The sequence below is a fragment of the Rhipicephalus microplus genome, unplaced genomic scaffold (genome assembly GCF_043290135.1).
Source record: "Rhipicephalus microplus isolate Deutch F79 unplaced genomic scaffold, USDA_Rmic scaffold_49, whole genome shotgun sequence".
Classification (NCBI taxonomy): Eukaryota; Metazoa; Arthropoda; class Arachnida; order Ixodida; family Ixodidae; genus Rhipicephalus; species Rhipicephalus microplus.
Window position 1 is genome coordinate 1,943,665 of NW_027464622.1, and position 72,089 is coordinate 2,015,753.

The 72,089-nt window shown below is 46.3% G+C and overlaps 1 protein-coding gene across 2 annotated transcripts; it reads left to right on the forward strand.

Moving 5' to 3' along the window:
* The first annotated feature begins 16,009 nt into the window (after window positions 1-16,009).
* LOC142788257 (uncharacterized) lies at window positions 16,010-59,620 on the forward strand. 2 transcript variants are annotated; one of them, XM_075884862.1, is made up of 4 exons: window positions 16,010-16,463; window positions 21,649-21,814; window positions 40,620-41,524; window positions 59,510-59,620. In XM_075884862.1, exons 1-4 carry the CDS (start codon window positions 16,431-16,433, stop codon window positions 59,585-59,587), a joined length of 1,182 nt encoding a protein of 393 aa, XP_075740977.1. In that variant the 5' UTR covers window positions 16,010-16,430; the 3' UTR covers window positions 59,588-59,620. The 2 variants fall into 2 exon arrangements, with proteins under 2 accessions (XP_075740977.1, XP_075740976.1); XM_075884861.1 differs by having other exon boundaries at window positions 16,018-16,589.
* Window positions 59,621-72,089: the final 12,469 nt, after the last annotated feature.

The window sequence follows — 72,089 nt, forward strand, 5'->3', positions numbered from 1 at the left end:
TAACAGCAAAATATGTGCGTTTAGAATGGTAGCATGGTTTCCCAAAGCCTTCAGCCGGTAGAATTAGTGAAACCTCCACTTCAAGTCTGCCAACAGTTGCGCCCAGGCAGCTGAACGAACAGCTGATAGCGTTTTGTCTGCTGCTGAACGTTTCTACGTGCTCAGTTTATTTTGTCTCGTGTGCGGCTATTATTTGCTGTTTATATTTACGGTAGTGTCTGAGTGGCTGTTTGAGACCCTGCTTTCGCCGGGGTGACTAACGAACTACGTGAGTGATGGCAGGAAGCAGAACATATGGTTTGTTGCTTCGTTTATTTTCACTTTGCTGAGAGCCTTCTGATTACTAGTGTAGCCACCGAACGTGCAACGCAGTGGGGGGAGTAATTTCTACTTTATATCACATTACACTGGTGTGCTTTTAGAATTCACCTCCGACAAAGATTACTTGTACGTGAATTCGTTTTTGCTGCGGGAGTACGTGAAAAGTTCCCGATTTCATAGGTTTGTGCTATGTTCATTTTTCTCATTTACTGCGAATTTCAAGTGGTACTTTCATAGTTGTTCCACTGCATGTAATATAGAAGTTTCGGAAGACAATGCTAACAACTTCTAATCAAGGTTATACCACGGTAGCGTTGATTTCATTGATATGTGGGATTTAACGTGCCATAACCACCATTTGATTATGAGAGACGCAGGGTAGCGTTAAAAAGTAGACATGGTACACTCATGGCTGAGCGTTTGAATAGGACTGTTATGCAAATTAAAAAAAAAGCGATCGTGTGTCTTTCTTCAACTCATGGCGAAAACATCATTTTAAAGTTGTTATTTTCTTCAATTAGCAGCATATATCGTTGGTTAACAATGCGTGTTTGTGTTTTTGTTTTTCAATTTATTCATTTCAATCTTCTAAGGATACCTGAGTAAACAGTTATTTTTTCCATTTTTTCGCCCTGCCTTTGTGGATGCTCTAATATGACAGATTCGAATAGACGGAACCTTTAAATCTCTGTAGCTTCCAACTCCAAGTTCACACAGCGGCCCCGTCTTAAAGTTTTTGTCCTGTCTTCTTTACCTGCAAGCTCGGAAGCACATTCGTTAATGCAGGATTGACCTTTGCACTAATGTTTTGGCTTTTATTTGTAGAATATTACTACGTACCTGACATATCAGCGGTCAGAAGACGACAACGAGGAAGTGGTTTGTCGGTTGTGCGTGCTGTCTTTCATCTTAGTGGACGTCATAAGCATCAGTTTAAATATTGATTTTAAATAGACACGCCTCGTGTCATTTTTACGTAACATCTTTGTGGTGGAGGTGCTGGATATTCCCCGTCTTCATCACGAAGCTCCGCAACAGCCGCATCATCATATGTCCAACCATGTCACAGGTTGAACAACCATCGTCTTCGCCACCTGCCCCTACTGTGACTTCTACATACGTCGTTCTACCTCCTGCTCGTGATCCCGGTGTATTTTCCGGTCAGGATGGCCTTAACGTCGACAAATGGATCAACAGGGACGAACGGGTCAGCGCAAGCTATAGGTGGGACCCGACTCTTATGCTTCCCAATGTGCTTTTTTACCTCGATGGCCCACCGCGAGTGTGGTTCGAGATGCACGAAGCGGAGATTACGAGCTAGGACTCTTTAAAAAGAAGATCCTTGACCTTTTTGGCGACACCGTTGGGCGGCAGATTGCAGTGCGGAATCAACTGGCGGCTCGTGTACAGACGTCGACGGAGTCGTACGTCGCGTACATTCACGATGTAATCGCCCTATGCCGCCAGATTGACGAGCACATGAGTGAGTCTGAGAAAGTGGCTCATGTACTGAAAGGCATAGCAGACGACGCGTTTATTCTTCTAGTTTACAACAACGTTGCCACCGTCGACGCCATCGTTAAAAAGTGCCAGCGGTTCGAAGAAGCCAAGAGCCGCCGTATTACTCGGCGATTCACCCGGCTGCCCAACACGGCCGCAACCTCATCGTGTGAGGCCGCCCGCCAGTCCCCCACGTATGACAACGTCACACGCATCGTTCATCGGGAAATGGAAGCCGCCTGTCCGGCTCCTCTTCCGCCACCCGTTTTCGCAACGCTCGCCTCTGACCAACAACAGCCGTCAGTGGCGTTAATACAAGGTGTGGTGAGGCAGGAGTTTGCGAACCTCGGCCTTCCATCAGCAAGTCCCTTGACTCGCCCTGAAGTCCCGTCCTACTCCCGAGGACACGCTCACCGTTCACCTCCAACAATGTCCTTCCGTAACCCTTCGAAATGGCGAACACCCGACGACCAGCCTATTTGTTTTTTCTGCCACCAGCCTGGGCACGTTTCTCGCTATTGCAGCCGCCGTTGGTCAGACCAACCACGTCAGACTTTCTCTACCTCGGCGCTCAAGCATCCGACGACCCCTCGACCTTCAGTCGCCGCACCCTTCAATTTCTATTCGTCGTCATCTTACGAGCCTTTCACTGACGACCCTTTGTCCGGTCACCACTACACTGACGCCCCTTCGTCCGGTCGCCGCAGTTCTCGCTCCCCGTCACCGCTACGTCGCCAATCCCGCTCTCCGCCACTTCGGCGCTTTTCCTCACCGAGCTTCTCTGGACGACCGCAACAGGAAAACTAGATATTGCAGCTTATAGAGGTGAAGCTGCAATACCAATGATGGCCGAAAATCCTCTACGGACGCTTCCCACGCACCATAGCCCGCTTTAAGTACAAGTCGGCCATGTTCCTGTGACCGCCCTTATTGACACAGGTGCGCACCTATCTATCATGAGCGCTTCTCTCTACGCTGCCGCTTACAAAAGATTATGACGCCATCTACGACGCAGGCAATACGTGTTGCCGATGGCGGTACTGTACCAGTAATCTGAATGTACACTGCTCGTGTCAGCATTGCCGTCGTCACGCCGTGGTCCTTTTTGCCGTGCCAGCCTTCTGCCCTCATGACCTCATACTTGGCCTTGATTTCCTTTCGGCACACTCGGCCTTAATTTATTGTTCGTCTGGTACCCTCAGCCTTGATCTACCAATCTTTGCCGACTACTCTGCAAAGACCACCAGCCGCTTGAGCCCAACCACTTTCGTTCACCTGCCACCTCGAGCCGTCACTTACGTGTCTTTGTCATCGACCCCTCCCGTTCCTGATGGTGATTATATTGTTACGCCAATTACTGACGTTCGGCTGACGCGCAGTGTTAATGTGCCCTATACCATCACGACCATAGCGGATAACTGTGTGTTACTTCCGCTCCTTAACTTTGGTTTCACCCATCAAGTATTGCCCTGCCAGATGTCTCTAGCCCAGATAAGTGCCATAACAAAGGACGATGTCAGTGTTGTCACTGTATCTGCTCTTGATCGAAGCGCAGTCTCACGGTCACCCAGCTCAGACGATGGTATTTTTCGAAACATGATTGAATCGGAGCTGTCGCCTCACCAGGCCGACGCTCTCTGCCAAGTTTTGGCCTGATACAGGGACATTTTTGACACCGACAATCGTCCCTTGGGCCAGACTAAAATTGTCACTCACCGAATCAACACTGCTGACTCTGCGCCCATTCACCGTCGGTCGTACCGCGTGTCAGCGTCCGAGCGAGAAGTGATTCAGAAAGAAGTGGCCACAATGCTTACGAAAAACGTAATCGAACCATCAACGAGCCCTTGGGCATCTCCCGTGGTATTAGTATAAAAGAAAGACGGCTCATGGCGTTTCTGCGTTGATTATCGCCACCTCAACAAAATTACCAAAAAAGACGCGTACCCTATACCACGCATTGACGATGCCCTTAATTGCCTTCATGGCGCCACCTTCTTTTCATCTCTCGACCTCCGATCTGGCTACTGGCAAATTGCTGTAGATGACATGGACCGAGAAAAGACCACCTTCGTTAGCCCTGACGGTCTTTACCAATTCAAGGTCATGCCATTCGGTCTCTGCAACGCTCCAGCGACCTTCTAGAGAATGATGGACACGCTCATACAAGGATTTAAATGGTCGACATGTTTGTGTTACCTGTACGACGTGATCAATTTCTCACCTACCTTTGCAACCCACCTGTAACGCCTTTCGACCATTCTGTACATATTTCTACGGGCCGGCCTGCAGCTCAATTCCTCCAAGTGCCACTTCGGTCTTCGTCAGATTACCGTATTGGGTCACCTTGTTGACGCTGCCTGCGTATGGCCAGACCCGGCGAAAGTACGCGCTGTAACAAACTTCCCATCCCACGCTCTGTCCATGACGTTCGCAGTTTTGTGGGCCTCTGCTCCTACTTTCGCCGGTTCGTGAAAAACTTTGCCGCACTCGCACGGCCACTCACCGACCTTCTAAAAAAGACGTCCCCTTTTCTGGGGCCCTAATCAAGCTGACGCCTTCTCTCAGCTAATCACCGCTCTAACGACACCTCCTATTCTTGCACATTTCGACCCCGATGCTCCTACAGAAGTGCGAACAGACGCGAGTGGTCACGGAATTGGTGCAGTTTTGGCGCAAATTCAGCGGGGCGACGACCGTGTAATCGCGTATGCAAGCCGCCTGCTTTCCAAGTCTGAACGCAATTATTCTATAACAGAACGGGAATGTCTCGCTCTTGTTTGGTCGGTTTCAAAATTCCGTTCTTACTTGTATGGCCGCCCTTTCCGTGTCAGCACAGATCATCACGCGCTGTGTTGGCTTTCTTCTCTGAAGGACCTCACTGGACGACTCGCTCGTTGGGCATTACGCCTACAGGAGTATTCCTACTCGGTTGCTTATAAGTCTGGACGTCTCCATCTGGACGCTGATTGCTTATCCCGCTAACCTGTTGATCAGCCCGACGAACCAGACATCGAGCCTACCCTCAGCGTCATGTCAAGGTCCCAGTTTCTTCAGATTGGTGATGAACAACGTCGTGATGCTTCTTTGCGACAACTTATTGACCATCTCGAATCTGCTCCGAACGACACGTCACTTCGCATGTACGTCCTCCTGAATGGCACGCTGTACCATCGTAGCCTCCAGCCAGATGGCCCTGAACTCCTTCTTGTCGTGCCGAAAAATTTGCGTTCAACCGTGCTGCACGAGCTTCACGATGAACCAACTGCTGGTCATCTGGGTGTATCTCGGACGTACGACCGCGTGCGTCGCCGCTTCTTTTGGCGCGGTCTCACCCGGTCCGTTCGCCTTTACCTGTCCTCCTGCGATAAATGCCAACGGAGAAAGCGACCTACTGCGCCCCCGGCTGGAGTTCTTCAACATATCTCCATCCCAACCGAACCTTTCGTCCGTGTTGGTATAGATCTTCTCGGTCCTTTTCCCGAGTCGAAATCGGGCAATAAGTGGGTTGCCGTTGCTATAGACTACGCGACTAGGTATGCCATCACTCGAGCGCTCCCCACCAGCACCGCTACTGACGTTGCGGACTTTTTGCTCCACGACGTCATCCTACACCACGGCGCTCCTCGCCAATTACTCGCGGATCGCGGCCGAGCATTTTTGTCCCGTGTGATCGGTGATCTTCTGCGCTCTTCCTCGACGCACCACAAGCTGACCACTTCCTACCATCCCCAAACAAATGACCTTACCAAACGGCTAAATCGGACCCTCACGGACATGCTCGCGATGTATGTGTCCTCTGACCACCATGACTGGGACCTGGCGCTACCTCACGTGACCTTCGCGTACAATTCTTCGCGCCACGACACTACTGGTTATTCACCCTTTTATTTGCTTTATGGCCGTGATCAGAAGTTACCACTCGACACCCTACTTCCAACCACTACAACGGCGTCAACCGAATATGCACGCGACGCTATTGTTCGTGCCGACCACGCACGTCAGATCGCCCGCTCTAGACTTTCAGCTTCGCAAGCCACCCAGAAAGCCATCTACGACAGCCGGCATGCTGACGTTCACTTCTCACCCGGTTCTCTTGTTCTCCTGTGGTGCCAAGTTCGTCGAGTTGGCTTAACAGAGAAGTTGTCTCGCTACATGGGTCCTTACCATATCATCCACCAAGTAACCAACGTCACCTATGAGATCACTCTGCATCTGAGACCGCAAGCCTGCCTGCAACCACACCCAGTGATGTTGTGGACGTCAGCAGGCTAAAACCTTACCACCTGCCTACTGAAGACCATAGTTAATGTGCACCGAGACGGCGTTTTACCGCCGGGGGGGGGGGGGGGGGGTAATGCTACATAGCTGACATATCAGCGGTCAGAAGACGACAACGAGGAAGTGGTCTGTCGGTTGTGCGTGCTGTCTTCCATTTTAGTCGACACCATAAGCATCAGTTTGAATATAGATTTTAAATAGACATTCCTCGTGTCATATTTACGTAACAATATTATTGCCGCGAATAGCTCTTGAAAGTGGTCGTGTTTTCTATGCTTCATTCTAAAGCCTCATCAGTACATAATTTATAGATGTTTTATTTTTTTTGAAATGATAAAATTGATGATGCTTCTGACTTTTAGTGTTGTTCTGTCTTAAAAACGACCATGGTGGTTAACTAAACTTTGGAGAAAGTGTCGTCAAAAAGCAGAGTACTTTACTTTGCTGATTTAACAAAGACCAGTGCAACAAAGTGGTAAAAATGCTCAAGAGTATTGGAGACATCGCGGATATGACTGGTGAAACCCCTGTAAATAAAATATCCGCTATTTTTGCAACATTAGAATGTCCACAAGCTAGAACCACGCCATCTCAGTTTCATGGAAGGGGAGTGGTGCTGGTGTATATGAAACAAGCTTAATTTTTGTAGAGCTGCTCTCCTGTAGAATCGGAGGAGAGGTTTTTGTGATTCTGTTTCATCCTAAAAAGACGAATTTGATGATAATTATGTATTCCAAAATTGAACAAAGTAGAAATTTCGAATGGCAAAGTCAACCTTTATTACATTTGGCTGGTGAAGAGCCATGTGACAAACACAAGCGTGCAACTGCAAAGTGTGCAATAATCAAGCATATGCAGGTGACACACTGTCAAAATAAATTTCGAGATTGTAGGACATCATAAATAAGATCAAGGTATTAGACACCATAGCGTGTGTTTTGCAGTGCAGCTGCAAGCATTCACTGCAGATTTTGTGCTTTTTTATACAGTCGTGCAAACTCTGCAATGCATTGCCAAAGCGGCACGTTTTAGGAAATTTTTCTCGGTGTTTTTCCGTCGGCAGCCTTGCTCCTGCACATGAGAGGCAAGACATAATATTAGAAAAACATAATAGCTTGAACAACAAAGCTGCATTTTTTTATTTCTCGGGATGCCCTCATTCATTATATTTCTTGCGTTAAAGAACCGACATGGTTGAGTTATTGAGCTTTGCCTATTTTGACACATATTTGGCTCAGGCACTTGGGCAGCTCTCTAGGCATATGGTTATGTAATTCGATAACCTAATTGCACAAAATCAATGGCGTAGCCAGAAATATCTCTTCAGGGGGGGGGGAGTTCAACCATAAAAAGCAACCTTATAATGTATCTGCTGTATTTCTATTTGCCATTTCCATTTTTATACGACACTCCATGCATTCTTGCATGCGTGCGCGTTTCACAGAGCATGAGCCTCTGCTTGATTCCCTAAAGCTGGGTGTGGTTGTTCATTGGTATTGTGAGCTGCATAGACACTGAATATCGAAGCTATGTTTCACGCGTAGTAGCAAAAACAGCACACCCATTGGGCCCAATTGCGTTGTGTTTTGTTCTTCTTAAATTGTCTCTTATAGTGATCTGACCTGAGAAGTGGGGGAAATAAACAAACAAAAATTAAGAAAAAGGAGAACTTACCCTCTCGTAGATACAGACGATCATCTAACGAAAGTGTGCATCGCCGTATATTTCGGCTAGGGTAGCAAAGATTCACCGGAGAGGAAGCCGCTCAGGAGTACGGTGAATGCAGGGCATCGAAAGTTTGCTATTACGTTTCCTCTCAGCTTGTTTGTCAAGCTTTTGCGCCACGCTGAAAATGGTGTGGTGTGCAAGCTTCATAAAAACACTTGAAATCACAGGCGTCCGCAGTAACTTAGAAGTGTGGCAGCTTCGGCAAGTTGGTATGGCATGACGATAGTTATAGCGCGAAAACAAAACGACGACACAGAGACAAGAAGGACACGAAAAACACGAGCACTAACTTCCAACTGAGTTTATTGCGCAGAACACGAAAATATATAGAGGAGACAGTAACCATGTGATAAAATTCATATGGCACAAAGAGCACAACATGAGTAAGAGAAAAACAAAGCAAAAACAAAAGCACAGAAAAACAGCAAAGAAAATTAACAAGAAAACGAAACAGAAAAGTAAAGATAATAAAACGACTTGCGCGCACCAAAACCTTCGAGAAACATGAGTTCCTTCTCGGACAGAGCCACGGAGGGCTTGCTAATACAAGGCACCTGTTCGCATGCCAACTGCGCGGCCTCGACAATGACTCGGGTGCGCTCATCTCTATGCTTGTACAGCGTCGCTGTGTCCTTGAAAAGGGGCGAACAATTGCACTCAGTGCAGTGTTGAGCAAGAAAACCATCTTTCCCGTTTCTAACATAATTAGCGTGTTCTCTCAGCCGATCGTTCAGACACCTTCTGGTCGTTCCGAAATAACAAGCACCGCACGAAATGGGGGTCCTATAGACAACTTCCCAGGAGCGGGCCGCGTACCTGTTTCTATGTTGAACACTGCATTCCGTTGACGACTGCGTTTTCAGAGGGTTCGTTTCAGGGGGCAGTAAATGAGAAAAATGAACATAGCACACTCCCCTGAAATCAGGAACTGTTCACGTACTCCCGCAGCGAAAACGAATTCACGTACAAGTAATCTTTGTCGGAGGTGAATTCTAAAGGCACACCAATGTAATGTGATATAAAGTAGGAATTACTCACTCCACCACGTTACACGTTCGGTGGCTACACTAGTGATCAGAAGGCTCTCAGCGAAGCGAAAGTAAACAAAGCAACAAACCATATGTTCTGCTTCCTGCCATCACTCGCGTAGTTCGTTAGTCACCCCGGCGAAAGCAGGGTCTCAAACACCCACTCAGACACTACCGTAAATATAAACAGCAATAAATAGACGCACAGGAGACGAAATAAACTAAGCACGTAGAAACGTTCAGCAGCCGACAAAACGCCATCAGCTGCTGCCTGGGCGCAACTGTTGCCAGACTTGAAGTGGGGGTCTCGCTAACTCTACCGGCTCAAGGCTTACGAAAACCTTGCTACCACTCTAAATTGATGTATTTTGCTGTATTGTCATTTTATAAAACGAGATGAGTAAGAAAAGCGTTCATTTATTATACAAAGATAGGCATTTATTAACCGCAATTGCAAACACTCTCGTTATCAGGCGCTTTTCTCTGCCCATGAAGTTCACTCAAACGGAGGGAGCCTTCCGGAGGCCTCCCTTGGCGAAGGAAGTGTGGAGGAGCGTTCATGAAATGCAGGGGCTCCTTCAGTGGAGGAGCACGCTCCGCTTTGACTTTGTCGAGTCGAGGGGAGCCCTTGAGTGAAGGAGCGTTTGTGTATACGGGCCTGAGTGTGCGCCGCTGTGGAAAAATATTGATTGTACTCTTGTTCATTGCGTTAACTCTATATGCGAACTATGTGTCCTTGTGCGCATACGTAACATTGCATCAGCATATATGAGCAAACACTTCTGCAAGTGTGCCGCTGTGGAAACTTGTAGATGTACTCTTGTTCATAGCATTCATTCTATATGCGTACTATTTGTACTATATGTCCCTGTGTGCATGCGTAGCTATATGTATTGCATAAGCATTATATTAGGCGTCGGGTAATCCATGTATTGGCTTGAGTCACCAACAATCCGCTGAGGAGCAGTGCTGGGGTATTAGAACGCACGTCGCCGCAGGCAACTTTTTTAAAAAAGACAGTCTTTCTTGGGGACCTTCATCGCAAATATTTTGATCCGTCTTTCTGTCTGTACCTTTGTCTGTTTGTCCAATCTTAACAGCTTTAGGTACTTGAAACGGCAGGCCCCATCCGCAGCGCCCACCAAGGTTGCTCAAGGTTCAGCGTTCATACTTGTCAATTGTCGATTGAAAAGCAATTGTGCGTATGTCTGAACAGTGAAAAATTTTACTCCCAAAAGGGTGTAAAAAGGTGCTTTTACGGTAAGCACCCTTTGCCGCACCCTTTAACACCTTTAAATGGTCGATTGAAAAAAAAGCACCCCTTTGTTTGGGTGCTCGCCTCGATAGCACCCTAAAATAGGCTCTAAGGGTGCTTTTGTGCCTGAGAAGGGTGTAGGTGACGATTCATCAGATGGAATATGCAGCATAAGAAGAACACATAATTATAATATTTGGGATTTTACGTTGAAAAAACCTCGATATGATTCTGAGGGTCGACGTAGTGGAAAGCTCTAGAGATTTTGACCAGATGGTGTTCTTTAATGGGCACTGATATCACACAGTGCACAGGCTTCTACCTTTTCGCCTAAGTCTTAATTCGACTGCCACGGCCGGCATCGAACCCGCGAACTTCGGATTGGTGGCCGAGCAGCGTAGCTACTGTACGACTATGTGGACCTTGCGTTAAATGACGGCCTAGACTTAGAATGTGTGAAGGTGCTCTCCGAATACAGCAGAATGCCAGCAGAAGCAAATTGCGTCTCATCTCTAATGGCAATTACCTGCAATCAACGTTACGAAAGCTCACCTTAGCGTTGGTTATAAGCTACATTTTTGCTATGGATTATATACATGATTCTGTTTCTTCCGCTATGTGCGATATTGCCTGGTTTGTACGCGACTGTGTATATTTGCTCGCCCACCCTGTATGAGCCTGAGAAAGGCTTACAGTAATAAATAAATGAAAAAAGATAATGTTCGCCTGAGTATGGGTGTGTGTGCGTGAGCCTGCGCATGTGTTCGCGTGTAAGCGTGATTGTGTGTACACCCGTGCATGTGGGCGTCCGCGTGTATGTGCGAGTCCGTGCTTGTGTTAAGCGTGCCTGTGCACATGTGTACGCCCATGCACGCGTGCGTTTACGGTCGCATGTGTGTGTGGCCGTATGTGTGTATACGTGTATGTGTGTGCACCTGTGAATAAGTATGAGTGTTTATCAGCCCGTGCGCCCTCGAATTTCGTGTGTGTGTGTGTGTGTGTATGTGTGTGTGTGCGGGGGGGGGCACTGCTTCTTAGTGTTTAAGGTCCCACACCTGTTCAGACTGGGAGTCTATATAGGAGGTGGCTTAAGAAATGGCGGTGGTCATCGCACTGTACACGGACTATTCAGTACATGCAAAACAGCTGCACATTTTCGTACCTCATCATTGCTTACGAACTTGCTGTGGTAACTGATTAGGTCCGCTGAGGCGCTTCTACGCTCGAAAACGTGGGTTATGACCAATTCACACGGAAAGCTGTCACTGCACTCATGCACAACCATTGTTTATATTAACAATGTTTAACAAGAACTTGCCCTGCTTTTGCTATAGGTGCTTAGCTAGCTCATTGGGCAACCATATGGAATTATGTGCTGATCATGTCGTCAGCAAAAAGTTTGTTATAACAACCTCGGCACGTTTCGTGGTGCGTGACAAGCCTTCTAAACACCCGTGACTGTGGATTAATTTGTTCGAGCTTCGACTACGCATTCAGTGTTTGCGGCACCATACGCGGAATTGCCAGACACACACAATGCGAAAAGAAATTCCTCTGGAAAAAGATGTAGCGATGCTCTCGCGCCATAGCCACTGAGGACGAAATAACTATTGTTTCTGGCCATTCCATGGTGCACTTTGTTTTCCGCGAGTTTTGCTTCACTATTTTTCGCCCACTGCAATCGCATTCCGTCAAAATACTCAAAGAACCCGAGGCTGGTAAATAACCTGCGTCGCTGTTCGGCTGGCTGGAAAGAGAGTTGCCATTTACAAGGAGTCATTCTTGAAGCGCAATTCAATTGCCTTCCGCGTCGAACCACCGTTCGCCGTATGCGCCATAGCGCTTGCCTTTCGGCGCCGTCTTGGCGGGTTTCCCGCTCCTCCCCCCCGCTCACCCCGGCCAGCGTTGCCCCCCCCAGCCGCGGTGTAGATAAGCAAATAGTTGCGTCACTGAACACCTGCGTCGACAGCTGCGGAGCCGCCACCAGTGCCTCCTTCTTCTCTCAACGTTTCCCTCTCTGTCTCATCTATCCGTCTTTCAAATGCGTTGCGTTGGTCTGGGGTCTTGGTCGCTGTGTGAGTTCTAGCAAACAGGCGCATATTCAATGGTGGTCACGCATCACCACGTGTTCGAAGTGACACTCGGATTAAGGAGTATTCATGGAGTGGCGGACACGGACAACGTTGGCCTGTTAACGGTGAGTGTACTGTTTTCGTAGGTAGCAATCATACAGCGCTAGCTGGGCGCCTGCAGCAGCTCTGCCGAAGTAGGCTGCCAGCCATTTACAACGGCATGCGTTCGCGGACCTGTTGCAGATGCCCGATTAAACGTGTGACTTAACGAGTTCACACTGCTATGCGCGATGTTGTGTAAGTGCCTACATCACTCATACAGTGAGTGATGTGATCACTTAACAAGGGCGCGATTCGTTGCTGATCGCAAATTGTCTCTACACTGCTCAAAGTGATTGATATTGTTTCGATATGCGCTTTAGTCTACATCGTAATAACATTTCTATTAATACTCAAATCTGCAGCGTGCTTCTGTAGGTGTAAGCGTAAAAAAGAAAGAAAAAAAATTATGTACAGAGGCGCACTGTACGAAATGGTTTTTCTTGCTTAAAGACGGTATAGTTTGAGGTGCTGATATGTCGCGATGCTCCCAGCACGTTCGCGTCGGTCTTTTAAAATATTTGGGACACGTGTCACCAGCAACAGGGAAAGATCTAGTAGACTTCGAAAGGCGCGTTGTTGTGGCCATCGCCGTGCGTTGTTTTCTCTCGTTTCTGTTTGCTGTTTTCGTGCTTTGCTTTCATCTGCGATAATGTTCGGCGTTATAACAAAATCGAGAGAGTATACGTGACTGTGGGAGCTATGTGCGGTAGCTCTAGCACAAGCCATGGCTGCTGCAACGTAGACGGCGTCCGCGCGCGTTTGTGTCATTCGAGCGCTCCTACTTGCTTGATTGTGTTTAACTGAGTATTTAGCACGGTTTGCCTTTGTAAATCCCGTGGTCAATAATCGCTAATAGCGTGCCCCTGATGCATATACTGTGAAGTATATATAGATCCAGCACAAGTTCTTACTTGATTGTACATGTTTATATTTTTGCCCACACGCAATGAATGGAGCTCGATAGTTGGCGCACCTTTGATAATCAGGACCACTTTCTTCAAGTAGTGTGTAATTAGTGCATGCTGATATCTATTAGTACAGTCTAAAAGAATACTGGCACCCCTGCCATGGGCACTCAACACCCTTGTGCACTCTTCTCGCACCCTCCTCAGAGGGGGCTAAAAAAGTGAAGGACATCGAAGACACCCTTCCTTAAGGGTGTTTTTGTAACACCCTACAGTTTTTTACATGTACACCCTATTCTAAGGGCGCATGGAAAAGCACACCAGCCACTATAAACTTGATTACCTTGTAGTAAGCCATAATTTAAACTTATCGAGTAACGTCATATAATCAAAAAAATCACAGCATATCCACGGAAAGAATGATGATGAGTGGAGCGAAGCGCTGGAGGGTTTCATCGCTAAACCGTGAACCACCTGCGATTATCGCTCACTGCATCATCAAAGACGTGACAAACACGGCATATATTTATACAAGAAATTTTATTATTTGTAAGTGCTAGCTATACGTCGCTTCCGTTCCCCATTCATTATAACGGCTTTATGGTAGGTGAAGTGGTGGATCGGTGACGGGGCGTAGTGGGATGTTTGCAAGGACGAAGTAGTGGACAGTTTGCAAAGGTGGAACTATAGGCGGTCACGTATAAACAAGGGATGAACACAGTAGGACAATCTATGGTTCTGTAACGCGCCGCTGCATACAACTGCACAGTCATCTTGCACTTCATATTGCCGACTTCTCAACAGTACTTGTTTTATGGTCAGTCAAGTGGGGAATCGGTGATTGGGCGTAGTGGAACGTTTGCAAGGATGAAGTAGTGGGCTGTTGGTATAGGTCACACTGTAGGGGGTCTCGTACATACATACCAGAGATGGACAGACCCACACCTTCAGGAGCTTCGCCCCTAAAAAGTAGGCACTAAGTTGTAGAAGTACGCACTAGGGACAGGATATCGCTGTCGTGTTGAACTCCTAAAGGCGAAGCTTAAGGACTCCACAATTTTTTGGTGGGGGGAGGGGGGGGACTTACCCTCTATTTCAGCCATAGATGACATGCACTCTTTGCTAGTTAGGTTGCACGCGGGCAAGATAACCGGTGGGCATCAAGCGTAGCTCAATGCATTATAAGATAAGACCAGCGCATAAGGTGGAGACAAAAAGTTAGGTGGGCAGATGACATTAAGATGTTGGCAGTGATAACGTGGCAGAGCCAGCAGCAAGAATAGGACTGGGTTGATGGGCCAAACGTGGGAAAGGCATTTGACCTACCCTGGGCGCAGGCCAGCTGATGATGTAATAGGTCCTCGCGCTAATCGCCTTCGAAACTGCCCACCTGTGTCCTTTCTATGTACATGCTTCATTCCGCATCGTATGGAAACGATGACTGCGCGCAAGACATTAGCCATTTCAAAGTATTATTGAATGCCTATACTGCAAGCAGAGTTGCCAAGTGCCCACTATATGCCATAGTCCATTTGCGAATCAGTGAACGCCCCGCTACACGTTCGTAGGACAACGCGTGAACCTAAGCAGCTGTTCACGTTGTTGATGCTTCTGCTGCTCATGATGACTAAATATGTCTGAGTGCGTTGTAATACATGGGACTTCAAAACGTCCACTCGTTCTTTAATTCACATCTTTTGACACCTGGCGTGATTCTACGCTTCTGCCACGCAATGCATCACATGCATTAAGGAGACTTCCTCCACTGCATGACATTCATATAAGCGACATTCCAAATGAATTTAAACAATTCTTACATTATTTCTGTGAGGATGCATCTGTGCGCGCGTGAGTGAGTGAATGAACTACTGCCATTTTTATGCTTAATAAATACCACGAAACACAAAAAGTCGCATGATTCTGAGGCAGAACACCTGCTTTCCACGCGGACGGCCGGGGTTTGATTCTCACTCTGGCTGTGAAATTTCTAATGTTTATATTATTTACATCTTTGTTGACTTCTTGGTGACGCACAAAATAACAGTTTTCGCGCCCAACCAACGCGCCCAACCAACAAACCCGACGCCTACGCCGAAATTTCGGCAAAACGAGCTCTTTAACGCCACTGCATTCATCCATGCTCTTCTTTTTTTTCACAGAGAGTAGTTTACTAGAATAGTATTTCGGTACACTATAGCTGCAAATTTCGCCCGGAAACTGGCGTGGCGTGCAAGGTCGCTTGAAGCCATTTCTTGGGAAAGACACTGCATAATTTTAAACTCATTACAAAAATATGTGTGTCACGGTATTGTGAAGATTTAATTAACTGTAGCGGTTAGTACTCCTGTTGTGTCGTTCTATAACACATTACAATATAGATTAATTTTTCAGCGCACAACAGCGGCAACACCTAAAAGAAGCACCTTGGTGCAATATTAGTGGCTTGGCTGGTTGGGCACACTTTCGATGGGTCTCGACCAGAAAATCAGTTCACTGCTGCGAACAGAGCGCCGACTTGCAACATGTTGTTCACTCGCCGCTGGTGATTGGGGCGTGAGCGATTGGCCGTTTTTTTTTTCGCGGTGATCAAATTCGCAGTCTGCAAATCTTTGTTTTCTGGGTCGTAGAAAGGGCCTTAGGAAATATGACGGTCGGACCAACCCTACATTTGTTAGTGATCACCTTGCGGGAACAGGCGAATATTGATTCCATCATCGATGAATAATTCCCTTGCAAGAATTACTTACTCAAGTTGGCTGAGCTAGCATATAAAATATTAAGCTTAGAAAGTGTCATATGTCATTGTTTCCAGCTTACTACATCTTTATTCGTTGCGCGAGTGCTGTGATGGCAGCACTGACGAGAGGGGGCTTATTCAGTCTCCTCCCCTTTTTCAGTTTTTGGCAGAAAGAGATAGTTCATTGTTGCGGCAGCACACACAGGTAGATCAGACTGGCGGGACAAAAAAAGTGCACATGGCTGAAAAGAAATGCGGACAACGCCTGCACGAACAACAGTGGTACTGCCGTGCTGTGATTTTGACTGTTGCCGATGGCTTCCGCGAGCGCGAGTCGGCGAAGAAGAAGGCGAAGAAGTGAAGCGCGGGCTCCCCGCGGAGTTCGTGAAGACGACGAGCAAGAAGGTCACATCAGGCCAGGGCTCGCATTTGACGGAGCCATCCCACTGACGGGATCAAAATTGGGCGCCGAGTGCAGCGGCTGAAGAGCCGAGTGCATGGATGGACATCGCTGCCTGCGCTGACTTCTTCGTGGTGAGCCAAATTCTCGAGTTCGTGCCCGTCAGCGATTTGTTCAACACAAGCGAAGTCTGCCGCCTCTGGCAAGCCGTCAGCCTCGGTCTGCTGAGACGGAAACTGCGCTACCTCTGTTACTGCCACGTGAGTCGCACGGCCAGTTTCAGCCATTATACAAGGGCCGCTTTAAAGCGAGCTTCCTTTATTCAGTATATCTGTGAGTGGGCACGCGGTTCGAGTGGAGGGCGCATTCGCGCTTGTAAAGAAGATAGTGACGAGAGCAGGGATAAGTGCCTTGAGATATTCAGGATAGTGCAAAAGGATCAGGAGAAGGGTGCGAAGGCGTTGTCGCTGTCTTGTCTTACAGTGAGGCTTGCTTGGAGGAACTTTTGAGAACCGTTGGTACTCCAATAACCGGTGTATGATTATGAATATTATGAGGTGGTTGGAAACGTAAAGAGAATCATAGAGGTGCCCTTGTCGCGCAGAGATGCTAGGCCACATAATATGCTGTCACGTATTTTACCCGGCCCATAGCGGGCTTTACGTTGATGTTTGAAGAACAGTCTCGAACTAAATGGAGCGACTCTCGTGACCTTGTATAGGACTAAAATTAAAAAGGCAAAAATTGCTAGAACCTTCTTGTCGATGGCTACAGTTGGCGCTATACTTGTACCGACTCGTTCCCGGACTAAAATTAAAGAGGCAAAAATTGCTAGAACCTTCTTGTCGATGGCTACAGTTGGCGCTATACTTGTACCGACTCGTTCCCGTTGGCCGTGGTGGTTGCTGTTGGGAGGTACACCTGGCACTTTACTAGCGAAGTGATGAACTTAGTTAGGGCTCATTTCATTCTCTGTCTAATCAGTGTACACGAGAGTCACCCCTACTGCACTTCTTTGTTACTGGATGCTATGAAAGCGGCGGAACATCCCACAGTCTTAATATGTGTAGCAACGCAGTAATATCTGTGCGAAACAAAAGTGAAGCATTCTTCGAATAGCTGGAGAGTACTCCGTGCACGACAATGGTACCTGCTGATTGTTTTGGCACTGCATACTTGCAGCTGGCAGCGTGAGTGAATTCACGTGCCTATATACTTTGCGTGGTTAATCACATGACGGCGTTTTATAGCTGTTCTTTTCTTCGAACAGCCTTCACCGTCATTTTCTGTTCTGTTTCGGAACCGGCTATCCCGCACCTTTTCAGGTTTGCCATACTTACCGAAATCTCTGCGAACCCTTCAATTTTACGGCACGAATTTCCTTTGTTTGAGGTCAACGCTTTTTATACAAGGCAATAGGCTCTGACCGGCAATTTTTAAAGAAATAAGGGCCACTTCGAAATAACAAAATATAATAAAGTTTGTAAAAGTTGACGCTTGCGCGTGTTGGCAAGGGTACATTTTGAACGCATTTTGAACGCATACAAAACTTTAAAAATGTCACAGGATATGCATCCAGACAACTCACAAAATTATCGAGGAGCTAATGATAAATTAGTGACATGTGTGTTTGCAAACCAAGTGCTCTGTGTAATCGTAAAACAGGTTACTCTCCCCCCTCCCTTCCGGCTTTAGGCCAAAAGTGAGTGCCTGTTTGATTGTGTGCATCTAATGTGATAGTATCCTGATTACACTTTTTTGGATGGTTTCTCTCTCTCTCTGATTATCTATGCATGTACTTTTTATTGTAATAAATCCAGTTAGTAGCCGGCTCTCTTTGCTTCAGCCTGCTCTGACGCACTTCCAAATCTTGTATCCACTTCGAATACTTTCTCAATTCATTGGTGTTATGCTAGAAATACCTGCATATTCAATCAATCAATTAATCAATCAATCAATTTGTGATCCCAGGAACAATCACCAGGTCTTCGCAAATGCACAGAAAAAAAGAGTGCTAATCACAAACATTGCAATAGACAGTGTAAAAGAAGAAATACGAAAAAGAGCAAGAACGTGAAACAAGAAAAGATAGCAGTAGACCAGCAAAAATATATATAACCCAGTATGACGTATACAGTGTTCCTCAGTAAACTCTAGCTAAGCTTTAAGTATGTACCGATGCACTTTATGACGACACGACCAAATTACATAGCTGACTGGTGAACGAAGTAAGGTGCGAAATTTTGTATTTTGCCTAATTGCTTGAATAGGCGAGATTAGTTACCTATTTAGGCAACAAAACTCGCCAATTAATTTCAACAAAAAAGTTCTATGTCTGTTTACAAAACGTCCTATTAGGCTGTTTCTCACTTGTAGCAATCATTAGTGTTTTATGCTTTTTGCAGTTGCCCGTGAAATGCCCGCTTGCGAGCCGTGATTGCAGGAGTTCTTAACATTCCGCGTGCAGACGATATGCTTCCCTCGCGGCGGCTCATGGCAGTGATTACCAGAAAGAGCGGTCTTTGCTTGGGCTGCTGCTCGTCAACGTACAACCAATATATACCATTGTCGCGGGCCTGTCAACTTTCAGGCCGCAGCGTATTACGTGCCCTTGCCGTTTGCAGCGAGAAAGTTTTGGGAGCAGAGCAATCACGGCACGCGTAGGCGCCCAAGTGGGCGTGTCACGCCCTATAGGTTTGTATTGGACGGGCGCGTGCAATAAAGCAGAACAACACTGTTATACTTAAGAAATAAAAATTAAAATTGGATGTTTTTGAAAGCGGCCTACAACTTCCTCATTGCGATTTTTTCACAAGCTTTGTCGCTCTAGAAGTGAGTTAATTAACCTTGCCTGATCAATGAAACAAAACTCGTAAAATAGAAACGCCCTGTATGCAACACTGAGTAGCATTCATTTGGTAGACTTGTCATGAAGGGCGACGACAAGCTTCAAAACTCTGGCCAGAGTTAGCTGGGGCACCCGGTTTAGCAACGTCTCCAAAACGCGGCCCTCTCACCTTCTGCTATCGGGCCGACCCGTACGCGTCTGTTTTTATACTGTATTTTTGATGAGCCATCATATCTGGTAAACATGGTTTTTTTTTTCACTTAATCGTGCAGCAAAAACTTCGTTTTTTGAATAGGCGTCCACAGTTTAGTCATTAGGGTGTTCATTATCCATACATACATCAAACCTGTATTCCCAGTTTCAGAAGTTACGTTTACGCGAGATAGGGGAAAAGCGTTCTTTCCAATTGAAATAACAACAATAGCTGACATTTTCTTTGAACTTCACCCCCCTACCCTTCACTTCAACCTTCGTCACTCTCCGGGTCCTTAAGTGGATTGAGTTTTGTGACTGTGGCCCACTAGCTAGCTAAGGTGAGTTTGAGACCCCTGTTGCATAGGGCAAGATTAATTTTGCTGCATACAATAACACGGGAGGTTGGCTGAAATACTTTCATGAGTGTTCCTAGTTGGTCAAGTCGGTTCATACTTATCTTCGAAGGAAGTAAAAAAAAAGTTGCGAAAAAAAAGAAGAAAAAAATTGGCCCCGTATCTGCATGTTATACTGCAAATGTCATCGAAAGACAATAGTATTACGTCTGGAGAGAGTAAACAAAAGGTTTATTCGATGTTCTGCGCAAGAAAATCAGCAGTGATGGTATTCTGGAGGCGTTGCGTCAGAGTGCCTCGAGCGTGCAGCGGAGGCGAACGAGCGCATCAAGGCACGTCACACGTGAGACATGAGCGCTTTCTGGCAGTTATCTTGAAAAACGAAGCGTGCACGGCGTGCACGCACATCTCGAAGGTGATAAGGTGTAGACCGCGTGGCGACGTGTAGGTTCAACCACCGCGTCGTCTTAAAAAAGCGGTGGAAACACTCGCCTTTTTGTGCAAGCGTTGCATCGTCAGCACAGCCTTATCTGATAAGCGCTACCATCCTTAGATTTACTAAAGCCTTTTCTAATAAACAGGCACCCATACAGACTATTGACGTGTTGTTTTTGTGCCTGAGATATGCGCAATAATTGCTTTTTTTACAATTGAACAAGTAGGAACGCTGAATACTGAGCCTTATTGGTGGGCGCTGCGGATGGGGTCGGCGGTTTGGGTTATCGTTAGGTGCTGTTTGGACTTTAGGGCATCGTTAGGAGTCCATGAACAAACCAACGAATGGACAGAAAGACCAAAATGTTTCCGTCGAAGGTCCCCAAGAAAGACTATCGTCTTTAAAAAACATGGAGACAGAAGCATACACAGTGACGCAGATGTGGCTAGAAACAACGCCTTCTCCAAAGTCCGTACAGAGCATGCGTGAAGTCAACCTGCTAGATCACTGAGCCAATTTTATTCATTCAAATCACTCCTGTTTACGCAAATCACGCTCTTTCTTGGCCAAAAGAAGAGAAGGTGCACTTACACATATTTGAGGTCTAAGTTTCCAAATATAATAGGTATCAGTCGGTACACTTTTCCACTGCGTCTTATCCTTATGCTCAATAGAAACATTTCCAAACATGGGTGTACAACCTCACTGCTTAAGGTTTCGCGGAAGGTTACCACCAGGGGTAGCCAGTAAAATATTTGCATGCTCTCACAAATAAACGTTACTACATCGACCAGAGAGTCTGATGTATTGCTCATCAGAACTGAGCAGAAAACACTAAAAAGGAATATTTCTTACGTAGTAGTCAATTCCGAATTTGCAATATCGGAAGCGTAACTCTTACTCAGAGAACAAGCTTGATCAGCAAGAAACGCATGAAAAGAATATGTGGGTGGCAGCGCCAACTTGGAAGTTCTTACCTCTTTAGTGGCATTGCTAGCTACGGAGTACATTGTCCTTTGTGAAGACGACCGACCTAACATAATAAGTTCCACAAATTTCGTTGGACTAATGTTGCCAAAGTATAAAAAATACACTTTGAAATCCATAAAGTAACGCGTGGAGACCTCAGCGCAAATTACGAAAATGATACCTAGACCTCTATTTTTTGTGAATGAACCTATAATTGTGAAAGTAACGAATATGGAGTTTGAATAGTATGATTTATTAGTCTCAACTCATTCATCATTTCAGTTTTTGCGTCGAAGCTCACCTCGACGCAAGTGCCTTACGTGTGGTAGTTTAGCACTATTTGTGTCACATTTCAAGACACCTGGTTTGTCGCTGGCTGTTACGGGGAACTTACGATTGCAGTACAATTGAAAGCTCCGATACTAAATGATCATCAGTAATTGCCTAATCCCCACGTGCCACAGAGTACACCACAGTAATAAGAAAAGTGACCTTCCCTTTCTGATCGATTATCACAGATAAAACCGGAGGAAAAATGCCCGCCAACAGCAAGCGGACTGCCAAAGTTCCTGGAAGACTTCTGCCGGGATCTCCGGCGGTTTATCCGAATTGCCCGACAAGCGGGTTGCAGCCCCACGTTCGGCTTCCTGTCGTATTCGTCCAACCCGAAGGACGAAAAGGCTGGTGAGTGAACACTCGCATTTCTCAATGTGAACGTGCTTGGCATTTAAAAAATGAACGAATTGAATTGTTGTGCTTCTTTTAGCTGCGTAAACGAGGATATACTCAAGCCGCCGTGTATTGTAGTGGAATCCAAATTAATTTCTGAGCACCTTGGTTTTCTATAATACGAAGGATTCCTTATCAATCTTTAGACAGGGCCTGGCCAAGTGTTGCTAAGTCTCTCCTGAGTGTGTATTAGGTGTAAAAAGCAAGTGCAGCTCTTTTAGAGGAAGTTCATGTTTTACGAGCTCTGTTTCTTTGATCAGCCAAAGTTAATTCACTCTCTTCTAGAGCCACACAGCTGGTGAAGTGATTGTATTGAGAAAGCTGTAGGCGCCCCGTCGAGGTGGTCTAGTGGCTAAGGTACACGGCTACTGACCAGCAGGTCACGGGATAAAATCCCGGCTGTGGCGGCTGCATATTTCATGGACGCGAAAATGTTGTAGGCCTGTGTGTTCAGATTTGGGTGCATGGCAAAGAACCCCAGGTGTTCAAAATTTCCGGAGCCCTCCACTACTGCGTCTCTCATAATCATAAAGTGGTTTGGGACATTAAACCCCACATATAAAAGTTTTGGGTCGCTTTCAAAAACATCCGATAAGGCTGTTTCCAACTTTGTTAAGTATAACAGTGTTTTTGTGCTTACTGCACACGCCCGTTGAATACTAACCTATATCGCGTGACATGCCCACTTGGGCGCCTATGCGTGCCGTGATTTCTCTGCTCCCCAAACCTTCCCGCTGCAAACGACAAGGGCACGTACTATGCTGCGGCCTAAAAGGCGACAGGACCGCGACATTGGCAGTGGCTGTACGATGACGAGCAGCAGCACAAGCAAAGACCGCTCTTTCTGGTAATCACTGCCATGAGCCGCCGCGAGGGAAGCATATCGTCTCCACGCGGAAAGTTAGGAATTCCTGCAATCACGGCTCGCAAGCGGGCATTTTACGGGCAACTGCAAAAAGCATAAAACACTAATGGTTGATACAAGTGAGAAACAGTTTAATAGGATGTTTTGTAAACTGGCGTATAACTTTTCCATTGAAATTTATTTGCCAGTTTTGTTGCCTAAAGAGGTAACTACTCTTGCCCATTCAAGAAATTAAGCAAAATACGAAATTTTGCGACTTACTCCATTCATCAGTCAGCAACATATATTTGGTCGCACCGCCATAATGTGCATCGGCATAATTTTAAACTTTGGCTAGAGTGGACACACGCATTTGACAAGGCGAACGTGCTTGGCCTTTAAAACAGGAAGAACGAATTGTATTGTTGCCTCCTTTTAGCTGCATAACCATGATATAATTAGGCCACCATGTATTGTAATGGAATCCAGATTAATTTCTTACCACCTCGGTTTTCTGTAATGCGAAGAATTCTTTATAAACCTTTTGACAGTGCCTCGCTAAAGATCGCTAAGTCTGTCCAGTTTATCGGTTAAGTGTTTTTTTTTTGAAAAGCCTATGGCAAATGTAACTCAGTTATGGTTGTATACATAACCTAATCTAAGAATAATATATAGGATTTAACGTCCCGAAACCACCATATGCTTGTTATAGGCGCCGCCGTGGAGGATTCTGGAGGGAGTCCCTCTCGAGCTTTCGAAGAAAGCGGACGGGCGTTTTTTGCCCTTGCGTTTGTGAGAGACGCTCTCGCGTCTTTTGCAACGCTCCCGCTCTCTTTCGCGTAAGCTTTTTGCCAGTGCTTTAGCGTTTCCCCCCACATTCCTGCCGCGCCCCGTTGCCCCCGACATGAAGCACATGGTTGAAAGAACCACGATAATGGTAGAAGTATGGTTGGACGGCTCTTGGCAGCCATCGCCAGGTTTTCGCGCCTAGGAGAAGCGACGCCTCGAGCTCCGCCAGGCAACGCCGCATCTAAACGGCGCCCAACAAGTGACGCTCCCAAGTAACGACCTGAAACTGCGCCCGCCGCCCCTGCGAAGACACGGTTCACTACCTAGGATGTCGCCTGACGCCTCCACATCGTGGGACGGCCAAAAATTCCCGTCGAACTTACGAAGCTGCCGCCATCGCAACTGTACGAAGCCCTGCTGAAGGCCGCGTCATTATGGACCAGCCACCGGCGTCCCGCGCCAAAGTGCGGGTTCACCCCACAAACAACACATTCACCCTTAGTGTGCGAGAATCCGTCCGAGCACAAGCCTAACTTCGCATCACGTCACTGCACATCGCAGTCCGGACCATCGAATTTCACGTTTACGCCCCACCACCCGACGAGCAATTTCGTGGCATCATGTTCAACGCCTACGACAACTTTACTGAGGCGAAAATCTTGAAAGACTTGCAAGAGAGCAACCCAACTATGCCTGTCGAGAGTGGCCGTTGCATGGGACGGGCGAACCACATAATTGTCACCATGCTTGGAGGTTGTTTGCCACGATGGATCTTCTATCACGACGTCTACATTCGCCTCTACCCCTTTTACCAAAGAGTAGAAGCGTGCTTTAACTGCTGCAAGTTGGGTCATCCAACTGATGTTTGCCCCCATCCTAAACGCAACCGCTGTGCGCGCTGTGGCGAGGAACACCCACCGATCCCTGAGGGCACCCAACCGACATGCCGTGCCTACTGCATCGGTTGTAAGGGCGGTCACGCAACGAACAGTTCCAACTGCAAATACCGTTTCGTTAAGAAGCCTACCCTGTCCAGCTACGCACCGGCGCAAGCACCTGACGAAGAGCCCCAACCGCAGCAGCCGTCAATCCTTCTCACCAATCACTCACCATCCCAAGAGCAGTCGTACCCACCTCTCGGCCAGCCACAGCAGCAGAAACAAACTGAGCATATTGGACCCCGCAACCATGGCTGCTCCCGGTCGAGGTCCTGGTCCAGGCGCCGGTCCAAGTCCAGGTCCAAGTGGCGGTCCATGTCCTGATTGTGGTCCCATTCTGATAGCTACCTCAACTCATCCTCGTTGCTTTTCTCCCCTTCCCCTGGTTCGTCCCAGGAATTGACACAGTCATTATCTGTAGCTGGTCCCAAGAAGCTTGCGTGGGCTCAAGGACCCCCAGCGTCGCTCAAATCGTCACCGACGTCGTCGCAGGATCCACAGGTGAGGGAGTTGGTCAGGGAAAACTCCTCATTTAAGGCACAACTTTCCTCGCAGCAGTATCAGCTCCCTAAACTAATGTGCCAAATGGGAAGCCTCACGTAATACATCCAGTCATTAGAAGGAAAGCTAGAGAAAACCCTTGAGCAACCAGCCATGACCGCGTCGGAACCAATGGAGGCCGTCTCTTCCCAATCCTAGCCCCAATCGCAGCTCGCGGGTAAGCGCAAAGCAAAAAAAAATCGCTTCTTGCCGAGATCGATATCGTTACGGCGGTCTCCAAAGCGGTATGTGCGGCTCTCACAACCCTAGACACAAAGTTCGAAGTCCATTTCAACACTCTGCAACAAGCATTTGCAGACACGAACACCTCACTGAACGCCCTGAAGAGTTATACGGAGGCAACCAATAATTCACTGAATGCTTTAAAAATTACACGAAGTCCACCACCGCCAAACTCTATTTACGGCCCGAGCACCGCGAGCATCCGCCTACGTTCTGCCAACGTGCCACACTGCAGGCGCACCCCAAGCCTGCAATGGCTTCTTCATGGTGTGTCCCACACTGACCATATGGAAGTGAAACTGCAGGGGATACCGTAAGAAACGGAGCCACCTGTAGCAGCTCGTACAGAAACTGCAAGCTGATCCGCAGGCAACGGAACCAGCCTCGGATGTTATCGCCTTGCAAGAGACGTCTACTCTTTCCACCCTCTTCGGTTACGAGGCCTACTATCAGCTTGATACGCATGCGTGCCCCTGCACATTGCCACTCGTTAACAACAGCCTCCCAGTTATACAGCACGAATTGGAAGCAACGGGCACTCAGCATACGATCGTAGAGATTCTACCACGCAAACGCAGAGGCAAGTCATTCTTCGTCCTGAATGTGTGCAGTTCACCCCGTGTGAAAGCGGCAGACTTCTCTCGCTCTTTACTGAGACGATTGGTCTCGTCGGAGACGTGCAGCTGCTCTTGCTCGGCGACTTTAACAAACGACATTCCGATTGAGGCTACACGCATACAGATTCGAAAGGCAGAAAGCTATAATCATTATTACAAGACCTTCGTCTTACCCTTCCTAACGATGTGCAGTAGCCGCCCACACGAACAGACAACGGTGTGTGCCGTGGCACATCGCCGGACCTTACATTGTGCAAGAACGTTACGCGTTCTAATTGGGACAATACGGGCCTTTTAGTGGGCAGTGACCACAAAATCCTCGCAATAACAATTCAAACGTGCCTCAGCTAGAAGCCAATACCCACAGCTCGCATTACGGATTGGCCGAAATTCTGCCAGTTGCGTGAAAAACAAGCCTCCAACACCGTTATGGACATCAATAAATGGAATAATTCATAGCGAGAGCATGTGCAAGTCAATCCGTGAGGTGGAGACTAGCACCGACTTGCCCTCTACCGACTCTCCCCTCCTCCACATATGGGACACACACGCTGGCCTCATGCGCAGGAGGCGCCGGCAGCGTCACAACAACAAATTACGCCGCCGTATCGAAGCGCTAGCGCGTGAAATTGAGAACCACAGTTTCGCCCTCGCGAGACAGCAGTGGGGTCAGCTGTGTGACAGTCTCCACAGGCAGATCAGCTCCAAGAGAATGTGACACCTACTACGACACTTGCTTGATCCCTGTGCGTCCAAGTCGTCTGCGCAAAAACAGCTTCACCGGCTGCTACATTGTTACCCTCAGACAGAGGCCGAGCTGCTCGAAGAATTGGCTCGTTGTTACGTGAACCTCGCTCAGCCGAACGCGCCACTGGAGCATTTTCCCTCGTACAGCGGCCAACGAAACCCCCGACTGGGCGAAGATATTACGGAGGCGCAAAATCTACGCGGCAATGCTCAAACTTCGCACAACGTCGGCACCTGGTCCTGATGACGTAAGCAACAAATTCCTCCGAAATCTCGACGTGAAATCAGTGGCTGCGCTTACATGGTACGCTAGCGAGTGCTGGCACTCTAGCCACATATACCACAGGAGCGGAGACACGTGAGGCTCCTATTTATCCTCAAACCAGGCAAGAAGATGGACATCGCCAACCTATGCCCAATAACACTCACATCTTTCATTGGCAAGCTAATAAAACTCGTTGTACTTGCACGATTACAGACGTACGCTGAAGAAAATGACATTATTCCTCCCACGATGCTCGGCTTTCGCACCCACCTCTCGACGCAAGACACGCTACTGCAAACACACCAAGACCTCCCTCGTACTCCACTGAAGGCCGGCACTCGCACCATGCTCGGTCTAGATCTTCATAAGGCATTCAACTCGGTGCGACACAAAGCCATCGCCTCAAACCTGGCCGCCATTAACACGGGTGAACCTACGTATAACTACGTATGCGACTTCCTTTCGAACCATAATGTTGAAAAAATCGTTTGCTGGTGCCTCCACCTCTAAACACCTCAAACTCGGAGACAGAGGCACCCCTCAAGGAGCGGTTTTGTCACCATTTTTCTTTAACCTTGCTATGCGCACGCTGTCATCTGTACTTGATGGCATTGCCGGCCTTCGTCATACCATCTATGCACACGACGTCATGCTTGATTGATTGATTGATTTGTGGGGTTTAACGTCCCAAAACCACCATATGATTATGAGAGACGCCGTAGTGGAGGGCTCCGAAAATTTTGACCACCTGGGGTTTTTTAACGTGCACCCAAATCTGAGCACACGGGCCTCGACATTTCCGCCTCCATCGGAAATGCAGCCGCCGCAGCCGGGATTTGAACCCGCGACCTGCGGGTCAGCAGCCGAGTACCTTAGCCACTAGACCAACGCGGCGGGGCAGACGACGTCATGCTGTGAACGACTACGGGCTCAGGCAGCGAGATAGAGGAGACCTTCCAACGTGTGGCCGGCGCCGTCGTTAGCCACGTGACGCAGGCCCTACGTACTCGTCGAACAAGTCGGAGCTCTTGCTGCTTCGTTCTCCCGACTGCCGTCAGAACAAGTACCCTCCCCAACCGGTCATCCAAATTTATGCCAATGGTGTAGCCGTACCGCAAGCTGACCTTATGTGAATTTCAGGCCTATTCATTCATTAAATCAAATCAATGGAACACCATCGCACTGGAACGCCTCAATGTTGCCGTCACTCAAACAACCTGCCTCAATGCTCGCGTGTTTAATCGATAGCAAGGCATCTAATCCAGCTTATCCACGCCTTCATCATTTCTTGTCTCGTCTACGCGCCACCATACCTGCGCCTACTGGGATGCGAGATGGACAAACTGGACCAACTTATTCGCAAAGTGTAAAAGATGGCTCTTAGACTCATTGGCACGACCTCTACGTCGCATTTCTTCAGCCTCAGCATCCACAATACTGTCAACGAACTCATCGATGCACGTCGCACAGCACAGATTCAGAGACTTCGCAGTTGCAAGACCGGCCGCTGTATACTCGCTCGCATAGGACTCACTGCTTCGCCATCTGGATCAGACCCGGCCTCTATACCTCCGACTTTACGTCGTAGTTTGCTCATAAAACCACTGCTGAAAACATGCTTGCAGGCACCACGACGGTAGATGGCAAGCCCGAGCCCAAGCCTTACATGACGACTACGCCTCGCGGCCCGATGTGGCCTACGTGGACGCGGCTCGCTACTCCTCTCAAACAAGCGCGTACGCACTTAGTGTAATAACTATTCGCACCCCCTTCAACAGCGACGCAATCTTGCGAGTAGCCGGCTTAGTCCGTGCCCTCCACCCCGCGGAAGCCGAGGAAGTGGCCATAGCTCGCGCGGTGTCCTCCGGGTTCACTGCAATCCTCAGTGACTCGAAAACTGCTATCTCCCATTACGCTCGTGGTACCGTTGCTCCCGGTACCTTACGGCTCTTTGAGTCCCTCGCCTGCCTCGAAGACGAAGATCCATCTTCCATATTCCTTATCTGGGTCCCGGCGCACGGAAGAAACCCGGGAAACGACGCCACCCACCGACAAGCTCGAGAATTGGTCAACTAAGCAGTGGGCCCCGTCACGAACCAAGAAAACACCGGCGAGCCCCTTATATCCTATTACGAAACTGTTCAGCACTACCACCTCGCACGTCGGACAAAACCACCGCCGCATCCCATACTCACGAAACCACAAGAAATCACATGTCACCGCCTCCAAACAAACTCGCTCCCGTGCCCGCGGGTATACGCCCACATTTACCCCGATCCGCATTGCTCAAAATGTGGCTCCGTCGCATCCCTCTCTCGTATACTATGAGACTGCAGCGAGGATCCACCCCCGGCTGATCTCCTGACCACTGCCTCGTCCGAGGCATGAAAAAGAGTGCTCCGAGATACGAGCCAAGAAGTACAGCTCCGGGCCATACAGCGAGCTGAGGAGGTAGCAGTCAGACACGGCCTGATCGCCATACCACTGCAATTTTTTTTTCACTTAAATAAAGTTCTTTCTCTCTCTCTCTCTCTCTGGAGGGTTCCGGAAATTTCGGAATTTTGTGGTTAACTAAGGTGAACCTAACTCTAAATACAAAGGCCTCAACATTTTCACCTCCGTCGAAAATGCAGCCGCCGCAGCCAGAATTCGATCCCGCAACCTGCGGGTCAGCAGCCGAGTACATTAGCCACTAGACTAACGTGGCGGGGCGTAACCCGACCTTGAGTACATCAGAAAGTGTGCTGGTTGCAGACACTATTTTCCACTCGACTACATGCTTCAGTAAAACCTGCATATATTGAGCGCGATAGAAAATCAGCCAATGTGATATACCGTTTCATTGGATACAAAGTTTCTCAATCCTATAATGAATGCAAATTTTGGGGCGCAAGCTGCCTTCACGGCACTGCTAAACTATAGTGAAAAAAGCGCCCGTACAACAATAAAAGGGGCCTTCTTTGTTTCAGTTTTTCCGAGCCTTCTTGTTAAGGGTAGGGTTTATATGCAGTGGCGGGTTATACGCAAGAAAAATGCTTCATTGCTTTAAAGAACTGAACATCTTCACATGCAGCTTTGCGTATTCATCTTCAATAGGTTTCCTTGTAACGCAGATAAAGGACAAGACAATACTTGGTCAGTAGAGCATCGGACGCGTTATTCGAAGGTCGTAGGTTCGCTCCCTGCCTATGCCAAGTTGTATTCTCATCCAATTTTCTTTCTTCAGATTTACATTACAATCACTTCTAATAATATTCCTTATACTATCCTTGGCATAATTTTCTTTCAGTTTTCAGGATTACTGTTTGAGTAAACGACCCCTTAGGTTTACCCTTCTTTTTCTTCATTTATAGAGAGGTTCTTGTTCTGGTAGACTTAGTGCCTTCAGGTGGCATGCTAAGAATTTGTGGTCAGCTGACACACATGACGTAATAAGATCACTTGCTACGTGATGCCCATAGGGAACCAGCACTTGAGTTTCCGCGGTGGAGTGACGGCTGGTAGAGGCAGTGCGGGTGCGCATCGCCCTAACAAAACCACAAGGCTCTGGCAGTACTTCCACGTATTCAAGTGCATCAATATGTAGAAATGGCGGAGGAAATATCGGACAGCGTTTTTTTCTCGTTAATTACATTACTAAGAGAGCAAGCGGCGTTGTATTCAGGCTGTCAGGCGAGTTAAGTATGGTCAGCTCTCCTGTCTAGTGATGTTAGGGGGTTTTTAAACCGAATGGTGCCGGTCTGCTATATTTATATGACAGTGAAGATGGTCATCAGTGGAAACCAGCACCACACAGTCGAATTTAAACGGCGTTTTGCCGGAAATAAAACAAGCGTATAATGCAGCATATGATCTATTTAATTTTTTTATCAGCCCCGCGGAGTAATAAGTCTTGCACCTCAACACAAAGTTGCTCATAAGTCCATTCATCCGACCACCACCAACGAACTCCATCTTATGCCACCACGTGAAATTAATGATATGGTAGGCAGGTAGTCAATTTTTTGTAAACAGTTACGTATAAAGGAAGCTGCCTTGTCCACAAGATTTGGGTGGGGTCTACGCCTCTGAACAGTTATAAAAGATACTCTCGCGGTAAATAGTCGATGCTGAGATGCCTCTGTTTAACTTACTTTGTGCTAAATGCAGAGTTTTTGTAATGAACAAAGCAGCGGACTACTGGAACCTTAGCCTTCTATTGTCTACCCATGCGGTAAGTTTTTTTTTTTTTTAGAGGGAGCCGCTGATATAGTATCATCGGAATTCATGCCTTGCTAGAGAGGTATTAAATGTCTTCGATTGTTACTGTTCCTTTAGTTCAACTCACGCACAGTTTAAATTTTCGTGCTTGCCGGTGTCCGCTTAAATCAACGTTCAACATGGGTAAATGTTAGGCATTCGTATGTCAAACAAGATATTATCTTGAGGCGCGCTGTAGTATGGGGCATCAGTATTGTGACCGCTTGGGGTTCTCCAATGCACACATATATCTTGGTTCACGGGTGTTCTTCGTATTTCACCCCCATCGAAGTGCGGCCGCCGTGGTCGGGAATCTAACTCGCGCCCTCAAGCAAAGCAATGCGGTACCTCACGTGATCAAGGAAACCACCGTGCGATAGTGGTTTGCATGGTCAACGTCGCCGTGCATACATACCGCCTACAGGGCATGCGTACAATGCCAGGAAAAAAATGACGCAGCTACCACTTCCTTTGTCTTTGTTTGTTTTGCTTTGCTGCAGTTGTGTGCAGCGCGGTAATCGTCGCAGCACGGACTTATCAATGGGGGCTTGTCAGCCTGCACTAGCTTAACACAAAACCCAGCACGCAACCAGAAAATGAGGACGAGGGAGTCACCATCACGGCACAGCACTGTCCATATGCATAGAAGCAGTCCACTTTGCAGAACTTCCCTCCATTTTTTAGTGTTATTCGTGGGAGAGTAGCGTTCAGACAAAGCTATTTCTTTAAACCACAGTGCAGTACTGCTGGCGCCATGGCTTTTCGACGCACGCGCGGGCTCCCACCGGGGTACACCGCAGCCGGTCGTCTGGAAGCAAGCAGCTAAGTTGTGTCGCGACTATCCGCCAGTTCTTTTTCGGCGCGCCACCTATCGAGTGCTGGTCTCCCTATGGCAAAAAAAAAACCAGTGTCTCAGACTCGCCGCAATGGCAACAGGCGGCGCTGACGCTGATTGACACTCCCACGTTTAATGCACATACATACATCATTATATGAATAGGGGGAACAGTTAGTAGAGCATCGGATGGGTTATTCGAAAGTCACAGGTTCGGTCCTTGCCCACGGAAAATTATCTATTCATTCACTTTTCTTTCTTCACAATCACTTGGCAATTACTCCTTTTAATATCCACTATACCTGGCATAATTCTCTGTCATTTGTCATTCTAGCTGTTTCTGGGAATGTGAACAAGCCCTTAAGTTTACACTCTAAAAAAAGAGCGAGAAAAAAGGTTGTCTTTTTGTCCCACAACAATAATCGTCATCTACACTGCGTTCCATCCTTGCGCTATCGCCCCGCGCCAGGTACATTCCGGTCACGATCGACATGCCCATTATCAGGGTTACATTGCATTCTCAATAAGGAAGTGGCCAGCGCTGAGTTTTCAAGAAAGGAAGCGCACGCAAGCCTGATGACGATTATTGTTGTGGGACAAAAAGACACCCTTTTTACTCGATATTTTTTAGGGTGTACCCTTCTTTTCTTCAAGACTGTAGTGTAGGCGCGCATGTACGCACAGGGTGTTGACTTCCACGAGTGACTTGTATTAAGTCCACATTGGTGTATCGGTGCTCGAGGTGATTGCCTGTTGAGCCGAAGGTCACAGGTTTGATCCCTGCCATGGCGGTTGTATTTCGGTGGAGGCTAAATGGTCTGTGTACTATGCGATGTCAGTGCACGTTAAACAATAACAGCTGGTCAAATATTTTCGGAGTCCTCTACTACGGAGTCTCATGATTATATCATGGTTTTGGGGCGTAAAACCCCAGATACTATTATTGGTTCATATTCAGGGTATACTTATGCGCTCACAGTTCGTAGTCATAGCTACACAATCATGATGGGCAAAGTCGAAATTGCATTGTTATCTCAATGCATGCACAGATTTACCAATTGTCGCGCCGAATGAACAACCACACAAAGAAAGAAACACCCATAGACACCACGGGCGAAATGCTATAGAAAAGGAACGTATGTCACAATAAGTGAAATGTGCCTAACTCTCACGGTAAATAAATACATGTTCAATACAGAGCAAATTCAAATGGTGCAAGCATGTACATTGAAGATACTGGAAAATAAAGAGTAAGAAAATTTAAGCATGTACATTGAGTGTAGTGATAACTCACCATGTTCTAATACGTATAATACTTTTTAAAGATAATAAAATTGCTGGCGGCACGAATTACGCAAATGATAGGAACCCAATAAATTCAGTATTGTTAGCATTTTTTAAAAAAGGAAGCTGTAAAGCACCGAGCATGTTTATCCTCTGTGGTATCTCAGTGAAAAGCAACGATCATCACACGACGACCATAGAGATTATTTTCCTGTCATATGTTTAAATTCACGCACGCAACCTGCCATGTGTTGTGTTGTCTTGTAGATGACAAAGCGAGCCACTGTATGCCTGCTGTCTTAGTCTTTGTATGGTGCGGCTGCTGTGGTCAGTTCAGTTGCACATCGCGTTCTAGTGCCAAAATTAGCCAACTATTGCGGCCACGTCAAATAACCACTCGGCAGCGCATTAATGTTCGTTCTCACATGCAACCATGCATCCCCTGGTGGTGACGTACGCCAAATAATCGATCCGTGAAACACTGTTGGAGTTGCGCCTCAGAAGCATGCACATCACCAGCTATATACACGCGTTGTTGTTCGCGCCATGCAACGATTACAGCAACGTTTCGCACCTTGATGAATTCCCGCTGGACTTTGGTCCAACGTTCTGATCAGAATTACCTTGCATAGTACGCGAGCCTTTTTAGATGCGGCCGCCATAGGAATGCACCCGAGATGACGTCTGTACTGTTCAATGCGGCAGCCTCTGCATATCATGGTGCGTTGGCACACATCATCAGAGTACTCATGTTTACGTGAGACTGTAGTGAATTGGCATTGTGAGTTTTGTGACAGCCTTTCTCCGTAAAGGGGCGGACCTTCCGGGGTTGTGCATTGGTTATGGTGCTTAAGTACTGACCCACAGGTCACGGGATTGAATTCCGGCTGTCGCGGCAGCAATTTATTAGGCAAAGCGCTAGACGCCCGTGTGCTTGGGTTTAGTTTTACGATTTAAATTCATGAGGCGGTGGAAATTTCCGAAACACTCCACCACAGTGCTTGTCATAATCATATCGTTACGAATTGAATTTCCCAGAAGTTAGTAGCAATAAATATATTGCTAATAACATTATCATAAACTATATTTATTATATGTAAAACGCAAAATTCTCATTTGAACTAATTTCGGAGATTACCACGCGAAGTAGGCCTATAGCTGTGTGAAGTTTCTGAGCAAATATACCCAGCCTAACCATGGCAGATATAACCTGGGTAAGCGACTATGGTATCAGTCACTCCACACGGACACTGACGTCAATCATTCATTTCGGAGAGTTTTCTGATCATTTAACCTCAAACGAAGTCGAAAAGTTGCACTTCGAAAATATTGTATGGGCTCACTTTGTGAACTGAAGTGAAACCAAGGTAGGGTCCTCAAGACGAATTTGCTAAAGGCATATACAGCCCAACCTACTAATAACCATACTCATGTGCCTCGAAAATTATTCCTAATAAACCGTAATTGCTATAAACAGGTTCCATAGAAAATCAGTATAGGGGGAAAGCAGGCTGCCGAGAGAAAAATATATTGTCAGATAAAATATGCCAACAGTGCACACACATGAACACAAAACCGATGACACTGTTTTTTTTGTGTCCATGTGTGAGCACTGTTCTATCATGGTCTACCAACTCGCCCAAATAGCCGCTTAGCTCAGATTTTTCAGACACCCTTTAAAGTGCGATAACTTTCACGGGACCACCACAAACCCAGTCGAGTCAATGCGTGACAACGCCTGATGTTTCGGACACTGAAAAACTTTGGATTCTCAACTTTCTATTCAAATTAGATGTCTGACAGGTCATTAATTGAAACCACCACGGCGTCTTTGCCATTGCAGATTTTGAAAGTTAGTTTTGTCGCTACGCCAGGTTACTATGCCGTGAAGCATATTGTAAATCCGAAAGGGCGCTAGGAGTCGTTGGCTATGTGAGTGAAGAATGGGCAGCTTGAGTTTGTCATTTTCTCCTTTCTTTTCAAGTATTTTTCCTTCAATTTCCTTTTTGCACGCACACCGAAAATCCAGAGCTCATCGTTATAGCCTATAGTGTCGCACAGAGGCATTATAGTAAGCGGTCTTTTTCACCATAAAAGGCATATGAAAGTGGATGGTGTAGCAGCTTCTTGTTCTATTAACAGATATGTTGTTAAAACTGGTATAGATATAAGTGGGTTCGACTGAAGTATTGTGCCTGCGTATACGGATTATAGGACTCCCAGATATGTAAACATAACTTAGACTGGAAATATTGCGAAGCATCGGGTCAGAGTTTATGCATGGTAATGTTTCCACGGCGTATGATTAAGCTTCAATATCGCATGACGAGAATAGTTTTTTTTTAATTTGATACAAGGGTTCTCGCAAACGCTCGAGTTTTACTTGGCAGAACCACGGCATTATTATGAGGTGCTCCGCAGGGGGGCGGGGGGGGGGGCTCCCGAAAAGTCGACCACTTGGGGCTCTTTAACAACCGTCTGAATTAGAATACACCGGTCTGTAGTATTATCTTCTACACCGAAAATGTGGCAGGAGGTGTATGGCCTGAACTTTCAAATCAAGAGCCCGCTTTTTTCCTGCGCTTCTGCCAGTGTGTTTTTTTTTTTTCTTAGGCGCACTTCGCACCTCCGTACGCGCTGCCCTTTTAAGGGCTATACATGGAGACCAAGTGGAATGTCGATGATTTCTTCAAAGGACAGGGGCCAAACTCCCTGGCCTACCATCACACATGAAAGCAAGGGTGCTGTACGCCGCCCATACGCAGCGTTGAGCCAAAGTAGTGGCCCGGCTTAGGCATAAGCTGCAAGCAGCTGCTCCCAAAAGCGTGAAGAAGAAGACGGAAGTCATTGAAAAGATACCTGATACACAAGCCTCGTCAAAGCCTGCGGAATCGGTGACTGATGTCATCACCGCAAGCTCCTTCTCAAGTCATTCCGACAGGGCGCGCCACCAACGCCCGCGGGCGTGAAAGAAAAAAGCTGCATTCAGGGCACCCCTTCTCGTGCGGATTCAACAGAAACCGACACGTCATCAGTTCCAGCTCCTCCTGGGAGCACCACACGCAGCCTCGTTGCCAGCCACATCAGACTCGACGAGCGAGCGAAAAATTGGCCCCGTAACTGCTTGTTATACCGCGACTGTCATCGAAAGATGATAGTCTTGCGTCTAGAGAGAGTGAACAAAACGTATATTTGATGTACTGCGCACGAAAGTTGGTGAATGGTATTCTGGAGGCGCTGCGTTAGAGTGCCTCGAGCATGCAGCGGAGGCGAACGAGCGCATCAAGTCACGTCACACATGAGTTATCCTGGAAAAAGGGGCGCGCGCCATGCGCGCCGGTCTCTGAGATGATAAGGTGTAGAACGCAAGGCGACGGGCAAGGGCCACCACCGTGTTGTCTCACCAAAAGGTTGCATGGTCAGCGCAACGTGATAAACGCTATGGTCCTTAGAATTATGTATGCCTTTTCTAGTAAGAGACACACATATATAATATTGACGTGTTGTTATGCTGCCTAATATATGCGAATAATTTCTTTTTGATTGACAATCGCACATGTATGAACGCTGAATCTTGAGCAATATTGGTGGGCACTGCGGATGCGGTTGGCCGTTTGGAGTATCGTTTGGTAACTTTGGTGCCGTTTGAGGTACCGTTAAGGGGGGACTAACAGACACAGACAGACAGACAGACATACCGACAGACAGACAGACGGATGGACGGACGGACGAACGGACAGGCAGACGGACGGACGGACGGATGGACGGACGGACGGACGGACGGACGGAAATTTTTTGTTGATGGTCACCAAGAAATACTATTGTCGTTAAAGGGGAAGCCACTCTGACTTTCTCTTTCCTTACTCCGACCATCTCTCCCAACCAAGCCACCAACGTCAACACGACCTTGGTGCTTGAGCCTGTGGCCCCTGCCTCCCGCACAATCGTGAGGAATCGTGATGGCACAGTCTTTTACCGACCGGTGGAAAAGAAGACAAACTTTCTCGCCGTGTGTCGCGATTCCATTAAGCATTTCTCTCAAAATTCGTCGCCCCCCGGTGCGTCTGCGTGGTCAGGGAGGAACTACACAAGCTGCAGCCACCCGCTTCACCGGAATTGTCTATTGCGGATGTTGTCCGAGAAGAAATTCGGCAGGCCGCACGGGAGCCCCAGGTGATGCAACATTGACACCTGAGGTGCCCAGGCGGCCTGCTGTCCACTGTGCGCCTATCGAGACACAAGGTACTCACGCACCGACAACACGTAGCCCGCGCCATATTGTAGAGGCAACTTGCAGCGTACCTCTTTCGACAGAGACAAGACCTCGAAACAGCGATGTATGACGAGATATGGAACGTAGGCCCCTGTGCTTCCACTGGGGAGAGGCTGGCCATCTGTACCGGTTTTGCCGATGCTGTCAAGCTGGTATTCGGGGATTCGCGATCAACGCACCGAGTCCGCGACATGGCGAAGGCCATCCGACATCGAGGAATACTTTTGCTCACGTCAGAGCTTCGACCTGCATCGTCGTAATCAACCGTGGTCACCATCCCCTCAACGTAAGCGCTCGCCAAGCCCACATTCCTTTCCAAACGCACCTAGGCAACGTTCGTCTAGTCCAAACCCGGGAAACTGAATTGGGCGACCTGTGGAGGTGAGGCTGCTGGTGATTCGAAATATCAAGATCCGAAGGTCGGTAGTCCTTGTGAGCCTCTGCCTCGAGCACCCTCGTTCTCTTCTTCACGCGCGTTGGCCGTTCGGTGGGGTACCGTGCGCATGCAGGGCCAGCTCGTGCATTGCGGCTGGCTTCATCGCTCGTAGTCGTACCGTTAGCGTTTCTCTTCGTTCCCGAAGTCCGCGTTGCCCAGAGCAATGGCAATTTCTTGTGGGAATATTTTTCAAGCTATGCAGACTGCTTCATCCACACCAACTTCAGCCCCTGCCATGCGCCTGTTTTGGCCGGTACGGCAACACCACGAACACTTGCTCGCGTGACGAGCTCTGCCTCCGTTGCGGCGGCAGCAGCACGAACGTATTGTGCTCTGCAGAGTTCACTCACTACATAAACTACAGTGGCGAACATCCAGCCAACGAACCGCACTACCCTTCCTGGGAGATTCAGTGCAAGGCCGCCGTCATTCTTGCTTCTTCGGATGGCCCCATGACGTGCCGCCGAGCGCTGGAAAAAGCCAGGAACGCGGTCAACATGACAAGCGTGGTGGTGCGGTGATCGTGAAAGGGCTGCTCCTTTCGTGATGTTCTCAACGGTGGTCACCGATCGACGTCGGCAACCACCCCTCGACGCCCTACAAGTGCGCCTCCTGCGTCGTGTCGTCGAGCTCAACGACCCCCTCGCCAGCCTCTGAGCTCGACCCCAAGGACGCGGTGATGGTGGCGCTTGCCACCACGGTTCGTGCTGTACTTATGATTTTGCCGGTGGACTCTCCGGTGCGTGGATTATGTGCTGTAGCCCTTGCTTCACACGAGGCCACCGAGCAGAGGATTTAACCGGTTGTATTACGACCACATCGATACCAACAGGACTCTCACCCGTGAGTTGAACTGAACTCGTTTTTTTTACTCGTGTCTGGGCTACGCGCCCAGCAGAGTGCTTTGCGCACTTCCATCATTTAGGGTGCTACTTTGGCCTATCATTCTTCTTCGTCGAATAATTTCTCCGGCCTACTCGGAGGGCTTTTCCAGATGGTTACGTGTTGCGGTGGCTTGGGCGCGCTGAGGAAGGCAGATCGAGTGTGTCCTAGCTATTTCTCTGTTTATTATTTTCTCTTGTGTTTCCCTCACTATATCTTTTATTTCTTTTACCCCAGCCCTGTGTCGACCGGTTAAGGTGTAATTTTAAAAATGAACAGTAACGGGCGAAACATTTCACTACTTTTTTTGCATAATCATTTAGAGAGAGATACAACTCCCACTTTTGTAGGATCTAACTCATGACATTCGGGTGTAACGTCAAGGACTGTAAGCACTGTACCACCGCGGCGGCTGATGCAAGGGTTCTTGGTAGTGGCATTCTGAGTTCTCTTTTGCCGCCCCTGAAATCTGCTGATTTCCATACAATATAAGAAAAGGTGGATCGCTGTACGACACACCAGGGTGGAGGTTGTTGTTCTACTCTGACCACCATGCTGTTGGTTCAATTGATGGCTGTGGCGGCCTTCTTTCAGCAGAGGCAGAATGGAAAAAAAATATGAAGGCACACTTATTCGGGACTCTAACCCAGAACGTAACTTCGAAAAATATTTTTTTTTCATTTATACCAAACTATTCTGGCACGTGAAACGTCCTCAACATTCAGAGAGAAGCCACCTCAAAGCTTAATGATTCTAGACTGATGTAGGTTTGCTAGAATAGACGTTTTCGAATGGTTTCCAAACCTATTACATCTCAAAGAGTAGTCCATGAAGTTTTAGGGAGGCATCGATAACAGTATTTGATACGAAATGTGTTTTTCTGCCCTGCAAAGCTTTCATTTTTCGCTTTACGTATGGCCGCTTTGGAGATTTAAAGGCCTAGTTTACAAATGCAGCTTATGGTATCCACTCTCTGCAATGTATTATTATTTTTCATTTACCTCTTTAGTGAATTAAATTGCCGAAAACATTATCTTGATTCTTTTAGCGAGCTATATGCACTAATATAGTTTTCAGTGAATTTCCGCTCGCATGATAATTTTCATAGCCAACGGGATCTAGCTTCATCTGGCCCCTAGCAAATCTTGCCGGATTTACCCACCGTGGTGGTCTGGTGGCTAGGGCACTCAGCTGCTGACCCGTAGGTCGCGGGATCGAATCCCAGCCGCGGCGGCCGCGTTTCTAATTGAAGCGAAAATGCTTGAGGCCTGTATGCATAGATTTGGGTGCATAGTGCTCCACTACTACGTCTCTCATAATGTTATGATGCTTTTGGGACGTTAAACCTGGGAAATTATTTAAAAATAGTCTTGCCAGACTCGCGTTGGGGCCATACACGGAGAGCAACAGTACGATATGATGTTGGTACGCGAAACACGGTGTGCTCATAACGGTATAGTTTCGATCGTGAACAAGTAATTACCCGTGTTGAATTTTGTTAGCACGTCTTTCCCGCGTAGAGTTGTTAGAGTTGAAGCAGTATTAATGTTGTTAGTGTTAAATGAATGAATAATTATTGAATGTGCATCATCTTGCGCAATAGTAAGTACTATTAGTCACCCTCTCGGCTGCAAAGTTCCCGAAACGTTCCCGACATCGTTCCCGTATTTGAAAATGGCACTGATTTTTCTACACGTTAATGGCTAAAGGTGTACGTGTTATAATAATGTGGGTTGTCACAGAGGACGTCCCTTGTTATGTCAGTTGCTTTGCATGCTTACTGTCAGCGCTTGGGGCGCTGATGGAATGTTCTCGTGCTTTCTCGCAGTTGTTCAACAGGTACAGAGCCAGCTGTCCCCAAATTGTGTGGTTGTGTACCACCGGTCGAAAACTATAACTATGCGACGTCGGGACGACCCTACCAAGGCGTGCAGTGTGCACCGAGGAATAACGGGAGCCTTTCTGTTCGGCCCGTCCCCACTTACACCTTGCCCCCGCCGCCGCCGCCCCAGCAACAGCCGCCACCTCCGCCGCAGCAGCAGCAACAGCAACAGCAGCCCTGCTGCAGCGGGGGAGGCGGGCAACAGCAGTTCGTGCCCTGCTACGGTGGCTCGCGATGCCCTGGCGCCCCAGTACCGCCGCCAGTGCAATTTCAAGCGCAGCCGGTTGGAAAAATTGTCCAAGCTGCTCCGACGCGCTGTACTGCGGCGACCAGTTCGAGACCCGTGCCTGCGGAATGTGGCACCGGGTGTCATGCTGTTCCACTCGTTTCGTATCCCAACGGAGGACGGCCGCAGCCTGACAACCCATTGGAAAGAAGAACATACGGGGAGAGTTGTGGCCGTGTCCCTCATGCGCCTGTTCCAGCAGCGCGATGCAATGCATGTCCGCAGCCTGCTCAGCAGTTTTCGTCGAGAGTTCAGCCCATGCCGCAGCAGCAACCACCCTCGCAGCAGTCGGTGCGCCCACATCTCCTGCAGTACTCGACCCACTCGAGTCGGCAGCAGTACCAGCAACTGCAGCCGAGACAGCAGCAGCAGCAACATCATCAGCAGCAATTGCAACAGCCCCAGGGACACGTTTGTTATCGTCCTGCAGAATTGCATGGAGGATACGCAGGAACTTCAGGAGCTGGTGGAACTGTTCCCGCAAGTGCCGGTCATGTCCATCAGTGGTGAATTTCTCCGTGACGAGGAACTGCTGCGCATGGGAGAGCCACTTGCCAGGCGCAAGGTAATCCTGCTTTACACTTATGTACTTATATTTCTTAATGTGTATATACTGAGCTTATGTGCGGTGCTGCAAGAGCCGATTCAGAAATAATGACACACACATATATGAGTGCCGTTCGTTTCAAGCCGAAGCGGTTGAGTGGCATTCTTATTGCGCGCGCATGACACAGGGCGCCCCTGTTACATGCTGACGTACTCTATGACGACGTGGCATCTTGCTTACAATAGCATGGAGTAAGTCCCACTGCTTTGGCAGTGTTGAATAATTGCTTATTAAGAAATAATATTCCAACTTTTAAAGCAACGAAGTCAGGCAGTAAGGTCAGTTTATATCGCTTGCAAAATTTTTAGACAATAGTGACTTTTTAGTTGTTACTACAGAAGCCCCAAAAGAAAACATATTTTACCCCGTTGTCACTGATCCTGTTAATTGGGGAGGTGCTGGCCGGGCTAATTCCAAGGGCTAAAGTATTGCCCCCCCCCCCGAACTGCACCACGAAAGCACGGACAATTTAGAGGTGGTCCTATTTGGCACGCCAACAGACGCTGGCTGTGGTCCCGTGAAAGAGCCAGAGCCGAGAGTTGATAAACAAAACAGAAATATGTTCTCAAACACGACCGATATAACAACACACAATTATGTACTCTCGGCCATAGGCGAATACAATATGTCACCACACACACAGCGGGATACACAATACAATCAGATACACTAAAACAACGGACACAAACAACAATACGCGCTACGATGAATTGCCCCGCCGCGGTGGTCTAGGGGCTAAGGTACTCGGCTATACTGACCCGCAGGTCGCGGGATCGAATCCCGGCTATGGCGGGTGCATTTCCGATGGAGGCGGAAATGTTGTAGGCTCGTGTGCTCAGATTTGGGTGCACGTTAAAGAACCCCAGGTGGTCGAAATTTCTGGAGCCCTCCACTACAGCGTCTCTCATAATCATATGGTGGTTTTGGGACGTTAAACCTCAGATATCCATCTTAGCCATGCTCATCAGCGGGTGAATTGCTTTAAACTGCTGTGTCACTGAAGTGAGTCTGTCTCCAATTCCTTATCATTTTTATCAAATTCCTATCACTCATTCATGAAATAATGTTGAGCTTTGATGTCTCAGCTGGTGAAATAGCTGGAAGTCAGTTAACAAAGCACGTATTAAAAAACAAAAATATAGAATCTGCACTATGTAATCGCAAACAAACATAGCAAAAACTCTCCCTTGAAATTCGTAAAAGGGCAGTCCAAGTATGGTGCTGTGGCGGTAAACGACACTGACCCCTGTGGTGCATATATTGCATGATGTCAGCATTTGCAGAGCATCATCTTTTGTCACTCAATATGAAGCTATCATGCCAATTTCTGAACCACATCCACTTGGCAAGCTGCGTTAGTGTCATCTGGCTTTCTCTCTCTCTCTCTCTCTCTCTCTGTGTGTGTGTGTGTGTGTGTGTGTGTGTGTGTGTGTGTGTGTGTGTGTGTGTGTGTGTGTGTGTGTGTGTGTGTGTGTGTGTGTGTGTGTGTGTGTGTGTGTGTGTGTGTGTGTGTGTGTGTGTGTGTGTGTGTGTGTGTGTGTGTGTGTGTGTGTGTGTGTGTGTGTGTGTGTGTGTGTGTGTGTGTGTGTGTGTGTGTGTGTGTGTGTGTGTGTGTGTGTGTGTGTGTGTGTGTGTGTGTGTGTGTGTGTGTGTGTGTGTGTGTGTGTGTGTGTGTGTGTGTGTGTGTGTGTGTGTGTGTGTGTGTGTGTGTGTGTGTGTGTGTGTGTGTGTGTGTGTGTGTGTGTGTGTGTGTCATGACACTTTGTTGATTGCTGTGTGGTGTTTAACATTCCAACTACCATAACATTATGAGAGGTGCCATACTGGAAGGCTTCGGAAATTTCGACCACCTGGGGTGGTTCCTTAACGTGCAGCCAAACCTGAGCACGCGGTCCTACCACAATTTTCACCTGCTTCGAAAATGCAGCTGCTGCAACCGGAATTCAATAGCACGACCTGCGGGTCAGCAGCCGAGTACCTTAGCCGCTAGACCAGCGCGGCAGAGCGTGCCATGACATTTTGTCTTAAATTAAGGTGAATTAAAGGGGATGAAAACTCGCACGTTTTGTCGGTGCGATTCCCGTGATTTTTCTTCTTCTTTAGATAACTTCAGTTTTCTAAAACGTCTACGGTTCAAAAACTCAAACAATATCCCCTATGCTTGTTTTTTGAACGAAATGCATGTGGGTTTCATATATAAGATGTGTAAAAGCATTTCTCTCCCAGCACTGATAAATAAAAATATCATAACACTACAGCTAGAGTTGGCGAATATACCTAAATAAGGAGCTAAATTTGGGAAAAAATGCTAGAATAGCTACTCGTAGCTAAACGAAATTTCTCTGTAGCTGGCAGAGTCCAAAAGTAGCTAGACCTAGCTACAAAGTAGCTAAATTGCCCACACCTGGGCCCGGCCGTCTCCGCTGCTCGCTTAAATACCTTCTCGCTAGTTTCCAGAAAATTCTTCGGTGCGTTGCACAGTCAAGGCTGGGAAAAGGGCGCGATGTTTCGAGGAACATCGACATGACCATCAGCGACAAATGGCGCAACTCTATCATGACGCCCCTTGAACAACTTTCTAGCGATATCTTTTTCATGCAAGGAGGTTGGTCGGCGAAACTGTGCTTCCGAGGGGGAGTTACAGTGCGCCCGAGGAGTCCTCTGGTGTTTGCTTTCCTCTTTTACATTGACCTTGGCGCGGCACTCTGGCGCCTGGTATCGTTGCTGTCAGCGAAATTCGGAGGTGCGCGATTTTTTGAGCACTCATTTGTCACACACGTGACGTGCCCACATGCGCGCCGCGATTGTAACGCTCCATAAAATTCAGTGCAGAAATGGTATGCTTTCATTGCTGTGATTTATGGAAGCAATAACAATACTCATCGGTAATTGCTCGTGCTGCCGAACGCAACAAGTGTTTCATATCACACTGACCTTTTCATTGACGCTGCACACCCGGCCGAATGATATGATTATTTCCACGCGTTCGTTAAGGAGCATAGCAGTCCCAGCGTGCATAGGCGCGCAAGCTATGTTACGGGGTATTCCGTACCTGTAGCAAGAACAAAATTACTAATATATGATACAAAAAAAACCTCGAATAGGATGATATTCAGGGCTATCTACAACTTTCTCACTGGAATTTTTTGCCAGCTTCCTTGTTTCAAAGGAAAACTAATAATGCCTAATGAGGCGAATAACAAGAATACAAAAAGTAGTGCCAGATACTACAGGCAACGGTCATCAACATGCATTTGGTTGCGTCTTCATCGAGTTTGTCAGCATATTTTTAAACTCTATCTATAGTTGTCTCAAGCGCCATGCACGCCAAGTGACGAAAAGTTCGATATTACCCTAAAGATACGGTGACGACTGTCTCAAATTTCGAGCAGCTTTTGTGACGTTTAAAAAATGGGTATTGCAAAAGTCGTTATGCACTATACAGCTCTCCATTATAAACAACGACCCTCAGGAGAACAATTAAAGGTTAATAAAGTAGCATTGTTAATCATTCGCAGTGGTGTCGTTTAAGCGGCTGCAAATTATTTCGCCATGGCATATATTTACTGCTACAGGATTTTTAGCAAAAATCTGTATTGTCTGAAAAGGACTCGGGAACTGTGCTAACTATATATCGTCCATTACGTGCTCTGAAAACAATGGCAACTCATGCGTGTTTGCAGCGGTGCTCTTCAACGCCCAGATATCACCTCAGCCACCCGTTTCCCACTGAGCGGAAGTCCGCTGACCAAGTTATCGATGAAATAATGTGCTTGCTGCGTCCGCGCGCACGCCCGTGGTGAAATCAATATACTTGCAGCTTGTGCTTGCTTAAACTAGTTTCTTTTTCTTTTATTCCTAATTTTTCTTGTTTTTGTGTTTCTTTTTGTACATTACTGTCTTGATGATGGAATAGCCGGTTCTAACGTAGCGTACCTTCCCATTTACTACCAAATATAAATATAAAAAATGTACAAGCAGTGCAGTATAGCTTCATTCACTTACATGCTGAACGCCAAACGTGCAGTTAAATTATTATTGTTTTGTTAGTAGTCATAAAGTTAGTACGGGCCCAAGGTCTTATAATTAACATTGGTGAAAACGGGAAACAGGTACTTGCATGCTGAGAAACCGCGAGGGTGAAGGCAATGCCGAAACTGCCCCTTGTTCCTTGCCAGAAAAACATCCCCGAATATTAAATTACCCAAAGGCGGTCATATGCTTATGATGTCACTAGCCGTCTCCGACAACTTGTTCATATATAGTTAACATTTTTCGTGGCTTGTAGACATTTGGCTGCAGGTGTAACTGAAGAGTCGTGGTAGGTAGCGCAGAATTTTACCGAGGACAAGTACAAAGAAGACATGCCATCAGCGCCTACTTCAACTGATTCATTGGGAGATGGGCGAAAATACATATATGTGCAATGAAACCAAAAGAAAAGCAAGCTCCAGGGGCAAGATGGACAGCCATAAATTTGTGTCCGTAAAAAAATATCACGAAGATGGTTGAAATATCCGGAGCCTTCTATACTATAACGCACCTCATAATCATGTCGTGGTTAGCGCACGTAAAACCCTGTAAATAATAATAATAATAATATTAATGAGTACCCCACCAATATAGCGTAGTCTTTTTGTAGTTAGTTAAATTGATAATGTGCTCGCACACGGGGTGTCGACACGTTTCAATTAGGCTTCATCAATGAAATGGGTTCAGAATTCCCTGTTGCAATAAAAAAAAACCCGTGTTACAATATGGCACTCACCCTCAATCGCTACAATATATAGCTCGGCGTCCAAGGGCACGTTTTCGCACCTTGTAATCATGCTGTCTAATCCACTGATTAACACATCTTTCGGCTTTTATTGTGAGGCAAGAAAAACAAATCCTCGGCCGGCGCCATAAACATATAGCATGTTGCGTCTTTACGACCAACCTACAGGCGCAACCAATTACTTTCACACGAAAAATTGTTTCCGAGTACATCTCTTGCGTACCGGTGCGTCTGTCGTTTAAGGAGCCTGGAACACTTTTTTGAGAAACCACGGAATTATTTCACTGCAACAGCGTATTACCTCACAAATTGAACACCGCAGAAGTTTTAAGAATACCTCTAGCACTAGCGGAGTTCCAAAGATTTGTCACACGCTTCAATCTCACTCTTTCTTTTTTCGTCCCGACAAAAGCGCTCGAAACTGAGCAGGGAGGGATAGGAGGGGCAAATGAAAAACGTCACTCATGCCTCGTGACCTTGGCTATTTCATTCTTTCTTTTTTTTTTGAATACGCGGCTTTGTCAGTGCCCCGGCAAGTGGATGAAAGAGCGCATGGGTACGGCCCGCCGCGTCCGACCTACCTGCATATTGGGAGATCGCAAAAATTATGCCGATCTACAAGTCAGGACACTGATGTACCATCCAACCACAGACCGATTTCCCTTACGAGCACATCACGTAAAATTTTGGAGCACATTGTACTCACGAACTTCACCACATATTTCAAAGAAAACATTCTGGTTGATGTCAGACATGGTTTTAGAAGAGGCTTATGGCCAGTCACTCAGCTTACAGAGGTGCTTCATGATCTCGCATTAGGTATTACCAACCATAATTAAACAGGTGCACTTCTATTAGACTTCATTAATGCATTTGGCTGTGTGTGTCATACCAAAATATCTGCCAAAATTACTGCTGTGATTGATGACAGTCTCAACACTGCATAGAAGAAAATATTTTTATTTGATCGATTCCAATTTGTAATTATCGAAAACATCTCATCTGCTCCTATGCCGGCGACTTCAGGCATCCCACGGGGCTCAGTAATGGGAGCGCTGGTATTATTTATTTTCCTCAATTACATAACAACGGGCATTGATTGTAAACTGTTCGCAGACGAGTGTACAATATATCAGGAAATACGCAACAGTTAACATCACGTTTTAGTCAATAGCACTCTAACGAAAATAACCGATTGGTGTAACAGGTGTCAAATGAGCTTTAATACGAAAATCAATTTTAAATGAGCTTTCATAAAATGGGATGCATTGTGCAGTGTGTTGATTGTAGTTATAAACAAAAACAGTTGTCAACCGGGGCTTAATTGCATCTATGTGTATGCTGCCTTCATCTCAGTCGACTGTCTGTATACAAGCATGAAACAGCTCGCACGATTCCAAGAGCTAAAGTATTTATTACAGTAGACTCACGCAGCTTACGAGAATCAAGAGCACCACCCGAGAAGCTTTTGTTGTACTGGAATTGCAAGCAGTCCACCATGGGTGAAAATATAGGCCTAAGGCAACAGATAGGCATCATTTCCTCGAAAAATCGCTGCAATTAAAATACTTGTTTCCTACAGATCGTGCAGAGCAACTCGCAAACCTTATTTATATAATGAACACATATCTACGAAACCTCGCCAGTGAAGCTTTATGACACTGCCCACATGCAAGTGACTGCTCATAATCTATATATGAAGCCAGCTGTCTCGTTGCATCACATGAATCTGCACCATTTGGTAACACAGTGCACACTTTATGCGTGTATTATAACATTCAGAACATCTATGTTCAAACAAGTATTTTAATTGACAGGTGCAGTACTAACTGCACGCAGCTCGAGACAATCAGTGTTGCACTGCCTATCGAGCAGGTCGCTTTCGTTGCATAGCCATCTAGCCTGATTACTCAGGATCAATCACAATCGCAAATGCACCGTGCCCCGTGTTAAAGTTATAGGTAGCGGCACCACACACACTACGCGTCCATTATTCGTAGCGTAGCGAACGCATGAGGTCTACTTACATATGCAGCATTAAACTGTGGGATTCTGCACTACTCTAAGCGGTTATCAAAAGAAAACAAAGAGAAAAGTACCGACCCGTAACTGTCTCTCCTTACGAGGGCACCTCAACTGGTTGGCAGAGGGATGGAGTATGAGAAGGGGAGTGAAAGAGATAGGAAGAAAATAGAGGATGATAGTACGAAGAGAACCCACACACAGAGGTAGGGAAGAGATAGGAAAGATGGAAATGGTCACAGAAGATCTAGGACGGGGTGGGCCGATCTGGTGAGAGCTACAGAGCACCAGAGTTGACGGATGACACGCCGATCGGCGAGGGCTACGAAGCACAGTCAATCGAGACGACTGACGGCACCAAAAGTTCGCAGGTGACGAGATGATCGGTGAGATCTTCACGGGCAGGAGATCGTGGTCGACGTAAAACCGTTCAGCTTGAGTTCCTCTTAACGAATCCTGCACGCCTAGCGAGAAAACCACAGCGTATTAGGATGCGATGTGTGCACAAGTACGGCTTGCATACTGTTACACCGCGCAGATAGAGACAAGTAAAGCACCAATCTGATGAAGTGTGATGCTTTCATATCCAATTTGGCTAGTTTGGCGCTTTCCACCGAAACATGAGCCACTGAACCCTATCTCTCAAATGTCTACGAGCAAGCATCTCGAAGACGCACGCTTTTATGGGGCCGAGGAGAATATTTAACCGTTTTCACAATTACAGCTCAACTCGTTGCGCAGTTGCACAGTGTCCCGAAACGGCTTTGCCGCTCTCGCTTCAGCGCTCACCGCTAGCAGACGACAGGGCGCGGAAGGATACACTTAGATGTGCTCGCCCTCCTGATTGGTTTAGAAGTCCTGTAGCTTCCACAGTGCTGCATGGAACTTCTGGAACGGAGTATAGTTCCCGAAACATCACTGCGGTGCCACCAGGGGGGGGGGGGTGCAGTTTTTGCAAGGGCCTACGGAATCGCGTACGCGGCGCGCTTGTGGCAGTTACAATTGAGCGCGTGCATCTCTGTGCGACCCACGAAATCTTTTAATATCCGTCTAGCGTGTGCCCACCAGGTAATTACCGATCTTGCTTTTACATAGCTGCAGCCCTTGCTACTTTTCGGTATTGTCTTGCCCGAGAATCATGGAGCCTTGCACACCGATCCTGTTTCGCGGAAATAAGAATATTGAGCTCATTTTACTCGGATCCTACAAGATCACAACTAACTGATCTGGAAGAGCTACACCTTTCCTAATGCATCGAAATTCATTATAGTAAATGTTAGTATGTCGCTTCAGAAAACGTTGCTTCAAATTAAATCATTTCGTTTAGAATAAGCGACCTCAGCAATTGCAGTTGCCACAGTTCATTTAACACAAAATAAGATAGACTTTTTACTTCCTTCAAACACGTCTATAGTATTCATACAAAACAGTATCAGATGTAACAGCCACGTAATATAATTAGCATGTGTGCGACCTTATAACAGTGGACTCGAGCCTCTTTGAAATTTTAGTGACTGTAACTTCAGTGCTGGCAATAGAGTGAGCAGTTATGTAGTGAATATTATGAAAACTGTGAGACGATAAGAGCGATGAAAGGCTAAATATGCGAACACGACTATTTGCGTTCCTGCTATTTAGAATGTTTTTGTCTATTTTCCTTCACGACGTTCTTAATGATATTGCAACCTATTCAACCTTACATTCAACAGTGAACACATGATCAGAACAAATTGCGTGAAAATATTTTGTTTCTTCTCAATTTAGGGCTGATCCTGGAATTTTATAATTTTATTTACTTCATTACACCTTTGCGCAAAAACCAGTTGAAAATTGCTTCACAGCTAGGTAGGCAGTGTTTTTCAGGGAGAATATGCGAGTGAGTGCATATTAGTTGGCGACAATCGCTCTCACACACAAAAAGTGCCCCATTCGACGACCGACAAGCACATATTTACGTTCCCGCCCCCAAAGCCGCTGCCTGCAAACGTTGTCGCATCCAGGAGTTTTGGAGCCACCTTCCCGTTTTCTCTTATCTGTAGTTTTTTTTTTAATTCCCAACTAATCTCTAGTTTTCTTCTAATGCCTACCTTGAAGCACTTGGCACCTTTGTAATTAGTTCCGGTTATTTCCGAACGCTGTTTTGTTGTGGGGTCATGCATCTCCCGCAAGGCCATGTGGAACAGATGTTCGTTTTCGTAAAACAGCTCGAGCACTCCTTCCAGTGAAGAAGTTTGGCTTTTTGTGGTCATTTGCGGAACGGCACATAGACTCAAACTTACATCTGCAAAACATACGATGGCAGAAAGGTGCCGAAAAGCAGCTGGTCGCTGACAAGATTTTATATATGAAAAAATATATATATACTGGCTGCCGACACAGACGTTGGGAGCCACTAGCTGGGAGATTGTGAGGAGGGTCGTTTCGGATAGAGCTGTGGAAGGAAAAAAAAGCATAAATAATCTGCTATAATTGTCTCTGTTTACTTTTCACGTTATTCGTTATTTTTGTTTTATTCTGCCTCCATCTTGTGCGCCAAACTTTTGGCTTATGTGTCTATTGAAAATTAAACCATCCATTCGGTATTTTCATAGTAGCCTCTCCACGGGCACTGGCGAATCCCGATAGCACTTCAACACGTTTGTCTTCTGGCAGTCCGACATGTGGTTCTGTCATTCATTATTGTTTGTTTGTTCTACTAAGTATCATCGGCTAATTGGCCCCTGTGCTCGCTGAAACGAAGGCACGTGTATACTCGACTGCCCTACAGCAGCCATGGCTTTGCGATGTGTAAACATTGAAACGTGGTAGTCACTTGACGCGGCCATGTATGTATATATATATATAAACTTGGGAAGTGAATGTCATGCATAAATGAGTATAGCTTTAGTTTATCCATTTCATGGTTTTGTCTCAGGAGTTGAGGCCTATTATTGTCAGCGTCATTGCTCTATATATAGGCCACTCCACGCGAGTACACACACACACACACACACACACACACACACACACACACACACACACACATATATATATATATATATATATATATATATATAGCCGAAATGCTGGAAGAAGTACACTATGTTGTAAAATTTCCTCGTAACAATTTCATTCTTCATTCTCCCGTAAGGACACACATGATTGAGTGATTACAGTTGAGATGGAAAACTACGCCTACCCCAATGTGCAGCCAAGAGTGACCACTGTAGAAAGTGTGGGGGGGCTCTACCCCCCCCCCCCCCGCTGATACGCCTGTTGTGCCAACATTTTCTTGCCTAGTATGAACTATGAAGAAATTCGTACGCCACTTCTATTGATGTACACTTTCGCAGCCTCTTCAATACAGTTGTGAGGACAGCGTCACCATGTTTGTAGAAACGACTTTGAATCAGCGTTTAAAGCTCAATTACTTTCTGTGAATAACATAAAAAACATTCACATCATGTTTCTTTCATACGCTTTCAGCATATAAAATATGTGAACATATAATACCAAGTGTTTATAAAATTAGTTTTCAAGCATTTTTGTTGAAAAAACACGAATGTGCTGAATAAACATCACAAAAATTGAAATACTTTAGTTTAACACATCTTCATAAATAGAACAATGACTTTGTCACGCGTTCAGTGCCATATAATTCAGCTACATGTATTGTAGATTTTCCTTCAGCCTCAAAGGAAGAAGCTGGTTGTGAAAAAAAGCACAGAACTACCGCGAGAATTATCGTAGATTTTTTTCACTTGCGATTTCCTGCGTAAAATTCTGGTAGGTCTCCAGTGATGATTTCGTAAGCATTTCCATCTTCCACATGTTCCTTCCTGTTTCTTTCACCTTTTTCCTAACCAATATTTCCTTTTGCCTTGGTATTGTGCTGTTGTCTAAATACTTGCTTCACAATTTTCGAGTTCGTTTCCTCCATTTAGTATCGAAATTCTTCATGTACAAGTAACTGAAAATTTTCCTAGCCCAATGCTCCTCTCACATTTATCTCAATCGCTTCTCAAATTCAATCTTGCTTCAAGCTTCCCTGCCCTCAAACGATGTCTATCCTGTGTCACCTTGTACGCCCTAATTGGGGGTATTGCCGTGTGCTCCTAAAGCAAGTCTACCTATGCCACGTTGCTTCTTTCCAATCTCGCTTGAACTTCTGATTTCACCCACAAGACCGCATTGCTGAATGTCAAACCAGGGACCATGACATCTTTCTAAATCCCTCTCACAACGTGATACCTATTGTAGTTCTACAGTGCCCTATTTTTTATTACAGCTGCATTCCTGGTGTCCTTAGTCACTACGTATCTTTCGCGCTCCCTTAGATACTCAGCCCTATTATTTAACTATACACCCAAATATTTGTATTTCTCCACCCTTTCTAGCGTGACTTTCTGTATTTTATGCTGACTGCCTTTGTTATCATTAAACATCATAATTGTCAATTTTTTCCTGCGGAACTTCAAATTTTACCCATCTCCTCATTACCATAAACGTCTATCAATCCCTACACATTTTCGTTGTTGTCGGCTATTATTCCTATATCATCTGCATACATCAATGCTGGTAATGACTGCTAATTGTGTTTCCCTTGCTTGGCAGAAGAGAGGCTGTAGCCGAGTTGACTCTCTCTAATTTCGCCTCCAGTCGCCGGAGATACAGCTTAAGTAACAAAGCTGACAAGGAACATCTCTGTCAAAGCCCACATTGTATCTTTATAGGTTCAGATACCTGTTCTTCTAATTTGAAAACTACCTTGTTTATTTTATAGACATCTTTTAGAAGATCGTTATTCCATCTTGCACATCTTGTGTGTCTAGTATTCCCCACAAGTCTTCTTGAATCACACTATTGTAAGCTTCCTTGATATCTAGAAATGCCAGCCACAAGGGCCTGTGTTCTTTTTCCGCTCTTTCAATACACTGCATCAATGAAAACAGATTGTCCTCCAACCTATTTCATTTACGGAGCCCAATTTGTAGTTCTTTCAGCACCTCCTCATTCTCCACCCATGTCTGTAGTCTTTCCTTTGCTATCTGCATCACAAGCCTGTAAACTGCTGACGTCGCTGTATAGGAAGGTAAATGTTTATATCGGCCTTGACCACCTTTCTTTTATAGATCATGCTCACCATGCTTAGTTTCCACCCATTAGGGGCTTCATCAACCATTATTGAATTACTCGCTGCCTCTTTTAAGTTTGCTTAGAGTTTCATCCTTGTTTCCTATTAGCATGATGGGGATGCCGTCAGGGCCTGTTGATGTGCTATTAGGAACCCTTTTTTCTGCCCTTTCCCGCTCTCGTTGTCCCAGTAGAACCACTGAGCGAATTGGTCCATCCACATCTGGTACAGTGCACGCAGCGTTTTCTTTGTGTTTAAATTTTCGGTCATCATAGTTTTGTATATTCCGTTGCCCCGTCCCCTTCTAGTCTGACCCCTTGAGCTGTAGTTACAAACCTTTGTTTCATGCTTGTCTTGTTACTCAGAGAATTGAGATGTTTCCAAAACTTTGCAGCTGCCTTTTTATCTTTTTGTTTACTTCTGCCATCCATTGGGCCCCCTTTCTTCTAATCTTGTCACTGATCAAATCGCACGCTTCCCTTTTGCAGCTCAAAATGTTATCCCGTTTTCTTTTGACATCATCTTCCGGTTCACATTTCTGTTTAGCATACCTATGTTCTCTGGAGGCTTCCTGACGTCCTACTATGGCTCTCTTACATGCCTCATCACACCAGCTCTTGGGTTTCTGTCTGCTTTCCTCGGTTAATTTGACTTATATTTTAGCAAGCTCTAGCTCAAACAATCGAGTTATACTTTTTTAGGTCCGCTCTATTTGCCTTTCTGAATAAATGTTAGCGTGTCGTTGCTCGTAATGCCACTTTTCTAACTTCATTTCGGTTTCAAAACTCAGATTGATACATTTGTGATCACTACCTAAGCTTCTTGACCAATATTCATCTATGTTGATCACCCTTCGCCGATCATACATCCTATGTGACATTATTGCGTAATCTATTGTAGACTGCACCCTTCCCACCCCCCATGTTATCTGCCCTTCGCGTATCTCGGTGCTGTCACAAATGAATAAATCATGCCTTTCGTACATAACCATTAGCATTCTGCTTGTTGGGTCATATCCATCTATATCTTCTATGTGTGCATTCATATCTCCTAATATATTTACCTCGCACTCTTCTCCTAGTTCGTCAAAATCATTTTCAATGCACTGCACCATTTGTTGGTTTTCTTCTCTCGCTTTTGCCCTGTCCGAAAGTATACAGAACCCAGGAGCGTCATTTGCCCTGCCACTTTCCCTTTTAGCTATAAACGTTCCTTGCACTCCTGCTTGACCCTTTGTATGTCTGTACTTTTTTGAATGAATGCCCCAATATCGCCCCCTTTCTGCTGCCTTCTGTTCTATTACAGAATTTCCATCCGTAGTCCGGATCGTTAGGTGGTTTTTCTATGTCCCTAAGATGTGTTTCTACTCTAGTAGCTAAGGTTCTCGGCTGCTGACCCGCAGGACACGGGATCGAATCCCGGCTGCGGCAGCTGCATTTCCGATGGAGGTGGACACGTTGTAGGCCCATGTGACCAGACTTGGGTGCACGTTAAAGAACCCAAGGTGGTCAAAACTTCCGGAGCCCTCCACTACGGCGTCTCATAATCATATGGTGGTTTTGGGACGTTAAACCCCACATATCAATCAAGATGTGTTTTTACAAAACCAAACACAATTGACTTCTACTACATTAGCTGTTCTTTTATCTCTTCCCACTTCGGCCTATTCCTGCCATGTTGCATGTTGATATACCTTACGTCTGACGAAGTGATTCTTAAAAATAGAAAAGAAGAGAAAAGTGAGCCCCGTTATTGTCTGCTTCAGTGAGCGACACCACCACAGTAGCTCACGAGGGATGGGGGTGAGGAGGGATAAAAAGGATAGGAGTAAAGATGTAGGAAAGCCGAAGAAGGAGAAGAGAGGAAGAGACGTGAGGTGGTAAGCCAGAGCGAGAGACGACAAAATGAGGGGATAGAAGAGATAGAAGATGGGAGCACGGTCACTGCAGTCCGAGGATGGGGCGCACCTGCGAGAGCTCCTTTCGGCGTCGGTGGATGGCGTAGAACAAGTCCAGTAAGTCAGAGCTGCACTGTCGTCGGAGGTGGAAGGTCGTCGGCGGCAGGAGATGACGTAGGGCGAGCCCAGTCGGCCAGAGCCACGCTGACGCCGGAGGTCGCAAGCGCGCGGAGCGCGTGAGCGCACGACCTGTCGACCCGAAATCCAGCAAGCGAGTCACCTTACGTCTGAACTTGCTCGGCCCTCATGGCTACGTCGATTTGTGCCCCGGACTCTACGTGTCTTAGATACTGGTGCCACTTTGGAATCGTATCTGTCTTTACCACCTGTCAAAGAGTATTCCTGGTTGTTTTTTTCTTTACTAGCTATCTTGGACCCTGAAGGACCCGCGTGCCCCCCCCCCCCCCCCCAAAAAAAAGCTACTGTGCGTCCTGCAAGTCGCCAGCACACCTCATGACCTAGCAGCCAATCGAAGTGGACTCTGTCTCGTTGAAAACCACCCCACCTATGCACCTCTCTGTTTATTTCCACTTATCCACCATATCTCTTGGTTTGCGTGACAACTATTCTTCTCAGGTTGCTGTCACGCACCGATACCTCCGGAATCGTGCATATCACTCCTTGTAACGGAGGATAATTGGTGCACATGTCATCGATTCCTTTTGCCAGTGTGGTCGCTAGTCCTGCCATTTCTTAATTTAAGTTATCATTTAAACCACCTGCAATTTTCACGAGAATTCATCTATCAGCTGTATCTTGGAGTTTTGCGCTCGCTTGCTTCATGACTGCTTCCAGCTTGCGTCCTGCGAACGTCCCTACTGCAACCCTCTTGTCACCTCTTACCCTCTGTTTGATTGCTTCTGCGCATCGATTTAAATTTAAGTCCCCAGCAATTATCACGTGCTTAGACTTTTAAGCTGAAGCATCCTGCACCCGAGGGTTACCTGCACCTGTGACACCGGCTGCTTTGTCCCCTCCCAACCCCCCCCCCCCCCCCACTGCTTTGCTGAAGCTGGGTATCGTGACCATTGAAGTGGCTAAACCTGTTTTTTTTTCAAACTTGCTTGCTCTTTCTTCTCCGCTGTTCTGGTGGCCGATGCCCTACCATGCTCTCCTTCGGCCACTCCTTTGTCCACCTTCGCTAGTGCTTCCTCGGTGGACCTGAGCCTTTCTTCCATAGCCCTCGTTTTTCTTGCTCTGTCGCCAACTACTCCAGCTCAGTGACTCCAGCTCTGTCATTCTCATCAGCAGTTCACTCTGGCCAACCATCAGTTTCTCTATCTTTTCCTCGACCTCAAACTGCCTACATTTTGCGTTAGCCTCCTCTCCATTCGCGTCTGAACTTGCATGCGTTTTCAAACCCACCCCGCATTCTGAACACTTTACAGTCAATTCAACCATGTATTTTTGACACCAATTATCCTTATGAATTGTCCTACTCAATAATTAGAAAAAGAGGCGTATGACGAATCCTACCCTACAAAAAATGAAAGTCTAAGCTCAACTGCAAAAATTTGCGTGTTCGGTGTACGTGCACCTCCCCCACGGGGTGGCAAGAGAAAAACACACAAACAAACAAAACACACACACAAACAAGTAAATAGCTGGTGACTGGCCCCCGAAAAAGCCGTACAATGTAATGAGTGCTACAAAGTTATAAACTGCTACCCTAATAATTATAAAAATAAGCTGAAAACATGCAAAGCCACTCATCTGAGCAGTCGATCGGGATCGCTCAAAAAGCACGTCTATCTAACGTGCTAGTCCGAACTCAGTCCAAACGCGTGGACAAGTGACGGCCTCTCGCGGCGACCTATGTAACAACCGAGCGTGCCACGTTCAAATCAGCCAATGACTGATAGATGGGCTTACTGGGCTTGTTTTCCGTGATGTGTTGAGAGAAGAGAAAGCCACTTTTAGCTGACCTTGATAATTTATTCTGAATTTTAGTCCACGTGCTGCGCTATATTATTTGGCTAGCGTGTTGTCGGGAGCCTCTACTACCAATCGGCGACGTTTTCTGACCATGCTCAAAAACTGTTGCAGGGCCATTTTAAAGAATACCTGTGACCTGCGTTAGGTGCTCATGCCGACGATGGGCATACCTGAAGGTGCGCCCATGAGCTGATTAGGATGGTAATTAAGAGCAAAAGCACAGTGATAGTAACCTTATTATGAATACGAAATGATAACACAGGTACTTTTTATGGTCCTCCCACTTGCTTGATTAAGAAGCATACGTTAATTGTGATGGTATTGACTGTGTGAGCGCTCCAGTATTTCATTTACTAAAAAAGAACTTCGCTTTTTGGGGTGCGCTATACAAATGTATGATTGTTTGGTTTTTATTGTAGGCTTTTTTGTTTTTGTTTCACTGCACCTATACTGGTTATTTCAGAAAATATGCGCAAAGTTCTGAAAAACCGGGGAAGTGTGATACTTGCTCGTTGTCTTCACAATTCGATTCCCTGTAGTGGCATGAACCTCAGATGGCTTAAGGCTTTAGTTAGAACAGTAATTAAGAAACTTAACATATTTCATGGTGGAGCTTTATGATAATTTTCATTTAGATAGCTCTTCATGCGAAGAACCATTTGCAACTTTGGAAATTTGAAGAATCAGCCTCTAGCAATTATTTTGGAGTAATAAAGCTCCAGCTCCAGCAAAGTAAACGTCTAAACCCAAACCGAAGCACTGGTTAGCGCAACAAGCAAACCAAAGGAATGTCACCGTTCAAGAAAGACAACGATTACAGAGGTGCAGGTCCTGCATATTTTTAAAGGGCTGCTGAAAAAACATTTTAACCTCGCACTTTTTTTTCTGCAATGTGTTGCTGGAGTCTTCGTAATCATAACCCGACACATCGTTTGCAACAGCACGCTATAGATATTACAGGCCTCTCATTATCAAACAGGTTCAGTTTTGGTTTGATAGAGCTTCAAAGACGACAAGCCGCTGGGTACAACTATCGACACCTAGCGTGTTCAGCTCTCGACCACGTCAGCACACAGAACTGTGACGCCCTTCCACGTGGTTCAAATCAAGAAGTAGATCAATTGTCGCCAATCACAAAATTTTACTTTCAATGCGTGCACCGCGGCCACGCACTCGCGACCAACCACTGAGAATTATTTACTGCAGTAACAAACGTGGCGAAAATGGCGGCTATGACGTCATCATAACTTGTTTTATAAACTGTAGCATGGTGATGCAAGGGATTTAAGGGGGTCCCCATGGCATTCTTGTTGATCGTTTCAACACCTCCGAAAGTCAAGCTCGGAAATTGCTGTAAATACCTTCCAAGCTATATTCATTGGTAATATCTTGCAGATTACATAGACATGTTCACGGGAATCAATCTTGCAGGCCATATCAGCCGGGAAATTAGGTGTCAGTACCCCTTCAACGTATATATGTACACCATGCCTGCTGATGTTGCAAGTGCAACTACCGTAACCCCCCAACAAAGTTAGCCGATGGTTCATATAACGACGCTCACTCATTCTGAATGTATAAAAAAATAGTACAGTCGCACACTCTTTCATCATGTTTTAGTTTTGGCTTTGCTGTTGAATTTGAGTGAATTCCACTACTTGACAATTATTAGCAGAGGCCACGTTTTCGAAATCTAAAAGCTGCAATTGGCTCTTCGCATGAGGTGCCTGAGTTTTCCCATTGACATAATCACCCAACTCCACTACTAATAAGGTTACTTCAGTTAACTTTCTTAACTATTACTCTGAATGTTGCCTTCAGCTGTCTTAGGATGCCCACGGCTACACAAGTTATTGTGAAATCATCGCCTTTTTATCATTTTAGAAGACTTTTGAAACATTTTTAGAAGACTTTTCAAACATGTATATGCGCATCTTGCAATAAACTTTAAGGTAAAGCTCTGCTGGCCTGTCTTCTTGGTACCTGTCCTTGTAATCTTTCATGCTAAATGATGGATTGTTACCAATTAGCTCGATCATATCGTCTGTTAAGACGCTTAGGCAAACAATGTACAGTAGTGCAACGGCTGGCCAACACAACAGTGACTGAATTTGTGTCGACCTTTCATTTTATTTCCAGGTGATAGTCATGGTCTTACAGCTGCTTCCTCCCGGCGCCGAAGCCTACGTGATTTTGGATGACGAAATAGAGAAATAAAGCGAAATCGGCCCCTGGCCTGTAGAATGTCAATGTTTCTGATTGAACACTGCTTAGTGCTTTCAGTTTCAACTTGTTAAAATAGCTGACGCAGCGTTGTGGGCCTCTTTGTTTATACAAGATCTGGCGCAGAACAATCCAGCCGTACCATGCTTCTGATATGCACTGGCAGTTGAATTCCAAGGAAATGTAGTAATGTTCAGGTTTTATACACGTGATGCAATGTGTATAAAACATTTTCAACGGCGCAGCAACGTTGAAAATGTGTGTTCTTCCTCATTCAAAAAGCTGTGTTTTCTTCGAGTAAAACTACGAAACGCAGCCAAAGACGTCAAACTGATGGCATATAAAACTTTTATTCGGCCTGTTTTGGAGTATGCTGCCGTAGTTTGGAGTCCCCACCAAAAATGCCTAATAAATAAGCTGGAAAGAATCCAAAGACTTGCAGCCAGGTTCATATGTTCAAGATACAAAAAAAACAGACTCAGTTACCGAGATGCAAAAATCATGTAAATTGGAACTGCTTGAAATTAGGCGACAGAGGAACAGAATAAAATTATTATTTTGGATTCTCCAGGGTGAAATAAATATTGATAAAAGTATGTACATACTGGAACCTGGTAGAAGTAGCAGAATAATAAACCATAGTGCAGCAATCAGAACATATGTCACCCGCACAAACGTCTTTCGGTATTCGTTTTTCCCCAATGTTATCGAAAACTGGAATGCGCTACCTGCACATATTGCTGAGTGCACGGATGCAAGGGCTTTTGAACATTTGCTTGACAACTATATGTTACCTAAAAATCGTTGGATGATGTGTTGATGTTTTTCTTTTCTTTTGTCATGCCAATGTTGATGATTTTTTTTGTAATTATTGACAGTTGACATTACTTGAGTGTTTTTATATACCAATTATTACTTTGATGTACTCCCTCCCTGTAATGACCCACAAATGTGGGATAACAGTATGCTCAAATAAATAAATAAATAAATAAAATGGAAGAATTACGAGTGTAAGAATACTGTATTTTTCGAATACGAACACGAATAAGGAGCTCAACCATCGTCATCGCATAACCACCGTTTTCACGGAGAGGAGGAGCGTAGCCTCGAACAGGTGCGTTTTCGTCACTGTCTCTTTCTCTCCCGGCTGTTCGGGAACTGCCGCTGATGTGTGAGGATTGTGGCGTTTTGCATTCGCGGTGCGTGAGAGGTCAATGTGTTCCTCTCCCTTTTTTAATGTATTGACGAAGTTGTGCTGCCGAAAATTGAAATATAGAAAGAGAACAGGGGAGCTATTCATGCGGTGTCCAATTCATACATATGTATAATTCGGTCTACCCTGATTGACTGGAGCGTGCCGCCTGTTTCTGGGCATTATTCCGCAACATCCTTTTGACGTCTCACATCTTTCACAGCTGTCGACACTAATGAGAAAGATGAAATGCGTTTCGTCACAATGAATGCTGCCCCCAAGGACCCGCTTTTTCGCACATCTCTGAGGACGTGCATGGACTCCAATCACGTTAGCCCTTGAATTAGGTTTAACGCCACTGCCCTCCTAACACCCATGAGAGGTATGTACACATTCCCTGCATTGCTCTTCAAACATCTCAACACGTTCAAACGCAGGTTCGTTTAAGTTTAAGAGTCCTGTTACTCTACATTTCACCCACTTAGTTTCTTTTTACGCTGGGAATGTGCTGGTGGGTTTGCTGCACCGACGTGGTCAGTGCACCATGACGTCACGACTCACTGTTTTTTTTTGTATAACTGAACGCGCTTCGGTGAATTAGACTTGTCGACGAAGTGCAAACCACAAGAACAGCTCCCACAGTCGACAGACTACTATGGTGCTGTCTGTGCCAGTGGCATTTATTGAAAGCACAAAAAGCTAGAGGCAAAGACATGCAAGGAGCACTTTGCTTCGCAATTGTTTTACTTAGGTGACAGGCATTCTTCTTCAACAAATATTTTGTTGGAGAAGTGGTGTCTGTCCTTGTGGCTATTTGTTCATTACACCAGTTTGTGATTCTGGTGAGGGGCTGGTACACTTCATTATTTGCAGCAAAGAAGCTACGTCGAAGGTGACGGTTATTACAGAACATAATTTGCCCAGACTTGTTGTGTTGTAACATCACTATTCCCAATTTGTACGCAGCAGCACGTGAGTTGCAATGGCTGCGTTGCATTGCCTGAATTCCAATGCTGAGTTGCAATCTAAGTGCGTCGAGTTTCAAGATTATAGGATGAGCATTTTGAAAACTGCATGTGAGAAAGGCCTGCATGACATAAGTGTTCTTTGCCTCAGGAAAATGCTCCGCCGTGGTGTTCTCGTGTCTAAGGAACCCGGCTGCTGACCCGCAGGTCGCGGGATCGGATCCCGGCAGCGGCGGATGCTTTCCAGATAGAGGCGGAAATGTTGTAGGCCCGTGTTCTCAGATTTGGGTGCACGTTAAAAACCCCAGGTGGTAGAAATTTGCGGAGCCCTCCACTACTGCGTCTCTCATAATCATATGGTGGTTTTGAGATGATCAACTCCACATATCGATCAATTTGGCTCAGCAACGTACCTATAGCGTTTCTTCGACGGCACGTAATTTCTCAACTTGTCAATGGGGTGACGATAACTAGGGCAGTTTCATGACAACCACCTTTTTTTTTTTCTCCGCAGCCTGAGTGTCGTGAATAATCGAATAACCACTGTTGAAGCCAGGTAATTACCTGCTGCGCTCATCGGGGATGCTTCTTAACAAACAAAAAAAAAACGATGTGACAACAATGTCACCTAAAACGGGTGGATTTTCGACATATCGCTAATGGCACTGCTCGTACAAAAGCACTTTTATCATGCCATGCTTGCAGATCCGTTTATTTTGATTTTCTTTTTGCGTTTCTTCTACGCGGAAGTTTGAGCTCATACATCGCGCATCCGCTTGTTATCTTGCGCAACTATCACAAGCTTTTTACTACTACAACGGCAAGAATCGACCGTCATACGCGTTCATGTTGCTTTAATTTCATAAACTTTGTATTGCGACGTTATGAGCCAAACCAGAATATATGCCAGCAAGTGCTCAGTTAAGGTAAACCGTAAGAATCACGGAAAAGAAACTTGACGGTCATTTAGAACCCTAATACGCGCACTTTAAGGGCAGCTGGAAATTGGCGTAAGTATTCGCTCGTCTCCATTTACGTTTCGCCCATTGCTTCGAGAGTGGTCGGAAAAGTCAACGCTAGTGCATACTCCCAGGATTCCACAGGGCCAGCAATAACAAAACACACTAACCAATACCTATTTACACGTGCTGCCTAGGCAATGCGTTGAAATTGTATTCACCTTTTATCTTTCGTGAGCACTGCAGTGGGAACGTCTACTGGGTTTCCCTGCTTTCTGTTTCAGAAATTTCGATGCTGACAGCGTAGTGATTGCTTACTAGCGCCTTTACACTCTCGAAGGGCTGCTGTGTTTTGACCGTGTAAAATCGGGCATTGGTATATTTTCCGAGACGTTCAATTGTTCATTTTCCATAAGACCTCCCAATTTCTTTTCAGTTTCTTCCGCGCAATGGCATTATGGAAGCTCAGCCGATCAATCTCAAGTGAGGCCATAGTTAGATACTTTATTTTTGTTCAGCACTCACTAAAGAAATCACAGCATATCCACGCAGTGAATGATTATGAGGGGGGTGGAGCGCTGGAGGGTTTCATCGCTAAACTCAGAACCATTCGCGAATATCGCCCACTACAACATCAAAGATGTGACAAAAAAGAAATTTTATTATTGGTAAGTAGTAGCTATACGTCGCTTCCATTCCCCGTTCATTATAACGGCTTTATGGTCGTTGAAGTGATGGATCGGTGATTGGACAAAGCGGAATGTTTGCGAGGACTAAGTAGTGGGCAGTTTGCTCAGGCGGAACTATAGGCGGTCTCGTAGAAACAAGGAATGGGCACAGTGGAAACATCTATGGTTCTTTAACGTGCACCTGGATACAAGTACACAACCATCTTGCATTTCAAATCAGCTACTTCTCAGCAGTATTGGCTTTATGGTCGCTGATATGGTGGATCAGTGAAAAGGTGTAGCGGGATGTTTGCAAGGTGGCTACATACACCAACGGAGGAAGCATAAACCCACACCCTAAGGGGCTTCGCCCCTAAAATACCTTTTCTCAATCATCACGTGGCTTTGGGACGTTATTATTATTATTATTATTATTATTATTATTATTATTCTGACTTCTATCTCGAACTTTTCCTTTTCTGTTCCCTACCTACACAACTCTAATCAGATTGATCTGGGTACTGTGCTTCAAATGGAGAAAACTTAACAAAAATGACGAAATAGCGGACGCTCCAGCGATAGGCGCTCTAGTGATCTGATAAGACAGATTGAGAAGGCGAGTAATAACTTCACCCAAAGTAATTTATCCCTCACCTATGCGAGTATTGGCACTTCTTGTTCCCTTGGCGTAGCGATTTCTGTTAAACGCGAAGTGTAGTCTAGTTACTTTTAAGAAATTACGCTCTCGCTTTCCGAAATCGAACCATAGTATATACGCACAGAGGTGGTCTAGCTCCTTCCTCTCCTTGCTAGTGTTGTAACAAAGACGAAACAACTGAAAATTGTTTCTTATGATGCATCCGCTTTAATTCACTAAGGGAAAACATTTTCAAAACGGTGTTTATTCGAATCGGATTGGACTTCCTCATTTCAAATATTATATTCTTGGGAGCCCCTCATTGTCATTTAACCGTAGACTTCCATTCTACGGTAAAACTCCTTCAAACTCAGTTAGTTTCATTAAGTTAGTTTAATTGTTATATAAACCTTTAGTCATACAATTATTATGTGAACACTTTTTATATAAATAATTAGTTTCTTGGCCAGCCCCGAAGAGTGGGCGTGAGCCATACATATAGGTAATATTCATCACCCCCCCCCCCCGCAGGGACGTCTGTGCAAGCAGGCGTTTCGTATGTAGCAACACGATGGACCCGAGCTAACGGGGGGGGGGGGAGGGTTTCGACTCTCTCCCACGCCAATCTGTACGTGGCTTTGCCGTTTCCGGGCAAAGAGGATCTTGGGGGTTTAGCCGACGCCGGGTGATTGGACCTTTAAGGCCCCCCGGCAGTGGCGACACACCCCTTTGGCCCCGGCTTCACGTAGTGGGCACCCCTGGGCTGACCTACCCAGGAGAAATCAGCAGTCGCCTCTTTCTGTCTCCTTCTCTCACTCCATCTTCGTCTTTTCTACTACTTTTGATATGTCCTGTCCTCTCCTCCCTTCTTTTTACTTCCACAATCCTCGGCGGAAGGCTTAACCTGGTGTAGATATCCAACCTTGGGTAAATATATCAGGTGATACCGACCATGTACGGCTGGCGCTTGCGTCTTCGTGTCTCGCAGCGTCCCCTTGTTGGGCTCGGTGGTGGGTGGCTGACATGGCCGCCGAATAAGCTACCTAATTCATGGGAGCTCCTAGCTCTCTCACAACCGATCGCTCCTCCAAGAGGCGGCGCACCGATGCAGTTTTCAAATTTCTACCAAACAAGAAAGATAACTTCCCGAAATACCACATCATCCACTGTGAAAGTACGGAAAAGAAAGCTAGAAGCATTTCATCTTTCCTTGTGAAAAATGCCTTATAGAAACGCTAGTGCGGGATACAAAGCCACAAAGACCACCAGTGGTGACCTGCTACTCGAAATAAAAGACCACGCACAGTACCAGAGACTGCATAACCTTACATCATTTGGTGATCAGCCTATCACAATCACACCGCATCGAACCATGAACACCGTGAAGGGTGTTGTATCAGAGGGAGACCTGATTGACCTCTCTGATGAGGAACTTCTAACTGGCTGGAAAGACGAAAGTTTGATCCAGTTGCAGCATATCAAAACAAGAAGAGATAAGAAAGAAACCCCAACGAAGCAAATCATACTCACTTTCGCATCTAGCACTCTTTTCGCTGAAATAGCAACGGGATATCTTAAACTGCCCTTCAGACCATGCATGCCCAACCGGCGGCGCCGCTTTGAGTGTGAAAGGTTCGGGCACGGCTCCCAGAGCTGCCGAGATCAGCTACCTGCGCCAAATACGGCACCAAGGTCATACCACTGACGATAACTGTAAGTTACCTTTCCCCTGCGCAAACTGTGAGGGTGACCATCCCGCATATTCCAGGTTATGCGAGGCCTAGAAAAGGGAAAAAAATAATAACCACATGTTATGAATTGAACATGAGCTTCCGTGCAGCGCGGCAGCGCATTTTCCCGCATTTTTCAGGGAACACACCGTATGCCAAAGTGGTGTTAGGGGGGTCAGCACCACTTCGGTTTTCAGCAATGTCTTAGATCACGCCTATAGCGTGCCGAGGCAAACGCCAGAAGCCCCCACGGGGAGAGCAACCTCGGCTGCCCCACTTTCCCTAAATACAGCCCCACCGATGGCGCCTGTGAATCCTGGCAGCAGCCCGGGCACCACACAAACTAAAGAGGTCTCCTCGACCTCAAGCCCGGTGTGGTCAAAGGCTCCGTTTTTCGCGAAGAAGCCTACAATGAAAACAACATTGTCTGTCGTCTCTCCTGGGGCGATGGACACATCCAGTGCACCAGCGCAGACGGCGCCAAAGGAGCGACGAGGTCCCCTCGACCACTCTAAAGAAGACAAAGCAGTAATTAAAGGGCTTCCTAAAGGCTCTGTGAGATAAGTCACTTTTCTCTTTGAGACGCCAGCCACACTCATTTCGTACGCACAGCACTTCTTTTCTCCCAATATAGAGACACAAATTATACAACCGAACGTCAGAGGACTGTCTTCGAAACCTCTACGTCCAAGAACTTCTACACAAGCATTCTTCAAAAGTGCTGTGTGTACATGAAACACATCTAACATCCAAGCCTTGGATGTTAGGTGTGTTTTTTTGTTAGGTGTGATACAAATTTTTTGCTTCAATATGTTGTCTCTCGAAAGGACACAGATGATGCTGTGGCGTCATCTGGTGGCGTAGCCGTTATTGTTAATTGATTAGTAGCATGTTCTCATGCTCCACTACTAACATCCCCAGAGACAGTGGCTGTTCAAGCAGTTCTATTGAATAAGCTCGTCACCGTCTGCTCTCTATACATAATGCCGCAATACCACCTGGAAAACATGAATTCCAGTCTTTATTAGATGAATTACCAGAACATTATCTGGTTCTAGGGGACCTGAATGCGCACAGCGGTTTATGGCGTGACTGTCGATGTGATGCACGAGGTCGTCTCATCAAACAGTTCCTCTGTTCATCAGGTGCTTGTCTGTTGAATAGGAAAGAGGCAGCATATTACAACCTTGCAAACAAAACTTACTCCTCCATAGACCTCAGTATTGCAACTCCTTAAATCATACCATAACTCCAATAGAAAATTATAAATATTTCCTATGATGTGACCATTTTCTTGTCGTTTTGAGTTCAACCACATCACACGAATGTCCTTCACGAGTTCCCAAATGGCTGACCTACAAAGCCGACTGGGAACAGTTTTATAACATTACTTATTTAAGTTGGACAGACATATGTGGGTTAGGCATACATAAAGCTGTGCAGTACTTCACAGCTTTCCTTGTTGACGCAGAGGCCAAGTGCATCCCGCAAACATCTGGACGGCCCGGCAAGCGACGCGTTCCATGGTGGAAGACTGAGTGCCGTAACGCGCGAAAGGAGCAGAACAAGGCACGGAGGTTGCTTCGGAGTTCACCAACAGCCGAAAATCTTGACAGCTTTAAGAAAATAAAGTCTCAAAGCAGGAGAATACGTCGGCAGGCTAGAAGAGAAAGCTGGCACAAGTTCTTATCAGGGATCTATTCGTATACACAAGAGGCTAAAGACGGGAACATGGTTGATAGGGTAGCAGGAAGACAAGTACATTCACTCGCACTCGTTAACACACAGGGCGACAGCCTGGAAGATCAGGCGAACTTTCTCGGAGCCCACTATGAGCAGGTGTCTAGCTCATCACACTTTACTGTAACTTTCCAAATATATAAAGCAAGCATACAAAAGCAGAAACTAGAACACAAGTGCACAAACTATGAGGCATACAACCAACCTTTCAACTTAGCTGAGCTTCAAACATCACTAAACTCCTGCAGTAATTTTGCCCAAGGCTAGGACCGTGTCGTGCATGAAATGTTGAAAAACCTGTCACTTAAAACGCAAAAAACATTACTCTCCCTATACAATGCTACCTGGCCTTCTGGTACCATCCCTATTTCCCGGAAAGATACTATATTTATTCCCATTTTAAAAGAGGGCAAGCACCCTTCATCAGTTTCAAGTTATAGGTCCATTGCACTTAGAAGCTGCCTTTGTAAACTTTTTAAAAAGATGATAAACCGCCGACTTTTACATTTCCTTGAAATGCACAATCTGCTCGACCGATTTCAGTGGACGTTTCGAGAGGGTAGATTCAGCATTGACCACCGAGCGTATCGAGGCAGAGATCCGAGATGCTTTCGTCCACAAAAAATACTTCCTCTCTGTGTTCCTCGATATTGTGAAGGCTTACGACAGAACATGACGCTTTGGCATATTAAGAGGCTTGTCTAACCTGGATGTGCGCGGTAGAATGTGTTCCATGATCGAGAGTTACTTGTCCATTTGGACAATCCGTGTCCGTGTGGGCAGTATTCTCTACCAAACATCTGTCGAAGAAACGGGAGTATTGCAAGGTGGTGTACTTAATTGTACACTTTTTATTATCAAAATGAATTTCCGGCATCTGTCCATTCCCCGCAATATGTTCTATTGTACATATGTGGACGACGTTCAGCTTGTCTTCAAGTCATGCAACCTGACAAAATGTGAACGGCAGGTTCAGCTAGGTTTAAACAAGGTCTCCAAATGGGCAGAGGAAAACCGATTCTGACTGAACCCACAAAATGCCACGTGTGTCTTGTTCTCCCGAAAGAGAGGCATGCACTCAGAGCCTGACATTCGACTGAACGGTCAACGTCTGTCTGTGAAAGCCGAGTATAAATTCTTAGGCCTAATCTTGGACAACAAGTTGACCGGCATACCACACATCAAGTATTTAGGAACAAAATGTGTAAAAGCCATGAATGTTCTAAAGGTGTTGTCACGTACTACGTAGGGTAGTGACAAGTAATGTCTCATGAATTTGTATAGAAGCCTCATTCGCACCCGCTTAGACTATGGGACCGTTGTTTATTAGTCTGCGACTTAAAGTGCTTTGAAGATGTTGTACCCTGTGCACCATTTGGGCATTTGCCTTTCTACGAGGACTTTCCGCACATGCCCTGTGGAAAGCCTGTATGTGGAAATCAATGAGTGGTCACATCACTTACAGAGATGTTACACATCTTTTGTAGACTACTTCAAGGTGAACGCAGACAAAGAACACCCCTCCCATTTCACAATCAATGATCCGTCTTACTCTACCCTGTTCCACAGCCGTCCTTCGTTGAGGCAGCCTTACTCACTTCGTGTGAGAGGCCTCGCTGAGGAAACCAATGTGCCACTTCCAGAACACTGTTTGATGACTCCTGGTGCATATCTGCCACCGTGGCAGTGGCAGTGTATCGACTGTGACGTATATTTTGCGGAAGTCACAAAGAATGCGCCCGTTGCACACATCTGCCCATAGTTTCATGAACTCCAACAAGAACACAGTTGTCCCGAATTCTACACCGATGCCTCAAAGATGAACACTTCTGCCTCCTACACTGCGGTGTGCCAATCCTTTTCAGATACCGGTGTTCTTCGTCTTAAAGGGCCACTCACCATGTTTGACAATTTTGAGCTTACAAGCGCAATGCGTAGATGAGGCGTTCATGATCACGTCTGCCTAAATTTGCAACGCTATGCGCAGCGGAAATGGATCAAGTTTCAAGATGGAAGCTGTTCCCCCTCCCCTCTGCCAGGGCACGCGTAGAGAATTAGGATATGACGTAGGCGTAGGAATGGCCCTACGTACACTACACGGCAACGCGGCGACGTTGGTACTCTACGTAGACGACTCTGCTCTGACGTCGTCAACAGTATACCACGTGACATGGCAAAAATCATTTACCACAACATGCGTACTTTATGTATTTGTTGCTTTAGGAGATGAATAAAACTTTAAATAAATAATGAGACGCCAAAAAAAGTGTGCGTGTTTTTGTTTCATTTTTTCCCGTGAAACGCTACGAGATGCGGGGCTAATGTGCTAGCGTTTCACATGCGTTCGTGTCCCCACGGTCAGCGCATTCAGCAGACGACCGCCGTGGAACGCTCCTACGCGTTCGCGCACTCAATGTGCTCAGCTACTCTACCGCGTCTAAGCCAGCGCTTCCAAACAATCCCGCAGTAACAGGCAGAAGATCACAAAATAACGCTGGTCAACAAAGCAACGCTGCTCGCGTGTACGGGGGCTGGGCTTGTTCGGGCACGTCAGGCGCACGTCACCTCTTGGTCGGATGCCAGAGAGGGTGGGGAAGAGATTTGGCTTGCAAAAGCTACGCGGAGGAGCTGCAAGGGTGTCGAGCTCGCCCCTCTCACCCTCGTTTCGCGCCGCTTCAAAAAAACCTGTTTTATCCGCTCGTAATGAACAAATCCGACAAATTTTTGTGACAAAACGTTCCTCATCGGGCACCCAACAACTTGTATTGCCTAACTAAAATTCGGTATTTGGCCTGGTGAGTGGCCCTTTAAGACAAGCATCTTTACTGCAGAAGCTAATGCGATACTTGCGGCCGTTAAACACATGAAACATACAAAACTAGAAAGCGCTGTAATATACAGAGATTCCCTAAGCGTGGTGAAAGCCCTGAAAACCCTGAAAAAAGACGAATATTCCGTTCTTGTATCTTTTTACTCGCTCCTGTATGCACAGTATACTCACTCAAACTGCATGTCGTAGTGTGCTGGGTGCCAGGACACCGCGAGATAGAAGGAATCGAATAGGCGGACTACTTGGCTGCATCTGCCAAGCCAACTAATGCCAATACAACAATGGGGATCCCTGCACTCGACCTGAAAGCTCTCCTCAAACGAAACCTCAGGGCTTTTCAGCAGCGCACATGGGATACGCACACGCAAAATATACTGCATGTTACTAAGCCGCAACTCGGTCAGTCACCGGCAGTATCTAAGCCACGCCGCACACACGTCACACGGCTAATGATAGGACACGCATACACGACGCACTCACACCTTTTGTCTGGTGACGATCCACCATTGTGTGAGAGATGGGGTGAAGCACAAACTATGCTTCACATTTTAATTGAATGTAAGTAATTAGACACCCTTAGAAAACAATTCTTACCATTACGCGTTCAACAAGAAATACCAATCCACCCTGCAATGTCCATTGGTAGGGAACCACGTTTCGAACTCTAGTTATTGCTGTCAATTTCAAAATAGGTGCGAGATGTTCAAGTATTTTCAACCAGGGTACTCGTAACACGACCTCTGAGGAGAGGTTGCTGCCGTGGTTATTAAAAAAACACAGCACATGCCTCCCGACCCTTGTATTCAAGGGTGTCCAAGAGGCATTTGTGATAATGCCAAGGGTCACCACTGCTTTATTATCACGATACTTCGCCACCCACTCTCACTTGACACCTTTCACGTCACTGTCATAATTTTAAAACTCCTATGTTTTACCCACCACAGTTTGTGGAATTTTAAGGCCCTTATACAGCCACCTACCATAAACATTGCCCACATCCCTTGACTCATTAAATGGCGCTCTTTGGCATCATACGGCCCTTGCGCCAAAAAGCATCCTACATCATCATCATTTTAATCATCCTTATCATCAAAAGGTGGAGCGGCTCCAGGTGAAAAAATTAACATAAGTAATGACAAGAAACGAACAATAGCAAAAATAAAATTGGCTGTGTCCCGTATGCGTCAGTGTACCTCCAGAAGAGGAGACCAGGAAACGAGTGAGGCTGCACCAGAATGTTTGGCCACTTTCGCAATTGTTAATAATTGTTCTGGATAAGATTACACACTGGACACGAGTAGTAAATCTTTTTTTTTTTCAAACTTACGTGAGCACCAGAGATTACACTGGAAAGTTTGATCACAAATTTAGAGAAGATTTAGAGAAACCAAGAATGCGTTTTTGTACCGGTTTAATCACGACGCACATGTGCTCTCTATGCTTCATTAGCCGATACATAGACACGTTTCCACCGCCGGGCCTACCTTAGAATTATTTAGGCTGACGGAATCGCTAGTGGGATTCACTTCATAATATATAAGCACGAACTGCTTGAGTAACTTTTGGATGGATATGTAGGGTTTAACGTCCCAAAACCACCATATATGAATATGAGAGACGCCGTAGTGGAGGGCTCCGGAAATTTTGACCACCTGAGGTTTCTAACGTGAGCCCAAATCTGAGCACACCATCCTACAACATTTCCGCCTCCATCGGAAATGCAGCCGCCGCAGCCGGGATTTGATCCCGCGACCTGCGGGTCAGCCACTAGACCA

What these genes read in the sequence shown, in the direction of transcription:
- LOC142788257 (XM_075884861.1), top strand. Translation starts at nt 16,431, where the DNA reads ATGGACATCGCTGCCTGCGCTGACTTCTTCGTGGTGAGCCAAATTCTC. An exon ending in CCCGAAGGACGAAAAGGCTG is followed by an intron (nt 21,815 to 40,619) that starts GTGAGTGAACAC and finishes GCTTTCTCGCAG; the next exon opens with TTGTTCAACAGGTACAGAGC. An exon ending in AGCCACTTGCCAGGCGCAAG is followed by an intron (nt 41,525 to 59,509) that starts GTAATCCTGCTT and finishes TTTTATTTCCAG; the next exon opens with GTGATAGTCATGGTCTTACA.